This window comes from Sciurus carolinensis, chromosome 18, assembly GCF_902686445.1.
Source record: "Sciurus carolinensis chromosome 18, mSciCar1.2, whole genome shotgun sequence".
NCBI lineage: Eukaryota > Metazoa > Chordata > Mammalia > Rodentia > Sciuridae > Sciurus > Sciurus carolinensis.
The window spans coordinates 8,242,420-8,314,282 of record NC_062230.1 but is presented as its reverse complement, the minus strand read 5'-3'; the positions used below and the strand labels follow the sequence as shown (position 1 = coordinate 8,314,282).

General features: G+C 42.3%; 1 protein-coding gene across 3 annotated transcripts; it reads left to right on the top strand.

Annotated features, from left to right (window-relative positions):
- Positions 1-17,535: 17,535 nt before the first annotated feature.
- Zscan21 (zinc finger and SCAN domain containing 21) lies at positions 17,536-57,870 on the top strand. 3 transcript variants are annotated; one of them, XM_047532859.1, is made up of 8 exons: positions 17,536-17,681; positions 24,596-25,110; positions 25,431-25,584; positions 27,623-27,714; positions 28,018-28,144; positions 30,274-31,091; positions 46,234-46,237; positions 56,582-57,870. In XM_047532859.1, exons 2-8 carry the CDS (start codon positions 24,685-24,687, stop codon positions 57,184-57,186), a joined length of 2,226 nt encoding a protein of 741 aa, XP_047388815.1. In that variant the 5' UTR covers positions 17,536-17,681; positions 24,596-24,684; the 3' UTR covers positions 57,187-57,870. The 3 variants fall into 3 exon arrangements, with proteins under 3 accessions (XP_047388815.1, XP_047388814.1, XP_047388813.1); XM_047532858.1 differs by lacking the exons at positions 17,536-17,681; positions 24,596-25,110; positions 25,431-25,584; ... (2 more) ...; positions 30,274-31,091; positions 46,234-46,237 and adding exons at positions 45,482-46,164; positions 48,039-48,095; positions 51,799-52,291; positions 52,566-52,755 and having other exon boundaries at positions 56,345-57,722; XM_047532857.1 differs by lacking the exons at positions 17,536-17,681; positions 24,596-25,110; positions 25,431-25,584; ... (2 more) ...; positions 30,274-31,091; positions 46,234-46,237 and adding exons at positions 45,482-46,121; positions 48,039-48,095; positions 51,799-52,291; positions 52,566-52,755 and having other exon boundaries at positions 56,345-57,721.
- Positions 57,871-71,863: the final 13,993 nt, after the last annotated feature.

Here is a 71,863-nt window from a genome sequence, read left to right as displayed (position 1 = left end):
AGAGGATGTCCTCTTCCTTGTGTTCCTGCCTGAATCCTGCCCTGTAAAGTTTGTGTGCCAGGCTTGGGGGTGCACACCTGTAATCCCAGTGACTTGGGAGGCTGAAGCAGAAGGATCGTGAGTTCAAAGCCAGCCTCAGCAACTTAGCAAGGCCCTAAGCAACTTAGCAAGACCCTATCTAAAAACAAAAAAAATACAAAAAAGAACTGGGGATGTGGGTCAGTGGTTAAGTGCCTCTGGGTGAAATCCTCAGCACCCAAAAATAAAAGACTTGTTGTGTGATAACTGCCACATAATGGCCCTGTTGTCTTCCTTAGTGAACCTCAAATCCTCAAACTCATCACACCTACCCAGGAGATGCAGGCTTTCCTCAAATGGCTGGGCTACCCATTCACACATCAATGGGAGCTCTGGGAATCTGCTTAGAATGCTCTGGGTGTGGATGGGCTTTGTCCATTATGAGCTTCCCTGAGATGATCTGGTGGGACTTGGACTCCTGGCTGCCAGTATCTATAGATCTTGTAATTTGGTCAGTTTCTCCTGAGAAAACTTGGGTCTCCTTCCTAAGGGTTCCAAGCATGGCTGTCTCTCTGGATGCCAGTGGAGGAAAGGACTCAACACTTGGAGGTGGGAAGGGTACAACAGGGCTGCCAGTCCATGGTGGGACTGGGATTCCACAGCCTTCAGGTCAACACCCAGCTGGATTGGGGAAGCACCCAGCACAGTGGTGGAGGGTGTGGGTGCCACACAGAAAAAATAAGTGGATTAAATAAATATTCACCTCCTGGATGTTGAAACCTCCCACTCCTCCTGCCCAGAAGTCTGCTTGGTCATTAAACAGGAGACTGCAAACCTTTCCTATGGAGAGACAGGAAGTGACCACTCTGCAGGTCACAGTCCATATCAGCGACCAACTCTGCCATCACAGCGCAAAGCAACCTTTGATAATATGTAAATGAAGGGCCACGTCGTATTCAAAACAGAAGTTTATTTAAGGATGCTAAAATTTGAACATCATTTTATTTTCACCTGCCATGATTCTTTCCAATATTAAAAAAGTAAAATTCTTAGTTGGCTGACTGTACAAACAGGTAGCAAGCTGCAATTGCCACGGCAATACCCTCCCTACACCACTGTGGAGAGTTCATTGTCAAAGGCCTCTGAGCCTTTCTTAAGCTTCCCAGCACCAATTTTTGTCTGTAGGTAAAAGGATTACTTTTTCTTTCTCCCTCCTGCTGCCTCCGCTATGTGCCATGGAAATTTAGACATTTATGGATTGCCTTGGAATGGAAAAGGTAGTAACAGCAATTTTAGGGCTTCTGCCAAGTTCTACCCTGGGTAGAACAAGTTGTTGATTGTTTCATTTCCCTGGGTTTTAACCAAAGTGATAAATGAATCTGGTGGGAGGAGATATCTGGAAAGATGGAGGCCTTGAGACAGAGAATTGACTCCTGGCCTCGAGCTTTCCCAAATCAGGGCAATAAAAACTTCTTTCAGTAGAGCAGTCCTCAGCCAGTCACACTCCAAATGATCAAAGAAAAAAATGCCACCTCTTTTAGTTGCGGGGGTCAGAATTGAGGTCTCCAATAAAAAAAAGTTGCTTCTGGCCACTTCTAAATGTATAATTTGGGGGCAACTCAGCAATTCAGCTAAGCCTTAATGTCTTAATCTCTTAATCACTAATAGTCCCTACCAAATTAGGTACTTGTGTAGATTATTACCATAACATAAAATGTCCCAGGATGGGCATGTAGTTCAGTGATAGAACAGGTATCCAGCATGTACAAAGTCTGGGGTCTGATTCCAGTATCACAAAATAAATAAACAGATAATTATAAAAGTCCCCGTCCTGTTAAGAGTGCTCAGCAAGTGGCAGATATCATTCTAATTTATCTAAACAAGGAAACTCAGAGAAGTTAAGGCAGCATGCAAAGGACACACAGCATATTCTGGGTGGAAACAGAAATACAATGTGTTTTCTTGTCTTTAGATCTAATATTCTTCTACCAATACTGCTGGAAGAGGAAGTCTTTATTCTTTTTTAACTGCCTTTGACATACTAAAGTAGGCATGGTGTCAGGACTGTGATGTATTAGGAGATAAAACTTCCCTTTCTGACAATGCCCCAACCCCTGGCCTGGTGACAGACCCTCTTCTTTAAAGGTCAGACACTGAGCACAGTTGACCGCTCTGCAGCTTAGTTATGTGTAAGAAGGACTGGTAGATTTGCCCCCTCGTTCCCGCTTCTCCCTGGTCACTCTGCCCTACCCTCGCCTCCTCCTGATGTAGAGTCTCTTGCCTGGGCAGGACTTCTCCGCCTGAACAGTTACAAAGATTCTTTGTAATATGTTTACAGGAGGAAGGGTGAGAGCCTGGGTCTGGCTGTACACGAGCCACATGGGCCCACCAGCCCTGTTTACATAAGGAGAGAGGGAGCCGGGACAGATGACCCTGTTGCCGAGGGGCCAGGATTAAACACAACCCTGACATCCAGAGCCTCCTCGTTTCTGGGCTGCACCCCCCGGGAACGGTGCAGAGGAGTGTTTACTTGGCTGGGCGAGAGACGTTTGCACAGGGAGGACGTCAGCAGCGGCCATCTGGCTGTTCCCGAGCTGAGTGCAGAGCATTTGCAGGTCAGGCGTCCTCTGATCTCCTGTCCCAGCCAGCCCTGCATCTGAGATGCTCGTCTCTTCTTTGAGAGTGAATGTTGACGATATAGGGGAAATCGTTGGTTTTTTTTTTTTTTTTCCAAAAAGACTATTTTTACATTGTCCCCCATAAATTCTTTCCAAAACCAAAAAAAGAAACATTGTGTAGGATGTTTCCCTCCATTTTAATTTGCAAGGCGGTAACAAAGGCAGTTTTCTGTGCTTAAAGAATGGTGAGGGGGGCTGGGGTGTGGCCCGGTGATGGAGCGCTTGCCTGGCGTGCACAGGGCCCTGGGCTTGATCCCCAGCTCCAACCGGGTACCTGTAAAGTACATTGCAGTTTAGAAAGCATTGTCACTCACACAATTTCATACGATCCTACCTTTGGTAGGCAGCTATCACCAAAATCATTCCTAACTGACAGATGAGGAGGGGCGACCTAGAAAGGTCAAGTCACACTTCACAAAACTACACGCCCAATAAGAGGCAAAGGCAGAAAGTGACTCCAGATTTTATGCTCTTTCCACTCTGTCATCCTTCGCCCCATTTGGCTCAAAGCAAGGCAAGCAGAGAGCCTGTTCCCATACGTAACCACCTTGCAGGCAGCTCCAGGAAACAAGCCTCGCATCTCAGGGTGGAAGCCAAGATGGTGAGCCAGAGGGCACCATCCAGGGTCCTGGGTCCATCCATGGGTAGCACCAAAAGGGCATTACTTATAGGCTAGATGAACCCTTCTGTGGAGAGAGACTGAGACCCACCCTTGTGAAATTGCTGGTAACATACAGAGCGTCCTACTGCCAGCTGAAACCAGAGGCCAGGATTCATGTGACAGAATCATGGAAATTTCCTTCCAAGTCTCGCTCCCGTCTCTCTGCATTCCAGCCTGCACACATCTATCTGTGGCCATTGCCTGCATCCCAGCAGCTGACCTAGCTACTTCTTCCAAGTTCTTTAGCATCCCTTTTATAACCCAAAATACAAAACCCACACAACAGGCATCTTTCCATCTTCCTCTCCTTTCTCTCTCTACCTATGTCCCCTGAATCCTGCTCCACTGCCCAATCCAAATTGCTTGACCAGTGTGGCCAGTTAGAACCTCTCTGACCCCTAGAAGTCTCAGCTCTGCCTCAGCACCCATCGCCCAGCCTACAGGCTCTCCCCTTTGTCTTGCCAACTCCTGCTTCTCCTCTCTCTCTCTCCCCAGTTTCTCCTTCAAGTCCACCTTTCTATCATAACTAGTGTGTTATTGTGTTTTGCAGTTTTCAAAGTACCTTTGCCTACATGCATCTAGACATGCTTTCCCACACCGTCTTTTCCAGAAATCAGTTCCTTCTCCCTATAGGATCTCTACACATCTCCTCCCTAAACTATTTTTCCTGTCTTTGCTTTCAGCATGCCTAAATTCTTCCTGTCACCATTGTTATAACCAACCCACGTTCAGCTGTCTCATCGCCTTCCTGATAAAATTCTATTTATAATCTTTCAAGTACCCTTTCCACTGCAAAGACCTCACTCTCTTCAAAATTCAAACTAGCCTTCAGAATGACAATGATCAAGAATAGAAGTAACGATGAATGTTGGTGAGGATGTGGGGGGAAAGGTACACTCATACATTGCTGGTGGGACTGCAAATTGGTGCAACTACTCTGGAAAGCAGTGTGGAGATTCCTTAGAAAACTTGGAATGGAACCACCATTTGACCCAGCTATCCCACTTCTACAATGACATAACCACATCAATGTTTATAGCAGCTCAATTCACAATAGCTAAGCTAGGTGCCCTCCAATAGATGAATGGATGAAGAAAATGTGGTATATGTACACAGTAGAATATTACTCAGTCATAAAGATGAATGAAATTATGACTTTTGCCAGTAAATGGATGAAACTGGAGGCTATCATGCTAAGTGAAATAAGCCAATCCCCAAAATCCAAAGACCAGATAATCACTCTGACATGTGAATGCTGACTCATAATAGGCAGGGAGAGGGAGGAGTAGAGGTTCACCAGATTGGACAGGAGGGAATGGGGGGAAGGGAGGGGGGATGGGAATGGGAAAGACAATAGAATGAATCAGAGATCACTTTCCTATCTTCATATATGAATACACAACCAGCGTAACTCCACATCACATACAACCACAAGAATGGAAAGTTATACTCCATGTATATATGATGTGTCAAAATACATTCTATTGTCATGGATAACTGAAAAGAGCAAAAAAATTCAGACTAGCCTTTCTCCTTTACCTTTCTTTCTTCTCTATTTATATTCAGGGGCTGTCATAAATCAGTAGAATCACACCATAAGCCCTGGAACCAGAAGCTCTTGGGCTCTTGTGGTAGGTAAATGACAGCTCAGCCCATAGCCAGCCTACCCTGTGTTGCCTGGGTGTGTTTGTGAGCCATCGTGTGCTGCTTAACCACTGAGCCACGTCCCCAGCCCATTTTGTATTTTATTTTGAGACAGGGTCTCACTGAGTTGCTTAGGGCCTCGCTAAGTGCTGAGGCTGGCTTTGAAGTCATCCTCCTGCTTCAGCCTCCTGAGCTTCTAGGATTACAGGTGTGTGCCACCACATCTGGCTCCTCTTTCTTTAAAAACTACTCAAATGTTCAGAAAATGTTATGGATTGGGTCATCAGCTCTCTAGATTCCAGCTCTTTAGATTCTCTGCTCCCAGTCCTTTGCCATTTGGGGTATACCAGAGGCCAAATCAGGGAGGCATTTGCTATAAATGACTCCCAGTTTCTCTGTGATTGAAACCCCAGGGCTGGGGTTGAGACTCAGTGGTGAGCACTTGCCTAAAATGTGTGAGGCACTGGGTTTGATCCTCAGCACCTCATAAAAAATAAATTAAATAAAGTTATAAAAAATTTAAAGGAAATCTTAATGATCAGAGAAGACTTTGTAGATTGCTATCAGGAACAGGGGGAGGACTTCAGCTCTGGATGACGAACAGCAGGATCAAAGCCTTGTGTCCGTCCTAAATGGACTAGCATACTAGGCAAATTCCTAAATCAAAATATCAGGCACAGGGGAAAATTAGGATTCCAGAAACAGGGACTCAGGAATAAGGCAAAGGGAGACCTGGTCTCTCAAACCAAACAGAAGTTCAGACAGAGCTGGTGCTGAGGGTGAGGGACAGCTCACCTGCGGGTGGATCAATGGTCCCAGCTGAGAGGACCCCAGTAGGACCTGACTTTATCCTCCCTCTGGATCTCCTTCCTGCAGTCCAGCAACTGTTGCTTTCTTGTACGTACAATTGAAGGAAAGAAGAAATAGCACCCTGGTGCAAAACCATGATTTGCCAGATCTGATATTCTGTCACTAAGAGGGATATTTTCATAATTATGCACATATATCCTCAAAAAAAATGTATCCTTAGCTGGGTGTGGTGGCACAAGACTGTAATGCCAACAGCTTAGGAGGCTGGAGAAGGAGGATTGCAGGTTCAAAGTCAGCAATTTAGCCAGGCCCTAAGCAACTTAGGGAGATCCTGTCTCAAAAAAAAAAGAAAGAAAGAAAGAAAGAAAAAGTTCTCAAAACAGCTAGATTTGATTTCTTTCTTTCTTTCTTTCTTTTTTTTTCTTTTCTTTTTTTGTACTGGGGATTGAACCCAGGGACACTCAACCACTGACCACATCCCCAGCCCTTTTTATTTTTTATTTTGAAATAGGATCTGACCAAGTTGCTCAGGGCCTCACTCAGTTGTTGATGCTGGCCTTGAACTTGCGATCCTTCTGCCTCAATCTCTGGAGTCACTGAGATTACAGCCCTTGGCAACAGCTAGATTTCTTTATACAATTTGTTAGAGACTTATGAGTCATACTCCTCATCCTGCCCAGCATCAAAGAACCTCAGACTGATAAATACATCTTCCACTGAGCTACGCCACAGCCCTGAGAAGTGCACCTTAAGAGATCATCTAGTGTCCCATTTTTTTCCTGATACAACATTCCCAGCGAGAGAGGACCCCTCTCTTTGACCATCTTTGAAACCATCCCTCCCAAAGGCAAAGCTTTTTCTCATATTTTAAAATTTTTTTATTTGTTCTAATTAGTTGTACAAGATAGTAGAATGCATTCATACATTTTGATAGATCATACATAAACGGAGCATAATCTCTCATTTTTCTGATTATATGTGTTGTAGGATCACATTGGTCATGCAGTCATACGTGTACATGAGATAATAATGTCTGTTTCACTCCACTATCCTTCCTACCCCCATACCACTTCCCCTCCCTTCATTCCCCTCTACCTAATATAAAGTAACTCTATTCTTCCCTATCCCCCTCCACCTCCACTGTGAATTAGCATCTGCATGTCAGAGAAAACATTCAGCCTTTGGTTTTTTGGGTTTGGCTTATTTCACTTAGCACAATATTCTCGAACTCCATCCCTTTGCCAGCAAATGCCAGAATTTCATTCTTCTTTAAAGCTGAGTAATATTCCATCGTGTGGTGTCACACACAGGTGACACCACCACATCAATGTTTTTCTTATATTTCACAAAGCTTTTCTTTGCACGGAGCCAGCATTGACATTCCAGAGGCTAGGGTCTACACGCGTCTTTGCTCTGCCTGCTGTGGTCACAAAGAAATCTTTTCTTTTCCACATATAGAGGCAAGAGTCACACCCTGTTCTGAGTCAAATTGTGCCTCCCCCTCAAATTCACATGTTGAAGTCCTAACCCCCAGTACCTCAAAATGTGTCTCTATTTGGAGATAAGGCCTTTAAAGAAGTCATTAAGTAAAAGGAGACCATTAGGGTGGACCCTAGTCCCACATAAAAGGCATCCTCACAAAAGAGGAGATCAGGAGACACACACACACACACACACACACACACACACACACATACACACACACACACACACACACACACACACACACACAAGAAAGACCATGTGAAGGCCCAGTTTGAAGATGGTCATTAAAAGCCAAGCAGAGAAGCCTTAGTTGGACCCACACCCACCTTGATCTTGGACTTCTGGCCTCTGGAATTATAAGAAAGTAAATTTCTGTTATTTAAGACCCCACAGTTTGTGGCACATTTTTATAGTGGTTCTAGCAAATCACACAAGCACCCTCCCAAAGTCCTCAGCCTAATCACATCCTGCTCCTCTGTAGAGGCTAAGGAGAAGGTTTCTTTGCCCTCCCTCCACATTGACAACTCACATCCAGCTACTTTCCAATTTGTTCCAGGCCCCGGAAGGTGAGGTCCTGCACCCAGATGATGTGACTATTATAAAGGAAGTCACACACCTCTCTTGGACTCTGTGCTGCTGTCCAGGAACTCCAAGATTTTTAAAAAACTTTTATTGAATCATACTCCTGAAACTTGGAGCTTAGAGTCTCTCTCTCTTTTTTAATTCAGTACTGAGGATTGAATCCAAGGGTGCTTTACCACTGAGTTTTACCCCCTGGTCATTTTATTTTACTTTTCTTATCTTAAGTCAGAGTTTTGCTAAGTTGCTGAGGGTCTCACTAAGTTGCTGGGACTGGCCTGGAACTTGTGATCCTCCTGCCTCAGTTCCTGAAGTGATGGAGTTACAGGTGTGCACCATGGTACCTGGCAAGCTTAGAGTCTTAATTTGCTTTCCATTGCTCTAACAGAACACCTGAGACCAGGTAATTTATAAAGAACAGAAGTTTATTTGTTCCTCAGTTCTAGAAGCTGAGAAGGCTAAGAGCATGGTGTCAGCATCTAGTGAGGGCCTTCTTGCTGCATGTTCACATGGCAGATAGCATCTCATAGAGCAAGCGCATCAGCTGGGATCTTCCTTTTCTCATAAAGCCACTAATGCTGTGATGGGACCCCACCCTCATGACCTCCTCTAATCCTAATTACCTCCCCCAAACCCCTTTTCCGATGACCATTAACATACAGATTTGGGGAATAAGTCTAACACATGAACTTTGGGGTGAGGGACACCTTCAAAGTAAAGCCCATGAAGAACCCCAGGCCTTGTTCACTAATATTGCCATCAAAAAATCACATCTCTCACCTACAGTAATTTCATACTCATTTTTTCTAGACTGATGGCTATCTGGAGATTTCTAGCATAAGGCCACCCTTACAAAGATTTGAGAGCAAAAATCACATGATCTGAGTAGACCAAAGTCTCTCCAGCTAAATTTAGTTCCTGGTACATAACAGAATCAAATACAGATTCTCTCTGGGCTTTACCATAAATCCAGGGCTCAATGAGCTCCCACAGAGAGAACCCCAAGGAGTATAAAAAAAATCTCAGTAGATTCAAGAGGAAACACACTCTCAGGGTCCCTAGTGTGTTGGCAACACAGTCAATCTGCTTCCCTTCTGTATTAACTCCACCAGCTTTTGGAAAACAAAGTAAAAGTTGAGAACTTGTGGTTTCTAGTGCGCCCTTCAGGAACTTTTCTTTGTTCAGGGCAAACTGCGAGTCTTGAAGAAGAGTATCTCTTTGTAATTATAAATCATTCTGTTTCATAATTCTTTCAACACTTTGAAAGAATTATGAACTTTGGAAGAACTTTGAGTTCTTCCAAAACTCTTGGATGGATGCTGCCCAAGCTTGGTAGCTGAACTTGTTTGTAAACAGGTCTAGAAACTCAGAGTTACCAAGAATATTTCCCATACTCCCTAGGACTATTCATGGGACAGCAACCTCATTTCTTGGAATCTATCCTTAGGAGACAGTCAGAGATGTCTTTAAAAATGTCTTGTTGTTGGGTGCGGTGGGGGAGGTCTGTAATCCTATGGTCCCGGGAAACTGAGGCAGGAGGATCACAAGTTTGAGGCCAACCTCAGCAACTTAGCAAGACCCTAGGCAACTTACCACGACCTTGTCTCAAAATAAAAAGTAAAAAGGACCGAGACTGTTGCTCAGTGGCTAAGTGCCCCTGGGTTCGATCCCCAGTACAAAAAAATAAGAAAAGAAAAGAAAAAGAAAATCTTCTAATGCACAAATATGTGCTGCTTTTCTCATAGCACCATCATGAAATTGTCTCACTTGATACTTCACAGGAAGTAAATTGTCTCTTCCCCCCGCCCAAGAATCTAAGCTCCTTCATTCACTAATAAAGATTATGACAAAAATAAAAAATAATGATCAAATGATAGGTCACATCAGTGTTTACTGTGTGCCAAGCATTTTTCTGGGCACTTTATACACATTATGTCATTTAACTCTAAGACCTTTCCACATTAGTATACTGATCACTATAAGGTTACTCCTCTTACTTTTCCCAATCGGTACTCCACTCTCCTTCAATACGTAGATGACCTCCTCCTCTGCAGTCCCTCCATGGAAATCTCAAAACATGATACCATATCCCCATTCAACTTTCTGGCCTGTAAAGGTTACAGAGCCTCCCCTCAAAAGGCCCAACTATCCTGTCCCACGGTCACTTATCTCGGGTTCTCCATCTCCCACAGAAAGAAGGCCATCACTACCGACAGGAAACATCTCATTAACTCCCTTCCCATACCCAAAACTAAAGCCAAAATCTTATCCTTCCTGGGCTTAGCAGGATATTTTAGGGCATGGATCCCTAATTACTCCCTCCTAGCAAGGCCTTTATACGACATGGCAAAAGGCCCTCAAAATGAGCCATTACCCTCCACTCCCGGCCAGCCTTTCCATATATTAAAAAAGGCACTTCTCCAGGCCACAGCCCTCCACCTGCCGGACCTAAAAAAAACTTTTCTTCTCTATGTTCATGAAAAAGGAGGCCAAAGTTTAGGAGTCCTTGGACAAAACTATGGACCAACTTTTGCCCCAGTAGCCTATCTCTCCAGGCAGTTAGACCCTACTGTTAGAGGATGGATACCCTACCTGTGTACCTTGGCAGCCAGCCATGATCCCCAAAAGGAAGCTCATAAACTCACTTTTGGATCTCCCCTCACAATTCTTTCACCACATCACCTGAAGGACCTCTTAATCTACAAAGGGTTACAATTCCTTCCCCCTTCCAGGGTTCTCTCCCTACTGGTATTCACATTTCTAGGCTCAAACCCACCTCCGGCCCTGCCAATCCAAAGGAAGCTCATCAGGAAACTCCTCCTCATGAAGCCAATCCCAAATTCTCCTGTTCCCCCTCCCCTCAAAACCCTCTGAAACTACACTTTCTCGCATCTCACTCCTCAAACCCATGCCCGAAAATACTCAAACCATACCCAAAAAATGCTCAACTCTAAACTGTTCCTCTTCCCACTCCTCCTAACCCTCCCAAGTCTCCCCACACAAGCCACAACTTTTGTCTGGACATTCAAAATCAGAGAAACCTATACTGAACATAACACCAAAACTACTCATCTACTTCCCACCTCTGCCTCCTGTCCACCTACAGGATGTTCAGCTCCAATAACCCTTATATTCACACCATCAACCAAGGTCTTCTTCAGTCAGTCCCCCCTCTCTCCCTACCTCTGCTTCACATATGACCAGACTAAAGATTACTGTCATTGAGGCCTGATATTTATGGGGGTTGTCCATATTGGTCATGCAACATTCACTACCTGGGACACCCCACCCATGGGCATCATTACACCTCTGCCTCCAACAGTCTCCAGAAACAGGACAATGGCTCAATTTCACTCACTATCAAAGACTCCTGGAACGCACAGTGGGCAACCAGAGAAAAGGCCTTCATCTATTACGGACACTAGTCTAAACCTCATGGAACCCTTCACATCTCTCACAAACTCACTCCCGTAGGGTCACAAATCTCTCAGGTTGCTTCAGATCTACAACACTCAGAAAAGGTTCTTATCCAAACCTTACAAAATACATCCTCACCTTCTGGTCACACCTATTCTTGGCTACATCTTATCCAAGAAACTGCTAAATTTCTAAATCTCACCTCTGTTGATCCTAAAAATTGCTTCATATGTGCCTCCCTGCAATGACCCCTCCTGGCTGCAGTCCCTCTGAACTCCTCTACCTACTCATTCCCAACCTCTGCAAAGCCAATAACACCTATCTGTGCTGTTCCCTTATGGGAACCTGAACCAGATCACTTCATTCATTGCCTTCTCACATCCTCATCCCCAATATATCCTTCGGCTATAACCTACCACACTAATACCACTATTACAAACACCATATATACCCACCCTGGGCATTTCTTCTGGTGCAACGCCACCGTCAGTAACCAGCTCCACATCAATTCCACTTCTCCCTGTGTCCTTATCACACTTGTACCTCAATTAACCCTCTATAGTTCCTCCGAACTTCAATCTTTTTTCCTTCCCTCCCCGCGGCAAAAACAAGCTGCCTTCCTACCCATACTTGTGGGAATATCACTAACCTCTTCTATCACCGGAGCTGCTTTTTCAGACGGAGCCCTCAGTCACTCTCTATGGGCCATGGAACAACTGAACACCAAACTTGAAGGTGCCCTCACTTCAACAGCTGAATCCCTAGCTTCCTTACAGAAACAGGTAACCTCTTTGGCCCAGGTAACACTGCAAAACTGCAGGGCCATAGATCTTCTTACAGCTGAAAAAGGAGGTACTTGTTTATTCCTCAGAGAAGAATGTTGTTACTATATAAATGAATCTGGGGTGGTTGAACAGAACATTATTAAACTACAGGATTTGGTTGCGGGGCTTCAAGGACATACTCCTAATTCTCCTCTTTCATTCTGGCTTCAGTCCTCCTTCCTTGGGTGGGTACTCCCAATCCTGCGTCCAATACTCCTCATTTCTCTCACCTGTGTCTTTTTACCCTGCTTGTTAAAGTTCCTTCAGTCTCAACTTCAGACTATTTCTAACCAAACTTTCAACCAGCTTTTTCTCAGGTACTATCAACCACTGGCTACCGATGACGTCCCCACATCCCCCCAGGGACATCTTATCACCACCTGTTAAGGAAAACCTACTCAGCTCATGAACTCTTTCCTCACATCCCTTCACCAGGATGCTTGGCTCATTCCACCCGAGGCCACTACAAGGGACATTCACCAACCTCACCCCCCAAGAAACCTTCCCTTTTTCGGCCTTGTTATGGGGCCTCCTGCCCATGTTTCTCCCAAAACCCTCTACCCCTTCCCAGACTTCGCCCCCATCCAGCAGTAAGTAGCCAGATTGAGCGATGCCCCATTCCAAAATATAAAAACAAAAAGGGAGAAATGTAAGGTCACTGCTCTTACTTTTCCCAATTGGCACTTGACACCCTGCCCCACCCCCCAGCAACAATGCTCACCCAATCAACCATCGCCCCGCCCCCCAGCAACAAGGCTCTCCCAATCAACCCTCACCCCGCTTCATGCCCCAACCAATCAGCCTCTTCCCGGCCCTATATAAGTGTGTGCATTTTTAAAATAAAACCGAACTTCTCCGGTGATTAGCTTTGAACTGTGGTGCGTGTGCTTCTTCCAATCACCATAATCAACAATCACCAATTATTAATTATCACAATGTGATGATGTAGATACAAGATGTCCCCCAAAAGCACTGTGAGACAATGCAAGAAAGTTTAAAGGTAAAAGGATGAGATTATGAGACTGTAACCTAACTGGTGCATGACTGCACTTGAATGGAGTAACTGGGTGGTAACAGAACACAGGTAGGGTGTGACTGGAGGATGTAGGTCTCTGTGGAGGTGCCTGTGGGGTATATTTTGTCCCCTGTGAGTACAGCCCTCTCTGTGCTTCCTTGTTACCATGTCCTGAGCTGCTTCCCACCTCCCACTCTTCTGCAGAGAGGTTCTGCCTCACTTCAGGCCCAGAGCAGCAGAATCGGCCATCTATGAACTGAGACCTCTGAACCCATGAGCCCCAAATAAACTTGTCATTCTGGGGCCTTTATTTTATTCATTTATTTATATGCAGGGCTAGGAATCGAACCCAGTGCCTCACACGTGCTAGGCAAGGGCTCTACCACTGAACCACAACCCCAGTCCTCCTCTGCATCATTCTTGTTGGGTCTTTTGGTCACAGCAATGAAAAAGCTGACTAAAACCCACCATGCTACAGATGAAGAAACCGAAGTCTCTCAAGTCATTCCGAAGAAGAGGCAATCTCTGAAACAAGATTCTAGATACTTGTCCAGTGTGGCAGACACATTGTTTAATCTACTTCAGTTGGTGCCCCTTATATATGTATAAGCCAGATGTTGGGTATGCTTTATATACCAAGAAGTGACTTTTTTTTTTTTTTTTTTTTTTTTTTTTTGGTGGTGGTGGTGGTCCTGGGGATTAAATCCAGGACCTTGTACATGCTAGGCAAATGCTTTTCCACTGGGCCCCAAAGAAGTGACCAGTTCAATAATTTTTGGTGGAAAGGAGTCAAACACTTCAAAGGATTACATCATATTTTTGACAATATGTTGTCAGTTTCCCATGAGATGGTTTATTTTTACATTATGAGCTGTATACATTGTGCCAGTGTCCTTACATAGGACAGCTATTTTGCCCCATTGGTAATTTGAAACAGAGTACGTTTCCTCAAAATAAAATGACAGCCTAGTTCTATAAAATACTTTGACAAATGCATTTCTTATATTACATATCATTACGTATGTAATATTTTGTTCAGGCGTTAGCTGAACATTTAGTAGAAGTAACGTTTGCAGCAGTATATCATGCCATTTTCACAATAAATTTTAAAGTATTTTCAAATAATCTAATCATTCACTTATTACTTTTCTCAAAAGAATAGATCTCTAAGGGCTGGGGATGTAACTCAGTGGTAGATTGCTTGTCTGGCATGGATGTGGCCCTGGGCTGCATACTCAGCACCCCAAAACAAAAACAACACACACACGCACACACACACACACACACACACATATGATAATTATTTTAAAGTTACCACAAGTGGTATATTTGTTGCTCAACTTAAGTTTTTATTTTTTATCCCACATCTGGAACAATGGGATAAAAAGGGTTAAACTGAGTCTGGTATTTCCAACTTAATATTTCCTTTCCTTATAGAGAAGTTTTTTTTTTTTTTTTCTCTCTCTCTAAGCTGGAAATTCCCATTTTTCTTTGTTTCTTATGGTTTCTGAAGAAGGTGTTCCTTATCTTTGGGAAAGAGAAAGAATAACAGAAATGTGATCTACCAACCTGTCCCCCGCCCCAACCCCGTCCCTAATCACACACACCTGACAGGTGTTCCAGGAAGGCTCTTGTTGGCCAAAGCCACATTACCACAGTGCAAATCAATATTTGAATAGTACTTATCAGAAGCTTTCACAGGCGTTAGCTCATCTTGTCCTGGGCGATAGAGAGGGGACCGCAACATTGTTCTGTTCATGTTTTAGTAACCTACTGCAGCTGAATTGCTGGGGAAGGATTGTACAGTCAGGGAGTGTCCACTCAGATCTGTCCAAGGTTTCTTTGCTCTGGACTTTTTCTCTGTCCAGATCGCCCAGGGCTGGAACCTTCTGCGACCTGCTTTTTCCTGCTCCAGCTATCCACCTTGCCTGTGGAGTATCAGGCCTCCTGCAAGCAGGGCCAGTGGACGCTCACAGATGCCATGTGAGTCATCACCAATCCCAAGGTGCTGAGGGCCACAAAAGAGAGTTGGGAAGTTTGATTCTGGTCTAAGATCATGAGGCCAAGAATTGAAAACAACTGGCTGCATCTGTCAACATTCAGGGCCAATTTCCTTCACTGAGAATCTCTTGAGCTCACTTCCAGGATGCATAGAGAATTTCCTTGTGCAACTTGAAGAAGAAAGACTCTATTCTCGGAAAGGAAAGGAATTTCAGCTGAACAATTCCTCCCCTTTCCAAGAGGAAAGGTAGAGAAAGGTCAGCATCACCTCATGAGCAGGTGGCTCTTTGTTTACAGAAATCCCCTAAGGGACTTTGTTTAATTGAGAACATGGCCCCTCTGCATGGCACTCTTTAGACTAGAGGTACAAGTTGGGCCGCTCATTTCCATATTGTCTGCACTCAACACTGAAGTCTTTAGGGACGGGCAATCTAAACAGATAAAAAGTTCAGGGTGAAGAAACCTCAGCCTGGTTTCAGTCAAAGTTGTCCGTATGTTTACTCTTCCCATCACTTCATCTTGCCCAACTGCAGTAGGTCACTAAAAAAATACAGAGTGAGTGCATGTGTTTATGTGAGTGAGTGTATGTGTTTATGTGCCCTATGAAGCACACCCCTGGTGGTTTGCCAAGTAGTATTATTTATTTATTCTTTTTTGTGTGCTTGTGGTGTTGGGAATCCAACCTAGGTCCTTGCTCACGCTAGGCAGGCACTCTACCACTAAACCATACCCCCAGCCCTGCTAAGTACTATTTAAAATGTGAAGAATTTTATCTAAAAATCTGAGTTTTTTTTTTTTTCCTTCAAAAAATATGATGGTAATTCCAAGCTCATACTCTGCTTAGCAACACTAGTTTGAAGAGTGAAGGCCTCCCTCAGCCAGGTCACGTGCTGAACAGATAAACAGTTTCCCACAGTTCCACCTCAGGGAACAAGTGAATTTATTCCAGTCACTGACAGCCTGGTCTCCGTGGGCTTTCAGGGAGGAGGGTGGGGAAGATTGACAAAAAGAATTCACCACTCAGTAGAACAAAAGCTCCAAGAGATTGCTAGGATCCTAGAGGAAAGGAGATGTGAGAAAGGATTTGGAGGAAGCAGAAGGCTTGAAAGGAACTAGGGAGGGCTAGCTTTAGAGAACTGACCAGGGGTAGAATCCTTATGGTTCAGAAACTTAAGAATGTTCAATGCTCATCTTGAGGTTGATTCCAGTTCTGTGTTGTTATAATCTTTCCTGTTTATTCAGAAACCAAAGATAAAATCTGTTGTGCATGATAACCTAATGTTTGTGGACCTTTCGGGAAACTGGAAAAGGGGCTATTTCAAGCCAGGGGACGCAAAGAAGATGCAGAAAAAACAGCAGGAGAAGCAGCTTCAACCCAGTCAAACTCCTGGGTTTTGAACAATATGTAAAATAATATAAATATGTATTTATATTAAGAAAACTCATAGGAAAATAATAAATTAAAGCCATTGTGGTTGTGTTAGGGTGGAGGGATTGTAGGTGATTTTTTTCTCCATTTTGCAAATTTCCTTTAACGACTCTGTAATTGATTTTTAGTTTTGGAGTATTTTTTATACAGTTATCTCTCCGAGCAGTAGCAATCATGCAACCAAGCAACTCAGTTCAGTCTCTCCCACCAACTTGTCTTAGAACATAGAGGACAGTCACAACCACTGAAGCCTGTGGTCACCTTTAGACAAGGCAGAATCTTATTCCTGATACACACACACACACACACACACACACACACACACACACACCACAGAGGTAAAGGTGAGGGCGCTAATTGTTGTAGGTTGAGAAAGCACCTTGAAGGCAAAAGTGTCTGTGATCACTCTGAACACTGCTTTTAAACTGTTATAATGGCATATGCCACCTAAGCAAAGCGCAGAACCTTATAACTAACTTGTTTGTGGAAAGATGTCCTTTGTCCACAGGCCAAGTTTTTGAAACCACCCACTCTATTGGCATACCTCTCCAGGGCCCTGAGAGAAGCTACTAGGGAAGCTTCCTGAAACCAGCCACCCCTGGCTTCACTTTGATCTTTCTCTGTCTACACCCTTGCTTCAGTTCCTCTGCCACACACATACAATTACTATTATTGCTTGATAATAACTATAATTACTACAAAGACTACCAGAAATGGAAAAGACAGGAGAAACTGAATTCTCATATGTTTGAGCTGGAGAATCTTTGTTTCAGGAAAAGCCTGTACGTCTCTCCCATCTGTCCTCGCATTAACTGGAAGCAGACAGGCCCAGGGAGTTCCCCTCAACGCTGACAGCTTGACCACTCAGGGTCAAGGGCCAGGTCTAGAGATCCAGGAACCGAGATGCAAAGTCCTCCCGCGCTCCTAGAGCGGACCCGGAAGCTCGGCGCGGTCCCGGAAGACGAGGTGCTGACATACTTCCGGTCTTTGTGACTCATTGTGTCTGTGTGGAGGCGTCGGGAGGGCCTAGGTCGGTGTGCGGTGCCTTTCGGCCGGCCTGAGCCCCAGAGTCAGCTCCCCTTTCTCGCCCAGCACCCCCAGGCCGCTCCCGGGGCACACGGTGAGACTTGGGGCCGGCCTCTGGGGAGGGCGGGCGGGCCGCAGGGGTGTGTACGTGGGGTGGGCGCTCCAGCTGCGGCCCGGGGATCCCCTCCGGCGGCCCCGGCGGAGGGCGAAGCGAATCCCTGCCCCTGCCTCCTCCCCAGGCCCGGCCTTAGGAAGCGCTGTCTCCCGGGGAGACGCCCCTGCCCCACTCCCGGCGAGGAGGGAACAAGGGTTTCAGTGACCGGGTCGCTCGGAGACCTGGCGAGAAGCCGTGTGAGGGCCCCTTCCGGACTCCTAGCCCGCAGTGTCGTCATCCTAATTTGACGTTTCTGAGGACCGGGTCCTTAGCGAACTGACCCCTGTCTGATTTTTGACTCTCCCGTCGTCGCCATTTGCTTTGATTCCGGTGAAGGGTTTTGGGGTTGGCTCCCCCCTCCCCCCCGGGTCCTTGAGGACCTTGAGGTGAAAAATGCGGAAGGCCGAGAGCTGGACACGTTTTGAGATGCCGCATGTTTCCAGAGCACCTGCCCCCCCCCCCAATCCCCAACACTGAGCAGTGATTGAAGAGTATTTGAAGCCTGGTGGATAAAGATCTAATAGCGATTATGGACACCCCGCTCTCTTTTAGCTTTATGGAATGCTTGAAACGCTTTTAAAAATGAGTCGTCCGGAGGTTAGGTGAATTTTTCAGTTCATCCTGCTTGACTTGGAGTGGGTGAGGAGTGAAGAGAATCTGTGGAAATCACACCTGAGCCCTTAGGAGACTGATTAGCTGAATGTCCTTGGATAAGACAATACATCAGGTCTTAATTTTGTCATCCATAAAATTTGATTTTCTCAAAAGGTTCTTCCAACGTTGAAATGATTTGATTCGGTCAGCCGAATTGAAAAAAATTAGCTGCAGTTTAGCCTGACACTCCCCCCTCCTTCCTCTCCCTTTCCTGCAGTGCCTTCAGTACACAAAAAGATACTTTCATTATAGAGAGTGGCAGTTACATGGACTGGAACCAAAGAAAGCATTTATTGTACCGGCCAGTGCTAGGCGGATTGGAGGCGGTCAATAAATACTTGTTGAATTGTGGAGAAGTCATTGTAACCACATCAAGAAAACACTGTTAATATATATGCTGGCCAAATGTAGAGAAATAGCTTAATTAGGTAGGGAACCACAGTGAAGATTTGCTCCAGAATGTTTTTCCCACGTATATATCCCTTCTGCATCACTACTCCAAATTCTTGTTCATTATTTTAGGTAGTTTTTCACCAATCTCAAAATGCAGACAGGGAAACCAGCCACTTAATACTGTCATCTCTTGCTGATTCTCTGCATGACCTAAGCATTTAAAAATTTTCAAATATTTTATGTTACATCTAACTACAAGTAGATTAATATCATGCTAAATGTTACATTTTCATTCTGTGGTAGAATCAGTTCTTTGGATACCTAGTTTTCTTTTAACGGTAGCTTTAAGCATTTGATATCTCTGTTTAAAAAGTGGGGTGGAGGAGCAGTTTATTGAAACTTTGAAGACTGTGCCCTGGAAAACATACTGGGCCGTTGAGAAAACAACCTTTGAAATAAACTGAGCTTGTAACCCAAGACCTTTTTGTCGGAAAATTGTTTATTTTTATCCTTGGTGAAAAGTGGTTGCTTGAGGTAATCTTATCTAAAGTGAACAGTGTGTCAGAACATTTTTCATTTCAGAGGGACTCACTCAAAAGCTAGTTTTCTACTCTTACCCCTCCCATGATTTGACTCGTAAGAATACTGAATGCCAGACAAGGTAAATAACTCACCTAAGGATGTGTAATTTATGTGTGGGAGACCACATTCACTTTTTTTGAACTGCTTTAAGATTTCTCCCACTGCTGATCTTTTAAGCAGGCTGAAAATTGGAGTATACAGTTATATCTATTGTTTATTTTTTCTTTTAATTAAAATTTCTCCAGGGCCTACTAGATACCAGACACTGTTTTAAGTGCTCTCTCTATGTTAACTCACTCAATTCTGACAGCTCTATGGGACAAATGCCATTTTTTTTATTCCCATTGTACAGGTGAGGAAACTGATGCATAACAAGGTTAACATGCCAAAAATCAACTAGTAAATGGGGAAGAACTAACAAACTCCTCCAGGTACCCTATAGAAAAAATTTGAGGACAAGATTGAATGCAGAACGGGCAAAGAATAGTAATATTGTAAATTCTAGTATTAAAAAAAAAAAAAATCACCACTAATGCTTTACAAGGAATCTGGCTAAGTGACCTAAGTGGAAATAAACATACTCTTAACAATAGTCTAATTGAGGGAAAAGGCAGGAAAAATCCTAAAGAATCCTAAAGAAAGAAGCAGAATAAGAAATTACACAGCAAATACTTGGCAAAGACTTAGGGTCTTTAGAGGCTGAAGGGAAGAGTGTGCTCAGGTTATCTGGGGGACTGTTGAGAAAAACTCACCCCTTCCACAGCTGTTGAAGCTCTTCTCTGGCCCAGAGTAGGAGCAGAGAAATATTGAGTGTAAAGACCTGTCCCAGTTGAGAACAGATGAAATGGGATTGTGTCCATTGTCCTTGTCTCTGTCCCTTTGTGTCTCACATCCTCCTCAGAGTCTCTTCCTATTGATTGCCAATGACCCAAGCAGTGTCCTGCTTCATAGCTATTGAAATAGGATAAAACTTTCACAGTAGAGCTTTCTGATAGCTGGTCCATCTACCCCACTAGTTCTACCAGGTTCCACTTGCATCTCCAACTTTGTCCCCTCTTAGGGCCTCAGTCACACAGTGACCCAGGTGAAAAGAGTAGATGGCATATGAAGCCTATTCCTGAGTAGTCATTCTTCATACTCACCTTCATTGGCCTTTATTTTAGAAAGGATCTATGTACCCAGAAGCCCTTCCTTTCCCCACATGTTAAAATGGTTTGATAGCTTGCACTGAGGAGTCATACTTAATTTCAAACCTGTCTCTGCCATTTGCTTGCTCTGTGCCCCAGGTGAGTTATTTAATGTCTGTAAACCTCAGTGAGGTGACGATTGTGGCCAGTGCTTAAGATTGTTGTGTAGTCAAGTGAAATGCTTAATGTAAATATCTGGAAAGCACTCAGATAATGCTGACTTTTACTATTATAGCTATCAGAAGGTTCTTAAACAGTGATGAGGGGCAAGTGGTATTTTAGCTTGACTTTGAAGGATAAATAGAATTAGAAAAGGCAGAGAGAACTGGAAGGAAATTCCAGCCTTTGAGTATGATTTGAGGAAACAGTGGCTGCCAGAACACAGGGCATCAGCAAGACCTGCTGATTAGACATTTTGTTGGACAGGAAGGGTTCTTGGAGTGGGGAGAATAAGGGGAAATTTGAAATAGCTACTGGAGCACATTGATTACAAAGCTGTAGAGTTCGGAAGAATAATCTGAGAGTAAGGTAGTCAGTGAATTGTGGGAGGGTAGAGAGCAAATGAAGACAAGGAACCCAAGAAGAGGCTGGACTTGAGACTAGATCAAACAGTAAGTAAAACAGACTTCTCCCTGGTGCTAGGAGACTGGATGCCTGGAAGGAGGGAAGGAATCAAAGGAGCTTCTGAGCCAAATAAATCTTAATATTAATAGCAATTAATATCACTCATTGCCACACAATAGGCAGTAAGAGGGTAGAGGGGGAACTTGAATAGTTTGGATAGTTCTTGTTCAACTGTACAACTTAATTCTATAACATCTGTACAGAATTTAAATCACCACATTCTAGGAAATAAATACAAAGATGGCTTAGTTGAGAGATGACAGACAGGAACTGCAGCTCAAATAATGAGAATATAATTGCCATGAAATAGAAATAGTACTAAGGATGTTCAGAGGAGGAAGGTAACTTATTTAATTGGGGTATCAGGAGAGATTTGTGCATCTTGAGCAGTAAAAATTCAACCGATAGAGTTGGTACAGTGAGAGATTGTTTACAGCAGAGGAGTGAAGATGAAAGATCATGGCCCATGCTTGGGGAGCATTGATGGACCGCAGAGGCCGAAACATAAGGGAGATAAACTTGGAAGAGGAGAGTGGAGTGTGTTGTGAATGTGAAAGCTCTTGAACACTGAATTGGTAGTAGTACTACACGGATCTTGGTATGTGTGTATTGGAACAGTGAGAAATTTGAGGTAGAGAAGCTATATGGAGCCCAGGTCCTAATCTAGATGAGATAGGGAGCCTGAATTGGGGTGGTAGAAAGTAATTCTGGGAGGCACAGCAAGAGAGTCTGCTTTTCCAGAATGAATTGAAGAAACAAAGGCTTCTGGGAAATATTTTGCCTCCAGCTGGGAAAAAGCCAGCCAAAGAAATGATCTTGGACAACTGCAGTCCCTGCTTCTTACAGAAGCATCCTGTCTATTCTCTATGCTTTAGGGCATTTCCTCCTGGAAGCTCCTTTCTTATACATCTGTCAGTTCTCAGGGCTCCCCTAGCACTTGTGTTGAAACCTGGGAACATTCTGCTTTTTTATTTGCATAAAAGTCAGAATCATGTTTCTCATCTTTTTATTCCCTTCAGCTTTACAGAACCCCTTGCAGATTATTTAGGAAGTAGAATAATTATATCTGTAAGGCCTTTAGAGGGAAAGCTGATCTGGAATTGGAAAACCAACTATTAATTTCAGCAGGCAGGGTGAGGTGCTTAACAGGTCTGAAGGAATCAGCGGGAAGGTCTAGAAGGTGGTTTGTAATAAGATATTTACCAGTTTAAAAATCACTGAAGAAATTAAGGAAATAAAGATAAGGTAGAAAAGTAGTCCTGTGAAAAATCTGAGATTAAAATAATAATCTTTGTAATTAAAACAGTCATCTCCAAACTTTGCTTGCCATTCAAACTTGTCCCCCCTTATCCTTGGAGAAGACATTCCAAAGACCTCAAAACACTGAACGCTATATATGTTGTTGTTTATATGATATGGTCTAATTTATGTTGGGTGCAGTAAGATTAATAATGACAAATAGAACAATGTGTTGCAATAAAGGTTGTTTTAAACTTAACAAATTGTTTATTTCTGTTAATTTTTTGTCTTAAGTTTTCAGACCATGGTTGACTGCAGGTAACTGAAACCTCAGAAAGCAAAATTGCTGCTAAGGGGGACCACTGTACATTCCTATCAGTAGAAACTATAAAAATTATATACATGTACTGTTCTACCAATGTTTTGTGTAAGAAAACAAAATATATGAAGTTATGCTATTAAGTTACCCTAAAACAATTTTTGTATTCCTAATTGTACCTAATCCCTTTCCACCAAAATTCTTAATTATGTTTTAGGACAAGCCATGCCTTTCTAAAAGCTGGGGTTGTAGTTCAGTGGCAGAGTGCTCCCCTAGCATGCTCACAACCCTGAGTTTGATGCTAGTATAAAACTATTTGTTTAATTCACTGGGATACAGCAGTTGGATGATCTATTTCTAAAACTTTAATTTGATGCTTAGTCTTGATGGTATGGAGGTGAAAAAGATATTTCACAAAGGTTTATAGAGATGGAAGAATCCCTTGGCCGTTCAGCTCAGTAACATGAACCACCGTCCATACTAAATATTTGTTGTTGAAATTCAGAGTGCATTTTTATTTTCCATGACCTTTACTCATCAGTTTGCAGATTAATCAGAAGGTTGGGTTTTCTTTATTTTTTTACAGTCTTAAGTCTATAAAATTTTAAACAGGTCAGAAAGTAGTTCCAAGTTTTTAAAGAATGTACAAAGATTTTTTTTTTTTTCAGAGTACTTGTATCATTTTTGGCAGTTAGAATTACATAATAATGGGAACCTTGTGCATCTGTTCCCTTAATTGTTGTTGCTATGCTTTTGCTTTTTTTTTTTTTTTTTTTTTTTTTTTTAAGCCAGCTGCTTTCTCACTCACTGGTGACTTTTTGTTTAGATTGATTTTAGTTTTTACCTCCTACTCTGGCTAACACTTCACTCTCCACAGAAGCTTCAACTGCCATTTTCTTTTGTGTTTGCATCACGAGAATTTCCTCTAATTGTAGTCTGCAAGAATCTTTAAAGTTGCTGGTCTCTTTTATGAAGGTGAGGTTAAAGATAGATAGGATAGTGACTGAGATTGTAGCTCAGTGTTGGAGTGCTTGCCTCGCTCATGTGAGGCCCTGGGTTTGATCCTCAGCACCACATTAAAAAAATAAATGACTGAAATATATTGTGTCCATCTGCAACCAAAAAAAGAAAAAGGATAATCAATTGTATCCCATAAAAGTAATAAAAATCACTAAATGATACATTAGCAAGTCTGGGGCTTCAATTTTTACTTCCTGTTGACTACACTGGGTATTTACCTGCTACCAAACAAATTAATCAAATGTCTAAGATTCAGTTATGTCATCTGTCAAATAGTACTGATAGTTCTGCCTCCCTGCTGGGGTTGTTGCAGGGACAAAAGAAGATTGTGCTTACCCTGGTGCTGGGCACCCTGCTAACAGCCCTCTCCAGGCTAAGCACTGTAAATGCAGCATTTCATTACCTGCTGGCCACCTGGAGAGAAGTTGCTGTGACTCCCCGGGAACACCCTTGGGGTGGAAGTTGCCTGTTTGAGTTTTCTATTTGCAGACCTTTATGTATGGAGTGACAGTGGAGACAGTGAGACTCTGTGGGGTTGTTGGTTGGGTTTTTTTTGTTTTGTTTTTTGTTTTTTAACTAGGGATTGGACCCAGGCCCTTTTTTACCACTGAGTTACATCTGTAGCCCTAAATATTTATTATCTTGAAACAGAATCTCTTTAGGTTGCTGAGGCTGGCCCTGAGCTCAGTCTTCCAAATTACTGGGATTACAGGCATGTGCCACAGTGTGATGCCTCAGAGACATTTTAAGTGCCACCTTTAAGTGCCTTCAAACCTGGTTTGAAGATTAGTACAGGTATTTTATAAAGGTACTAATAACTTTTTTTACTACTTCAGAAATAGTACAGAAACAAATATAAAGCATCTTCTAGGACAGAAAGGCCACACAAGACCCTGTTTGCATCACGCCAGCTCCCTGAGCCTGAATGATGACTGCTGAATCAAGGGAAGCGACGGGTCTGTCTCCACAGGCTGCACAGGAGAAGGATGGGATCGTTATTGTGAAGGTAGAAGAGGAAGATGAAGAAGACCACATGTGGGGGCAGGATTCCAGCCTGCAGGAGACCCCTCCTCCTGACCCAGAGATATTCCGCCAGCGATTCAGGCGCTTTTGTTACCAGAACACTTTTGGGCCTCGAGAGGCTCTAAGTCGACTGAAAGAACTTTGTCATCAATGGCTGCGACCAGAAATAAACACCAAGGAGCAAATCCTGGAGCTGCTGGTGCTGGAGCAGTTCCTTTCCATTCTGCCTAAGGAGCTTCAAGTCTGGCTGCAGGAGTACCGGCCCGATAGTGGAGAGGAGGCTGTGACCCTTCTGGAAGACTTGGAGCTTGATCTGTCAGGACAGCAGGTAAGGTTGGTGTGAGATGAGTATGGACTTTGGAGCTGGGAGAAGGTCACTGGTTTAATACTCATATTGAGTCTTTGTGGTGATTATTCTATCTGCTCTTCTGGGCTCTTACAAGGTATTTTGTGAGCTGGGGGCATAGTTCAACACCCCCCAGAATACACATGTGCTTGGCACTTACAAGGTCCCAGGTTCACTCCCCAACACCCCCCAGAACTGTGTATTGACCTTGCATTCACTCATATATTTATGGTCTTTGCTTTAATATTTTCATTCCCATTTAAAAAGTGATTTACCCATAAGCCCAACCTGATTGTCTGCAGGTCCCAGGTCAAGTTCATGGGCCTGAGATGCTTGCCAGAGGGATGGTACCTCTGGATCCAGTTCAGGAGTCCTCAAGCTTTGACCTTCATCAAGAGGCTACCCAGTCCCATTTCAAGCATTCCTCTCGGAAACCCCGCCTCTTGCAGTCCCGAGGTAAGAAGTAAGGTTTCATGCAGTGAAAAGAAGCAAATGTTCCAACATGGGATTGCCCTTACTCATGTTGCCAAGTGCCTGGGGAAAGAAGCATCCTTTTTATTGTTATCATGCATAATTGTCATTGTTACTAAATATTAGGAAAATATAACTCAGGTCAATGTCAGGAGTTAAGTGATGTGTCCAAAGAGGTAAGTGAACTGTGCATAATGAACTGGACAGACATAACATTATTTATTGAATTGTTAGCTTTCCAGATGTCTGGCAGATTTCTATTTCTTTCACGCAGATTTCCAGTCAAATGTTGGGAACAGATGATACATTTCCAGCCTGGATTTTGAAACACTCTTGTGCCTTAAATTATCTTTAGAAGAAACAATCTTTTTTAAAATTCATTTTATTTAAAATATTTAAAGATACCATATGACATGACTTTTTTGTTATTTTTGGAAATTTCAAACAGAGGAAAAAAATTTTTAGCTATGGAAATGAGAAAAAATATCAGTTGAGGATCTTATTTGAAAAAAAATGTTTCATTTGATTTTTTTCCTTTGGGAAATATGTCTTTATCCAAATTTATAATCAAGTAGGTGTGTAGAATATCAGTAAAAATCAATGAAATGCTAAAAGTATAGTCGTTCAAGAAGTTGGATCAAGACACATTGCTTAACCAGTCGGTGTGTTCGTGATGACATCCAGGGTGGAAAACATTAGATTATGGAGCTTAAGGAAGTGTTCTGCCTCTCCCATGCCTCCTGGAGGACAGTCAGCAGACACATGCTGGAGAAATCCAGACAGACCCACGCACTGATACTGAACTCCTCCACTTCCAGGGCTCATGGTTTGTCTTCACGCTCCACAAGCAGAAGTCACAGAGGGTGACTTTAGGAAACAAGAGAGAATATTTGGTCTGAGCACCAGATTGCCAGAGGCACTTCAGGTTGCCAGAGAAGCAGTTTTAGAGACCCAGTTCATAGAGTTGTTACTTAGTAAATTATTCTTGAAAGACTTGAGACATACATTTATTCTCAATTTCCCCTTTGTCTGTTCTTCTTTCAGTGTTTCTTTATTCTCAGAAGGTTTCAGTGCTAAATTCTTGATTTTTTTTTTTTGTATACTTTGCTTTAGCTCTTCTTATTTTTTTTATAATTAGAAATAATTACAAGGTTTAGTAATTCAATTTAAGTTATTTCTCTAATCAATACCTTTGCAGCTCAGTACCATCTTCTGTCTACCAGTAACATTTTCAGTAATACTTGGCAAGGGGAGGAAGGCGGGAGCTTAATGTTAATTTTATTATTTAAATTTTTTTCTGATTCTTATACATTTCAGCTAATGTGATCATATGATGTATTATGGATGTCTTTTAGTATGTGTGTTATCCCATACCTCTGTACATTCATAAATGTCTCATCAGCATTTGAACCATGTATATATTTTATTTAAAAAACTTGATTATGGCCAAGTATGAGAGAAAAGTAGAGGGACAAAAGTGGCAAAAACTTACCTAGAGGTAAGAAGACTCCCATCTTACTCTATTTTTTTAGATATACTACAAAAGATTTTAAAACTGTGTTGCATTTTTCACAAATGTAAGCACAAATGGTATTCTAATATCCTGGTGCTGCTTCTTGGGCTAGAGGAAAGTGTAAGTCAGATTTGAAACATGATTGGAATGTTACCCATTCTGTAGCTAAGACTAGGATCTTCCCTGGGTTCTAGACCTTGTTCTCCCATTCCTGAGTGACATTAGAAAAGTCAGTTCACCCTCTCCAGGCCTCAGTTTCCCCCTTTTTAAAGTGAAAGTGTTGGACCAGGTGATTTTAAGGAGACTTTTATGACTCCTTGTGACTCTTAAGAGTAGAGGTCTCAGGAAACTCAGGTCCTGCTTTCTCTCATTTATGTTCTCTGGAGCTCTCTACTCAGTAGTTAAACATGGAACAGTGAACATGCTAGTGCAGAAGTGAGAGCGCCTCAGGCCATCAAGGGAGGCTCATAGCAGAGCTGATTTACTCACAGCTCCTTTCTCCTCCCTCAGCTCTCCCTGCCACTCACGTTCCTGCCCCTCATCACGAGGGGAGTCCCAGAGACCAGGCGATGGCATCTGCACTATTGACGGCAGATTCCCAGGTGAGCTGTGGGCCCCTCTGCCCTCCTGAGTCCCCATATCTGCTTCCTTCTCCTGGAACTCCTCTTGCAGTCTCCACCCAGGCAATTACTCTTGATGCCCTACCACAGAGAAAGTCCCACTATCCCTCTTTGTTAGTGTCTTACTGCCACAAATCCCCTCAAGTCCACAAAGCTGTGCTCCCATGTTCTTCATCAGCATCCTGTAGAGATGAAATCAACTCTGTCCCTGACTCTAGGTATGGGCAATGGGACTGTCCCTGAGTTTTGGGGGAACTGAGTGTGGGGAATCTCCTATTATTTCAGGCAATGGTGAAGATCGAGGACATGGCCGTGTCCCTCATCCTGGAGGAATGGGGATGTCAGAACCTGGCTCGGAGGAATCTCAATAGGGACAGCAGGCAGGAGAATTATGGGAACGTGTTTTCCCAGGGTAAGACTGATGCAGGATTCTTATCTGATAAGATTGTTTTGCTTCTCTATTAGTTGTGGGAACTCTCTGATGTATTCAGTTGAGTGTTCACAAGGATTTTCAGGCTACTGACCATCTTTGTTCAGAACAGGCAGGAAGAACCTTTGTGCTCATTGAACTTAAAAAGCATAGTACTGTGACTCCTTGATTCCCAGTGGATTTTTTGCTTCTAGGTATTTTTTGCTCTTTTAAATCAGAAATTAACTCTTGAGCTCTGAGCCTCACCTCTTCAACCACTCATTTACTTGAGAGAATTCTGTTCCATTCCCTGGGGGACTCACTTTAGGTGCCTCTGTCAGGAGACTATCTTTTTCCTAGTAGAAATGACCAAGTAACTGATTATCAGTCTAATCTCAGCCCATTGTCCTGGCACCCTGTCCCTGAACCTACCAGACACCCTTCCATGGGCTTCTGTCTTCTTTCGTTCTGTGAGAGTGTTGCTCAGAGACAACTTTACATTATCCCATGAACTTGTACCTGAACCTCCCTGGGGATCAAGTTCCCAGTTTCCAAAATAAATGGTGGTGTTCCACAAAGAGCTCTGAGTCCTAGTGTGTAGTGAATGAAGAAGTTCAACAGGTATCGGTCAGATAAGACAAGGTGATCCAGTTGGCAACCATTCATATATTGGTCTCTGCTACATCTTAACCCCTGGGAGACAGTGCCACCAAGGAGCCCTCAGATATGTACTATAATAGGGATGCTCACAGCAAGACTTTATCTTGGGAGGACAGGAGTATTGAGCAAAGGGTGAATGTAGAGAAAGAGCATTACTAAAGAAACTCAGGTTTTGTTTAAAACCATAGGTATATGTGGACTTTGTAGTTTCTAGGTACCTGCTCTTCATTCTAGATGGAAATTAAGCCAAAGAACTGATCAAGAACTGAGTTGTTACTTGCTCTGATAACTTCAAAAACAAAATTTTAGGAACATTCTGGGAACTGGCCAGACGGTGAATGATGTTGGTTTGGAAGTTAAAAGGTAGACCAAGTTCCTGATCTTGTAATTAGTTCTGTATTTATGGTGATTTCATCACTAAAGTCAGAGGCTGAATATTATTTAGCTCCCCCCTCATTGCATTCAGGGGCCTGTTATGGTCACATAGACCCTTAAAGCCAAATAAAGATAGAATAGAGGTATTTGGGGGGTTTTCCCAGGCATATGTAAACAGAAATTTTGTGTATTTGTTAAACAGTTTTCAGTCTTCTCCTAAAAGCAACATGACACAAAGAGTGTATAAATGTACAATAAAAATTAAACTTCAGTGTTTTATTACACTTAATTACTAAAAGGGTTTAGCTCTACATTTGAAAAATTTTGTTGTCTTGTATCATCTTCGTGGCTGTTCAGAATTGTCTTCATTTGCTTTTCAGTTATTCTCAGTTGTCAGTTGGTGAACATTCTTTTAAATTCTGTTACTAGCAAATGCCCCCACTACTCTTCACTCAACTCTGTTACTTGAGCACAGCCAACTCTGTGCTGCTCCTCTGGTATAGAGAGACTGTTCACTATGTCTGAAGAGCCCTGTGACCTGCCAGCTTCTGAGTTACTGTGCCTGTTAACCACCACCTTGTTGAGAAAATGCCAACAGAACTGGAGGAGTATTTGCTTTTCTTTCTTTCATTATGTTCCTTTCTGCTAATATTTTCTAGAAAGACCTGTGTATTCTGTTTTTTTAAACATACAGATATTTGCTGGAAATGAAACATTAGTTTTAAAATATGTATTCCTTCATCAAATAGTAGAATCATGACCTCCAGAGTCCTTTAGTTCCTTACCTCATCCTTAACTGTTTCTCTTCCCTCTGCCCATTCCCCACTGTGCCTGTTTATTTCACATTCTCTCATTCTCTCTGTTATTTCTTCTTATTTCCTCTTCTTTCCACTCCTTGCCTGCCCTCTCATTTTTCAGCTCTACTTATTGCCCCAATTTTTCCCTTGTTTTTTTTTTTTTTCTTTTTATCCTTGATTATTAATACTATGCAGTCATTTTTCAGGCATATAGAAGGTTCCTGGAAAGTAATGTCACTTGATTAACCTATGTATTCAAAAGGAAAAGGTGCTATTTGTATTTTCTCTTTATTGTGTCAGGTTGTGAAACCAGGAGTGAGAACGAGGAGTCAACCTCAAAGGCTGAAGTCACCGAAGACTCAGTGTCGCATGGGGAGAAAGCAGGAAGATTTCAGAAAGAGTTTGGAGAGAAACGTGAACAGCAGGGCAGAGTAGTAGAAAGGCAGCAGAGAAACCCTGAGGAGAAAACTGGAAAAGAGAAGAGAGAATCAGGTCCAGCTACAGCCCGGGAAAGAAAACCTGCCGCGGGGGAGAGAGGTCCGAGGGAGAAGGGAAAAGGGTTGGGAAGAAGCTTCAGTCTGAGTTCAAACTTTAACACCCCTGAGGAGGTTCCGACAGGAGCGAAGTCTCACAGATGTGATGAATGTGGTAAATGCTTCACAAGAAGTTCAAGCCTTATCCGCCATAAAATCATCCACACTGGAGAGAAACCCTATGAATGTAATGAGTGTGGGAAAGCCTTCAGTCTCAACTCAAACCTTGTCCTGCATCAGCGAATCCACACCGGAGAGAAGCCTCATGAATGTAACGAGTGCGGCAAGGCCTTCAGTCACAGCTCGAATCTCATTCTGCACCAGCGCATTCACTCTGGAGAGAAGCCCTATGAATGTAACGAGTGTGGGAAGGCCTTCAGCCAGAGTTCAGACCTCACCAAGCACCAGAGGATCCACACAGGAGAGAAACCCTATGAATGTAGTGAGTGTGGGAAAGCTTTCAACCGAAACTCGTACCTTATTTTGCATCGGAGAATCCACACCCGCGAAAAGCCCTACAAGTGCACTAAGTGTGGCAAGGCCTTTACCCGGAGCTCGACCCTCACTCTGCATCACAGAATCCATGCCAGAGAGCGAGCCTTGGAGTACAGCCCAGCTTCCTTGGATGCATTTGGAGCATTTCTCAAAAGTTGTGTGTAAAGCAAGAGTTTGTCATCAAGCCATTTCCCCCTTTTGTTTCTAACATTATTTCAGAGATACGTGCCCACAGAGGAGAAAGAAAATAGCCTCAACAGATTTTTTAAAAATCATGATTAAGGATCCTTAGAGTTACATCAGCAGTGTTCTGCCTTTGTGTTGTCTGTGGGCATGTAATTCTTCCACACAGCCCCTGCAGGGAAAGTTGGTCAGATGGGTAATCCATACAATATTTCCACATAAGATAAAAGCACACACACAGGAAAATGTCAAGCTTTTCAGTAATGAGGATACCTTTAAGGAGCTCTTTGACTCACAGCAACCACAGTGTATGATTAAAAGAACAAGATTGGCTTTGTGAACAAGCTTCTGAAATTAAGGAGCTACTTGCTGCAAACAAACCCTACCTGGCCAGTGTCTTGCTTATTTCTCAAAAAAGAGGGACAGTTAAAAACAGAAACTACATTGGGACATGCTGCTCAAGCTAGTTATATATCCCATAAGTTATATATCTGATCACTGGTAGCCTACCAAAGCTATAGAAATCTAGGACTGTGCTGATCAGTATCAAACCAAAGATTTCTATCTCTTCCCGAAAGAGAGGGTACGTGCACCAGTCTACAGTTCCAAAGGACTGCAACAAATGTAGATGGTTCTATCCTCATCACTGAGATCAATTCTCCTGAAACAGCAACAATTCAGAACACTTCTCTGAAGTCCCTAAAGCACTCTAGCACTCCTAAATGCATTTCTCCACAAGTTAGCACTTGATTGTATACTGTCTTTTAAGCCTTCATTGTTTCATATATGGAATTTTTTTTCATCCCCCAAAAAAGATGCTTCAGTTGTCAAAGGATATATTTATGTTCCTGACAGCACGACACCGTACCTAGTCCTAAGCCCATAAAGAGGCACTCCTTCTATCTTACATCTGACTTCTAACAGGACTTTCGCATTTGTGATGAAGCCCTGTGAATCATGAGTTCCTGAAATATGGTAGCATGGCCCAACTTTTACAGAGGACCTTCAGAGCCACCAGGCATGCTAAAACCTCTAAGGTCAATGCTATTTTTGTCCTAAACATAAATGAAGGCACTGATTAGCTGCCTGCATTGACTCTTTCTAAACATGAACTGGTGAAGGAAGGAATGTCAGAAATGACTACATTGTCATCATCTTAAGGAAGGAAAATGTGAACACTTGACTAGGGTCATTTTTTGACATCTTTCCATGGCAAAGATCTTAGCCAGAATTCTCTTCAGTCAGCTGCTGAACAGTGATGATTTGGGCACTTTCTGAATCATTTGTAACTTAAGATATTATAGTTCAGAAGATGTGGTTACTTTTCAGAAAAAGAAATCTTATAGGGAGCATTTTTTCCCACACTTTTCCAGAAACTTTGCAAAAGAACTTGCCATGATTAGCTGGCAATTATGAAAGGTAGTTTATTGCTCCGAGCAGTTCGCCAATATACTAAGATGGTTTATTATATCGTAGTCATAGTGCACGGTGTCTTTTCTGTTACTCGTCACTAAAGACTGAAATGAGGTTATGAAACTGTAATCTCCATCTGTGCAGTTCAGTGCAGGTGGCTCCCTAGAAGCTGCTGATGGAGACTGTTTCACACACACAGGGGACCCAAGTATCTTGGACTCTGAAGGTATCAGGGTGTGGTTAGAGATGGCTCTGTTGTGCAGTGAGAGCATTCAGATGGCCATGGATAGCCCTGCAGAAAACTAGAAACGTAGGCTAAAAGCAAACCCGAAGACCATCAGCATGAACACCCTATAACAGGAAAACCCCACTTCAGTTTGAGATGTTCCCTCGAGAAACAACTAAAACTAGCATCTTTCAGTCATTTGCTGACCAGCAGCAAAAGTCTGTGAGACAGCATGGTGGTGCCAGTGAGGTGGAGGCCTGTATGGGCTCAGCTCCAGACCAAACTAGAATTCTGCACAGCAGTCATTCTTTGGTCTCTCTTTGGCTTTATTACTTGGACTAATCGCAGCTTCTCTGTAGCTTCTAAGCAGCAGCTTCAGTGTTGTCTGGGGAGACCACATAAAATAAGTCAGCAAATTACCAGAATATTCCTATCCATCCAGCTTAAAAACAAGATATTCCAGAAGAGTATCTCTAATTCACTTTCTGTAGTGAAGTGAAAGTAGAAATGCTTTAATATTTTTTCTCAAAGAATGAGTCACAATGATGGTTGCCTAGAAAATTGCTGGTGCTTTTGAGAGGACTTTTGTCTCCTAAAAACTGAAAGCAAAGCAAAGTGCAGAATTCCAGGCACCCATTTCAAACTCTGCCTTTGTTCTGAAGAGGGGAAGGACTTTTGGTCAGTTTCACATTGGCTTCTCCCCTGCTTCCCCTACTGCTTGGTTGGCAAAATTCAGCAATCATTTTGGGGCTTCATTTTTAAGTGAAATTTAAATATGACCTGTGCCACTTCATTTGGCTCCCATTTTATCAGGATGTTCTGCTGACTGTTGGATAGCTACTGGGGTTGCTTCAGTTGTTTGGCAGATGCACTCTTGGAGGCAGCAATTTGAAGATGTGTTTCCCGAGAATAGGTTACAGCTGGTTATTAAAACCATTTGCTTTGCATTCATTTAGCAGATGCTCAGTGCAGAGTGTCATTGGGCCATGGTCACAAACTCTGGCAACATCTAATTAGTGCTTGGGATAGACATTCAAAAGTTCCTGACTGGCTGAAGTCCGTTAACAGTTGAAGCACCCTATAGCTGACCATTAGCATGCTAGTTGACCTAATGGAGTTTTTTTGAAGTTTTAAAGAATAACACCTTAACCTTGCCAGGAAGAGAAGTAAAATTGTTCAGGTTGTGGGTATTTGTACTCCAGCCTGGCAGGCAAGGCTAAACTTGAAAATATAGATATGTGAGACATCTTGGTATTTAAGGCACTTAATATTAAATCATAAAGATGAAACTTTGTGTGGAGAGAGTGACATGTTTGATACATGGGATAATTCACATATACATCAGAGAATTTATTCCAGAGAGGAACCTTAGCATCAGAAAGCTTACACTGTAAATAAACTTTATTAACATTTTATGTGAGGAAGATGTTCATGTATAGCACTCATTGCTTTGAACAGAAAATGAATTCCCTCCGTATGTCCCAATCATGTGATACAGTTCAGAAACACTGCAGAAGGAGCTCATTCTTAACTCCACAGGATCCACAGAAGAAAAAATGTGGGGAAATGCTAAAGAAATAGCAAAATGTACAGCTTACAGAAATTGTTAATGTTGGGTACTTCTATACATTTTGTATGGCCATAATGTTGCTGTGTGTTTTGTACCTGGACCCCTGTTGTTCTGTACATTCCCTTGTAAACAGATGATGTATTTTATTTTAATTTGACAGAGCACATCACTCCAAAAGAGTGAAGTTTTGGAGTGAATGGTGAAGAGATCCATGTTATGGACAAAAGTCTGTTTCCAGAACTGAGGAGTGGGAGAACGAAGGGGAAAAGACCTTCATAGTTTGATGCTTATTGACTTGAGAGATCAGTAAATCATGAGGAGAGACAGGCTAATAGGGAACTAAAAGGAAACAACTACTCTAAACATCTGTAACTTTTCAAGAGTTTTCTCTTCAAAACTGGGAAGCTGAGCCCTGAGCTGCCAGGTCACTGTTGCAATTAGAGGGAGTGGATGGACTTGAGCTTGTTGGGGGAGGAATTGAATCCATGAATTGAGAGCAAGACATACTGCAGTGGTCGGTGGGACTGATAATCTGACCAGATTCTAAGAAACCACAATTCTGCTTCCCCACTAGCTCTTAAGTCTTTATGCTTAGAAAATTCGGGATGTGGAAACGCTGAGATGGGCAGTTGCTGGGAAATAGGCACAAACTCATCCAGTGTGGCAGTACAGGTGGCTTGTCTGATGAGGCTCAGGAAGCATTTTGCAAGATTCCCTTGGTCTGTGCTCCTGTGTACCTTCCCTGCCCCCACTCTTCCCTGGTGTGACTGTTAGGAGAGAGGGTTGTGAAGATTCATATCTGTGAGTGTTCTGTTTTGTTTTTTGATCCTAGAGTTGGTCACCTTTATTCCAGGTAGGCATGCTGGTCCATTTATCCAAAGCCAACTAAACCAGCCCATCCTGACATCCTCATGAAAGACTGAATTGGAGTAACAGCATTGAAATATAGCCCAACAGTGACAGCAATAGTTGCCCCAGGAGACCTATTTTTGTGCATCCCACTCTGAGTAACTTCTCAGAAATATTTGAGGGTGCTGGGGTTCCCTGTTAGGTAAACTAAATCACTGCAGATCAAGTGAAACAATCAGAAAAGCTAATTTAAAGTGGATAAATAGATCATTCTATCATAAACGTTAGGGTAGATGTTTATTTCAACTACTACTGGAGAATTTAATACAAAGCATTACTTTTTGAGAAGTTTTCCTAACATAGATTTAGTTTTCATCTTTAAAGTAGACACTCTACTTTTAAAAGCTGTTACTTATTTTGCTATTCAGATTAATTTTTTATTATATCCAAAAAAATTTATCTGTTTTGCTTTTCAAAACTTTGTAAAACAAAGTTGGAGTTAAAGGGAGGTAAGCCATCTCCAGTTCTGCAGGTCAAACAAAAGTTTGGGAAGTACTTTTGGCATCCTGTTATATAAAATGTACTAACCTGAGAACTTGGCTTCATACCGTCTGGTTCTATTTTCTAGAAAACACCACCACCAATCTCGTGCTTTTCTTTGTTATCCTAAACAGTAGAAAGAAGAGAGTAGATTTTAGGTAACTTCTAAACCATGGTTTGCTGTGATTTTAATAGTTATTTTTAATCTTGGAGATGTTCATGTCTCCATTTACTAAAAGAATCATGACTCACTTCAGATTACATAGTAATCAGCAAAGTTAATTGGTCTTTGAATGAAATGTTTTCCCTTTAACAAGCATTCAGTAAGCAGTGTGGCTAGTTGCTTAGAGATGCAAAGAATGAGATCTGTGTGTGATTGAAAGAGGCATCGCTGACACTTGGATTTCATTCCAGTTTCAGATTTGGATTTCAAGTTCCTTTGGTCCAGGGAAAGGACCAGGCACCTGTAGTCACTCAAAATCATGCAGTCTCCTGAAAAAGTCAGGTATGTTAGGAAGGAGAGTGGGAGAGTGGAAAAGGGAGAGAGAAACCTGGGAATGTGCCGAGGCTCCTGCTCCCTTGCCTGCCTTCTCGCCTCACCTGGGTAACAGCATTCAGCTGCTGCCTGAAGTTTCTAGTCTGCCCTAGCAAGGACAAAGCATGTTAGACGTAGAGGTGCTTCTGCTGGTAGCAGGGGGTCTTATTTGGAAACATATAGGGGGGCGGGGGGCGGGAGGAAGCAGGTTTTGATTATGCAGGAAAATCCTAAAAGTATGAGTGTAGTGGCAAGGGGTGGGTTATGCAAGCAAGATCAGTAATTATTTTAAAATAAGCATATGTATTTTTATTAACTTTTAGTTAAATATAGATTATTACAACCAGGTCAACATAAGGCTAAATCTATATATAGAGCTAACTCAGGCATTGTTTATTTGTAGACTAGATAAAACAACTTGTCCTGTCCTGTCAGTTCCCGACTTCTTTTAGAATAAATTTAGACCAAAAGAAGAAACTTGTCTTTGTATACCCACAGAATTAAGTTATTGCTGTTCAAAACTGGGTTTTTCATTTTAACAGTCTCTGGAAAGTCCAGGTGCTTAGTCGATGTTCAATAAATGATTTAAAAATTGACTTTGTTTACAATCCTCATTAACGTTTCCAGAAAGGCGTCTTTCACTAAATAATGGCATCTTAGAGGAAAAGTGGTATGTTTTTTAAGAGCTGGGGAACTCCTTCACTAAAATAGTTTGAAACCTTGAAAATAAAGTTTCAATTATAAGAGACATGACAGCAAAAATTTATAGTCAGTGGTCCATTTTAGGAGGCCAGTGGTGTCTGACAAATGCTAGGGTAGTGAAGTTGGGAAAGGAGACTGGGGATTTGTAATATTCACTGTTGTTTCTGTTCTGGGTCATCGTAAAAAAATAAATTATCATCTCTAGGTGGCAATACTTGGTTTGTTTTTCAGATCCACTTAGTCATCATAAGTGCACAAATTTGCCGGGCATGGTGGCGCACGCCTGTAATCCCAAGGGTGAGGGAGGCTGAGGCAGGAGGATTGCAGGTTCAAAGCTACTCTCAGCATCTTAGCAAGACCCTAAGCAACTCAGCAAGACCCTGTCTAAATAAAATACACAAAAAGGGCTGGGATGTGACTCAGTGGTTAAGTGCCCCTGAATTCCATCCCTGGTACCAAAAACAAGTACACAAATTTGGGGTAAAGAAAAAAATAAAACTTGAAAGTTAAAAACTGGAACAAACAAAATTCTCACACAAAATTCAATTTTAGTTTTTTACATTGTCTTTATTTAAGTAATTCACTAGATTTAGTAACCCTGAACAGAGGTGATGCTGCTCTGATTTCTTCTGTCTCAGTTTCCTTGAAAGCAGAATGGTCACTCCTCCCCTGCTTGCTTTCAGGGCTGTGGTGGAATAAACAGGTCAAAGGAACTTCACCCTATCTTGTGCAATCCTTGAGCCTGGGTCCTCGGAAAGCAGAGCCTGAGGTAAGGACTGGTGCACAGATGAATTAATTTAAGAAATGATTCCAGAGAACAGGAAGTTACTGGGAAGAAATCCAACACATTATTGAGTTTGGTCATTTGGGGACGACTGGGACCCAATATCCCCATGACAGGATTGGCTGCTCTGGGAACTGAAGGAGGAAGCATTTATTCAAAAGTTGCTCCATGCATGGAGTGGTTACTTCCTACTCCAGGTTTGCACACCACAGAGAGGCCAGGGAGCAAGTGCTACTGGGTGCACCCGCAAAACTGGTCACTAGGATGACCTGGGTGAAAAGTGAGCTGGGGGGATGCTGGGCAGGATCCATGGTGGCCAAAGCATCATCTGAACGGCTCTACTCGTAACATTACTGACACCAAATTGGGGGTCTTCCCCACACCAGTTATCTCAACTCGATTCCAACTGGACGTCCTACCAACAAGCGAACAGCCAGAGGGCATGGTCTGAAGTGGGCATGGGAATGCATGGAGCTTCCATACCTCCTCTGGGCAGATCACCTTCCTAACACTTCACTGTTAACCAGGAAGCTCCACAACCCTGGGGTTTAGGGGTTTTATGGAGTTTTCATTATGTAGGCATGAATGGTTACATTTTTAGTCATTGGTGATCAACTCAATCTCCAGCCCCTGTTCCCAGCAATCAGGGAGTCTGCTCAGGGGCTTCAAGTTCCAACCTTCTAACCGTCCTCTGGTCTCTCCAGCAATCAACACCTATCCTGAAGCTAAGGGCACCCAATCACCAGTCATCTCATCAACATAGAAGGAACACAACTTGTCAGGGCATGGTGGCACATGCCTGTAATCCCAATAACTCAGGAGCCAAGCCAGGAGGGTTGCAAATTCGAAGACAGTCTCAGCAATTTAGTAAGGTCCTAAGCAACTTAGTGAGGCCCAGTTTCAAAATAAAAAATAAAATGGACTGGCGATGTGGCTCAGTGGTTAAATCCCCTGGGTTCAATCCCCAGTACAAAAACAAAAACAAAAAACCAGCACTCCAGCGAGTCCAGAGGTTTTAGGAACTGTGTGCCATGGACTAGATACAAAGGTCAAGTTATTATTATTATTATTATTATTACAGTATCATACCTTCAAAACTCTGAAAACTGCCTGTTCTTGAGGTAGCAGGGTCATATTCTATTTGGCTGGTCTATCTGTGACTCCTTAGGACAGAACCTTCCAAATCTGCTGATGATGAGGGGCCCCTGTGAGAGAGTCTAGACTGGGCGTGGAAAGGACCCGAGCCTCACACTACCTGACTGCACCCAAGAGCCACTGAGTCATAAGATCAGGGTTAACCTCTCCAGACCTCTCCTCCTTTCTCACTTGGCCTGTCTAGTGGAAACCCTGGTGGCTTCCTCTACTTCCTCCATTCCTGGGCCTGTTCCTGAGCTGCAGGAAGAAAATACGCAGACAGGGCCTCATACAATTTTAGGCCATCTTCGTTCTTAACACTTGCCCTTGGTTAATCCTAGTCTCTCTTCATATTCCCATGTTCAGTGCCCCTTGACATTCTGAGATTTTCCTGCTCCCTAAACTCTCATGCCTTCCACAGCCTCACCTTACCCCTTCTCAGTGGATGCCCCCTCAATATTCTTACAAGAACCTTAGGCTATCCGAATGTGCCTTCCTACTGGTTGGTCTGACCCAACCAGCCTGCCCTGCTGAATGCGAGGCACGTGACCTCCCTCTTTAGTTACTCCAGGCTCCACCTCACTCCTGGACACCTACTCTATGTCTAAATAAGCATAAACCTGTGGTTTTAAAGGACAAAAGCAAATTTTTAAAAAACTGTGCATGCCTGTAGTCCCAGGTGCTTGGGAGGTTGAGGCAGAGAAATCACAAGTCCAAAGAATATACAACTTGTCCATCTCAAAATAAAATGAAAAGAGCTATAGATGTAGCTCAGTCCTTACCTAGCAGGTGTGAGGCCCTGGGTTCCATCCCCAGTACCACACAGACACACACAAAAATATCTTTGGCTTGACTTTTGTCAAAGAGCTAAGCTCTTAACATAGACCACATGTGTTTGTGTCTTTCCACAATGTCCCAATTTATTGAATAATAATAAATTCACAAGCTACATCTTTCATTGTCATTAATTCACCAAATATTCATGGTTCACTTGGTAGCCATGATCAGAGTTTCTTTTATTCCATTACAATCTTAATAATATCTGTAACACTCAAGTCGCGCATCACACTTTACACAATGACAGATGGATTCCAGAAAGGCTAAGATAGATCCCGCATGGTGGTACATACCTGTAACCCCAGTGACTTGAGAGGCTGAGTCAGGAGGGTCCCAAATTAGAGGCCAGCCTCAGCAATTTAGCAAGACTGTGTCTCAAAATATAACATTAAAAGGGTTGGAAATGTAGCTAAGTAGTAAAACACCCGTGGATTCAATCCCAGGTAAAATAAATAAATAAATGAATGAATGCCAAGTTTATCTGGTTCCAGCAACTAGGTTCCTTTCACTACTTCACTGTCTTTTGTCCTCCTCTGTGAATTCAATGATGCTCCCATTTTCATCTATCATTAACATGACCCAAAATTATATTTATGGAGCATCCTTGCATAATGGTTAAGCACACAGGCATTTGGAGCTGCATTCAACAATTCAGATGTTCAAATATGTCTGGGGCCACTCACAGGTCCTGAGAAGGAAGGGAATTTGCATGAGGAGGCCTGTACCAGGTACCCTTTGTGATCCGCTTTCACTCAGGTTTTGCAAATCTTTTCTGGGTTCTTGCGCAAATGAGAGAACAAACCAGCAACCTGCTATTACAGAAGGATAAGGTCTTGGCAGGATACATTACATTGCCTTTCCTTCTTCAGGAGGAGGAAGGCGGCCCTGCCCAGAGAAGGCAGAACAGAGGGAGGATTGCAGTAGATGGGGCCACATCCATCCCTGGTAGACAGACATTAAAAACAGAAAGGAGATTGGGCTGGGTGGGTAGCTCAGTGGTAGAGCTCATGTGTGAGACCCTGACTTCAATCCCCAGCACCAAAGCAAAACAAAAAACAGAAGATTAGAAATAAGATCATAGGGGCTGGGGAAATAGCTCAGTTGGTAGAGTGCTTGCTTTGTAAACACAAGGCCCTGGGTTCGATCCCCAGCATCCAAAAAAAAAAAGAAAGAAAGAAATAAGATCATAGCAAAGAGTTTTAAGGATTAAAAACCTCTTACTAATTTGTGAGGGTTATTTTCTTCACCAAGCTAGCTAACGCTCACATGCATGCTATAATTAATCTTTCTCCAAATGCTTTAAATCTGGGGAGTAGGTATCACTGTGCCCATTTTTCAAATCATCAGATTGCACACCCAGATCTTCCAAGGTTCATTGGCAAGAGAACTCTGGCTCTGAGGTAAGGGGTTGTGGCAGATTCTTTACTTGACCAAACTTTAGTCAGTTTACCAAATCTTCTTGTAAAATTCTGTTTTAGCAATAAACCCTGCTAAGTCAGTTTAGCTGTAACACCCCTATCCTACACATCTGATCACCTTGATACCTGATTGGGTTCCTCATCCTCCACCATGCCCCAGGTGATGTCTGATAGCCTGACCTGTCTTTGTCCATAATTTTGTTAGGTTGCTTTAGCCAGAATCCCTCTTGCTCCTGATGTTTATTCTTAGTAATTTTCCATCCACTGACCCCCACCCCCACCCCATTATCTGACGCTTGTCTATAAATTTCCACTTGCCAGTGCTGTATTTGGAGGAGGCCCAATCTCTGCCCCCACTGCAAAATCCCATTTCAGTGGTCCCTATCAGTATCAGTCCCCAAATTATGTGTTCCTTGCCGTGCTCCAACAAGGACTCAATAATTTTTTTTTTCTTTTATAGTTGTCTACCCACACCAACCAGTTTTATTCTCTTTCCATTTTCTTTGGTCAATCTTTGCAGCGTTCTAGCATGCTGTACCTGTGAACTCTTTCCAGGAAGAAAATAGGGAAATGTCCAGAGTTATAATAGGCCAGAAGCTTACCCAGCAAGTACTCTAAGAGAAATCAAGTTTTGATTGCCCCCTACTGGGAAAGCATGCTGATGGCAGCAAAAATAAATGCGGAAGATAGAAACCAGGAAGACTGAGAAAAGAACGATGTTAGAGAGAAACAGACTGTCTTGCTGAAAAAGGAGGGAGAGAGCCAGGGACAGCAGTAAACACTGGTGGCTTTCCCCCTTTTGGGTTTCTGCTACAAAGGGCACAGAAATCTGTCTTCTTTTGTTAAGACACAATAATCTCCCAAGACAACAGAATTGGAGCAACGTACCGCAAGTGAAGTGGGACAATCCAGAAGTCATCTAAGGGAGTTTGGGTCCCAGGCACCACATTTTACATTTTTACTCCAAGACTCAGAAGCAGCTCCCGGACCTGATCATAAAACTGCTACCTCTAGGCGATTTTTAGGACAATCACATGTGATCACTTTTCCAACATTTCTAAGAGCTGACAAGAACAGCAACTAGAGGTATTTTGTGAGATAAAAGGACTAGGATCAGTGAGTTGCAATTATATGGAAGCAGATTTTTGCTCTAGTTTGAAGAACTTTCAGCAATTATAAATCTCCAAAAGATGGAAATTATTCTCTAGAAGAGTAAGCACTTGGCCACAGAAAACAGAAGTCCAGGCCAGCATAGGAGGATGAGGACATAAGAGCTTGGACTGTATTTGCAATGACATTCGTTCAGTCTACATCTATTGGGTCCTTCTCTATCAACATTGCCCATATCTGTAATTATTTGTTTACATATCTGCCAAGAACTATTTATTTTTCATTTTAAGTTTTTTGTGTCTTAACACAATGCCTGGATATTGTAGGTTCTTTTCTTTTCTTTTCTTTTGAGAGAATACTTCATTAGTTTCTGTAATCCTATAGGTTCTTAATAATTATTGAACGAGCTCATTGGAAGTCAAAACCATTCTGAAGAGGAAATGCATGTGACACATTACAGTGAGCCATAAGTCACACTGACTAACTTTTCCTTTGTCTACTCTTTTGGGGTTTTGTCATGTGGTTGTGGTTATAGTAATGGGAGGAAACAATGGATCATCCTAAATTAACTTTTTTTTTGTACTGGGGATTGAACAAAGGTGTGCTTTACCACTGAGGCACATCCTCAGTGCTTTTTATTTTGTATTTTTATTTTATTTTATTTATTTTGGGGGATGGGTAACAGGGATTGAACTCAGGGGCACTTTACCACTGAGCTGCATCCCCAGCCCTGTTTTGCATTTTATTTAGAAATGGTCTCGCTGAGTTGCTTAGTGCCTCACTCTTGCTAAGGCTGGCTTTGAACTTGGGATCCTCCTGTCTCAGCCTCTAGAGCCACTGGGACTACAGGCATGCGCCACCATGCCCAGCTTGTTTTTTATTTTGAGACAGTCTCGCTAAGTTGCTAAGGGTCTTGCTAAGTTGCTGAGACTTGCCTTAAACTTGTGATCTTGCCTCAACCTCCCAAGTCACTGGAATTACAGGCACAAACCTATGCTCCTGGCTACCTTAGCTTATATTAGTACAGTGTGATTTCCATGGATAACATTGATGTAATTTTAATGACATTTTTTAAAAGTCTTTTGAGGACTGGGGAGGTAGCTCAGTGGTAGAGCACTTGCCTAGCACATATGATGACTTGGGTTTGGTCCCCAGCTCATGGAGACACAGCAAGCCACAGGATCAGAGGATTTGGATTCTATTCTTAGTTCTGCTACTAATTAGTTCACTACCATGCCTTGAATCTGACTTCTCTAGAAATTGGTTCCTTGGTCTGAGAACAAGAGCTTAACCAGATTGCCCTCGGGTTCTCTTTCAGCATTAATATTTTGTAATTCCAAGCACCTTTGTTTTTGGGACACCTGATCCCTGAAAAGGACAATTTGAAATCAGAAGAGTTTCATCAGGCTCCAGAACATCCACTTACTGGTTTTTTACTACACAGAACTTTGACTAAGTGACTGGGTAGAACACTGACAAAGCAACAACACAGGAGTAACTCATGAAATGTGTGCAGATTTCCTGGGTTTTCCCTCTGCCCTATTGATTTCGTTCTTACATCCCACCTCTTCTTTCCCCACTTTAACTTAGAATCAGTATAGCACTTAAAAGCACACCTTTAGAGAAAGAGAGTCAAGTTTGAATCTTGACTCTCACGCCTATTAGTTGTATGATATTGGAAAAGGTACTTTTCTGATCTTTAAAGTGGAAATTTTTAATATTTCACAAGGGTAAGTGTTATCAGGATTATAATATTTCATGGGATTGAAGTAATGAAGATAAATGTGTGTGTAGTCCATTATTTCCAAAAATGTATTATCTCCCACATACTCTTGCAGCATGATCACGAGATAGTTCATTTTTCTTCCCTTTGATTCTGACCTAGTAATGTGCTATGCAAACAGAAAGTGGTAGAAATTATGCTATATAACTCCCAAAGCTGGACTTTAGGCATCTACAAGTTCACCCTCTTAAAATGCTACTTTTGGGGAATCCAGTCATCAAACTACAAAGAAGCCCAAGCAGTGATGTTGAGAGACACATGGAGGAGAACCAAGGTCCCAGGCCAATTTCCCCAGCTGAGCTTCCAGTCTCTGGGCCAGCACCAGTTGGCAGCCATCCCTGCTTAGGTGACACCATGAAAGGCAGAACAACCCAGTCAGTTCATATCTTTGTGAGGTGATGTGAAAAATATTAAACAATTGTTGTGTTAAGGTGCTAAATTTTGGGGTAGTGTTTTATGCAGCAGTAAAGAATTAACGGAATGCATAACAGTACCTGGCCCATGGTAAGGACTCAAAGGAGGTGTATGGAGGGAATGGCAATGGTGAACAAGTATCATGAAAAGGTTGGAGAGAAGGGGGAAAGTTAATACGGGTCTGGGGAAAATATAGAAAGGAGATACTGAAGGTTATCTAGCTCAAAAATTCAGCGTGCGAAACCCCCATCCCCACCACCATCGGTGCTCTCCCATTCTTCAGGGATAGCACAGGATGTTGCAGGAAGTGTCTGTCACTTTTGAACAATTCTAAAAGAAAGTTTTTCCTCTTATTGAATACTTACATTATTTCTATTCAATGGTCTCATTCTACCTCTGGGATCTTATAAAACAAACTGGTTTTCCAAATGTTGGCACTTCACCTGTGCTTGAAAACTAACATTGCCCTGTCCTTGATTCTCCCCTTGTCTTCTATGATAGGGAGTAAGGACAAACTCTGCAAGTTCTCTTAGGTTGAATGCCTGGTGTTTAGGCCTCATGTCTTTAGATTTGCTCATGTCATCTTTGGATGACCACTGGCTTGTGAACACTCCCCTTAAGATATGGCACCTAAGACAGACCCATCATCTTAGACATCTGACCAATGCTGAAAGATTGGCCTTATTTTGAAAATCCTAGGGAAATGATAAATTTTGTCTGAGGTTTACTGCAAAATAATTTGGCGAGGAGTGGGAAGTGCATGGGGGAATGAAGAAAATGAGAATATTTGTTGACCATCATTTCACTTTTTTACATGTTTATGTCCTTGAAAATAATTTTTTAAAAATACTAGAAAACATTAAGGAGAAAATGTCAATTCTAAATCTTTGATACATTTAGACAGGGAATTCTGTATACAGGCATGCAGGCATGCTGCTGTCCCTCAACTCATGTGATTTTTGCAGGACCTGACAAAAGCAATCTCTCCAAGGGATGTCAGGGGGTGGGACGGAGGTGCTAAAATTTGGGGTCTGGAAACCTGCAGTTGTACAGAGCAGAGGGAGGAAAGACAGGCGAAGACCTCCTTATCAAGTCCTGCAACATCCGGAGGAGCGCAGCCCCTATGATTTCTGCAGGCAAAGTTTAAGACCCGAAAATGCGCAAGGCTACTTGGGACTGATACCACCGTGACCCGCGCCTGCAAGTGATAACTGTATCTCCGGCTTCGGGGTCCCATGTACATAAACGTGGTGATGGGCCTCTTAAGGGAACACAAGTGAACCCTGCCCTGCAGTCCTCAAGGGGCCCGAGGGGACCACGCCCAGCCGGTATTCCCTCCCCCACCCCCGCCATCCCTGGGCGTCGGGAGCCAAGTTGGAGGACCCCCGAAGCATTCGCCTGATGAGAATACAAAGGGGGAGCAAGCTGTCTGGCTGTTCTCCTTTAGGGGCGATTCCGCTTCTTCCAGCCGCGCCCCATCGAGAAGACTTCCCGAATTCCTAGAGGGGCCCCAGAGGCCCCGCAGCAACTCCCGCGGCGGGGGGGCTCTGACGCACTTCCGGCTGCGCCGTCCCGTGGCCCGCCGAGCGGTCTCCCAGCGCCCGGAGCGGCTCTGACTCACGGTGAGCCTGTTGGTCCCGGGTTACCGTGGCGGGCGGCGGAGGGGTAGGTGGCCAGGTTTGGGGAGTTGGGGGGTGGACGGACTTAGCAGCTGTGGTCTCCGGGAGTCCCCAGACTGGTCCGAGCAGGGCTGTGGGGAGGAGCCCCGCGTCCCTGCCCAGCCCCTGCTGATGGAGGCGCCGGGTCTCTGGAAAGGCTTTTCCACCCGCTGGGGCTTTAACAAATGAAACCTGGTCTCTCTGTCGTCCCAGAACAGCTTTCTTATGTGCTCTCTTGAGTCGAGCCGTTCGTTAGTCTGACCCGGGCGGCCCTCCCTCCCTTCGCTAGCGCTCAGTTAGGTCTGAACTCGGGGCTCATTGTTGGAAATAACGTCCGATGGGTGGGAACCTCCTGTGAGAAACCGAATCTCGGAGATTTGGGGTAGTGTTCGGTCCACCGAAAGGAATAGTCCCCTTGGGCTTTGTCCAGGTTATAAAGCGTACATAACGGGGATCTGCTCCAGTTTGGAAACATTTTTAGAGGACCGTTTATAAGTAGAGCGTAAAGAGAGGTGATCTGATGGGGGAGAGAGACTTGGAAAGCCATTTTAAATAAGGAAAAGTTAAAATATGGTCGACGGGGGAAAGAAATCACTATGGAGAGGAAACAATCTGATAGCTTTAAAAAAAATTCACTGTAGTTGAAGACAGTGTGAGTTGTGTGGCCTTTGTTTTCTAGTCACTTGCTTTTTGAGTTTATGCACATTTTAAGAAAAATTCGAAGGCCAAGACCAGGAGAGCGTCTCAAAATGAATCTTTAGACAAACTCAGCATGACCAAATGTGATAAAAATTAACTTTCTTTAGGGAGAAAAAAAATAATGTCAAGACAGTTCATTTTCCAGTTTTTAAAAATCTTACCAGTCGTATGGGTGGAAACATTTTATTGAGACTTTAATTTGCCTTTCTCTCTCCCCCCCCCCCCCTTTTTGTTGCTCCTACTCAGTTTGAACTTGTGATTGTCCTACCTGAGCCTCCTGAGTAGCTCCTATTACAGGCATGCATCACCATATCTGGAACCATTTTTTTCTAATTACTAAGATTGTGCACATTTTCCTGAATGAATCAGTAAGCTGAGTCAGGAAAGAAACAGAATCCTACCACCATTATTTGATCTTGGTGGAACATAGAATAAGGAGAGGAGTGATGAGACCCAGTGGAGAGACAGAGCCAATTGTGACTCTGTCTGCCTTGCACAGTCACGGTTCTTTATTCTAGGAGATTAGATGGCACTGCTCCTCCCCTGGCTGAGTTTTTCCAGTAGTCCTGAACTTGGGTGATAGTACTGGATATACTGGGTACCTCTGAGACCAGCATGAAGGTGCTAATTCTGGTCCACCCTGTCAGAACATCTAATGGCATCTCTTAGGATGCTTCAGAATTGGAATGCAGTGGAGAGTTATCCAAGGACTGGTATCCCTGCTTTTCTGACTTAATTAGCAGCTGGAGAATTAACTGAGTTTCTCATCAAAGCAAGGTTAAAAATAGGAATTCTATTCCTAGAAGCCCTTTTCATGATTTAAAGTTTTACCAGAACTGGTCGCAAAAATAAATGAAGGGGAACAGATGAAAAAATATATTTTTAATAAAAAACTAAGAATCTAATAACAATAGATATGGGCTGGGGTTGTAGCTCAGTGGTAGAGCACTTACCTACCACGTGTGAGGCACTGGGTTCAATCCTCAGTACCACATAAAAATAAATAAATAAAATAAGGATATTGTGTCAATCTACAACTTAAAGTTTTTTTTTTTTTTTTTTTAATAGATATAAATATTTGTTGGAGATGGAGGCCTCACATGGGCTGGAATTACTGGGAGGGTTTGTTTTGTTTTATGACAGCCATGAAAATTGCACTTTATTAACTTATTTTCCTAACAGATCTTCCTGTAGCCATCCTGGGTATTTTTCACTTTTCCAAGAAGCTTTGAACTATATGTAAGTAAAAGTAATGTTACTTGTCTTCCAGATTTTCAGAACCAAATTTAAGAGCATATATGCTTCTGAAAATCTTTGAAAGCATGGATGGAGGGTGGGTGTTCCATGGTCATTTCAGTGTTTCCAGTGGGTTTGATTCGCAAGTGTGATCGGTAAACATTAACATAGGGGATCTTATTTAGGATTTTAAAATTATAAAAGCAACAGTTACAATGGAAATGGCATTCTGTACCTCTGTCCCTTTGAACATGAGTAAAAAGAAAATAAATCAGTCCTCCCTTTATGCCCATGTACCTTCCATGTTCAGATGTGAATTCAGTCCCAGGGACAAGCTTCATTGGGCCATATAGTACTTTCTTGGTATCAGGTCTTTGTGAGAATGATCAAGAAATAAAAAGTTGGGGCTGGGGTTGCAGCTCAGTGGTAGAGTGCTTGCCTAGCATGTGGGTTTGATCCTCAGCAACACACAAAATAAACAAACAAACAAATAAAGGTATTGTGTCCATCTACAACTAAAAAAAATTTTTTTTAAAGGAACTAAAAAGTTACCTCAGCAATTTAGTGAGACCCTAAGCAACTCAGTGAGACCCTGTCTCTAAATAAAATATAAAAAGGGGCTGAGGATGTGGCTCAGTGGTTCAATCCCCAGTACCCAAAAAAGAGAGTGAGCGAGAGAGAGAAAGAAAGAATTACAATCTTGAAAGTCTACAACTTAAATTGACCAGTGCGAGCTGTGTAGAGTGAGGACAACTGTCCTTGTGGACAAATGAGTCAGAGGCAGGCTGCCTTGTTCAGTGATAGATTGCTTCATCCGGGTTCATGAGGAAAAGGCTGCGTAGGTCACTATCTTTTCTCCAGAACCAGTATGTTCTCAGTAGCTACTGTTTTCAGACCTAAAGCTATTCTTTTTACCTAAGGGAGCATTGTAGTTATTTTAAGACCCATTTTTTTCTTTCATACACTCCACAGATCTTTGTTTTAAGAGACAGGATCTTCTTCTGTTGCCCAGGCTGGCCCTGAAATCCTTGGCTCAATCCTCTTGCCTCAGCCTCTTCTCCACTTTATTGAGCACCTGTTGTATACCAGATGTGTGCTAGACTCCATTCTGTTCACAGAGTATATACACAGTAAACAAAGGCCCCTGTTCTCTTTCCACCTTATGTTGTCTTACCTTCAACTCCAACTTACCACCTGAGCTTTCTGCCTCTCAGTGATCTCTTCAGAGGTTCTAAATTGACCTCTTCAGCCTTACCCTCACCAGCAGTGCACTTCCCAAACTAGCTCATACCCCTAGCACATAGTCCAGATCCTTAATCTACAGGCCCAGGTAGTTCTTTTTTAGTATTAACGATACTTTATTTCAAAATAACTTTTTTCAGTTGGGATGCAGTGGCCACACCTATAATCCCAGTGACTTGGAAGACTGAGGCAATAGGATAGCAAGTTCAAGGGCAGATGGGCAACAAGGCCCTATCTCAAAATTTAAAAATACATAAAAAGGGCTAAGGATGTAGCTCAGTGGTAGAGCACCCCTAGGTTTGATTTCTAGTACCATAGAAATAAATAAATAACTTTCTTGATTGGTTAAACTTTTCTTAGTTCACCAAAAGACACCCAAAACTCTCCATCTTTCCTACAAATTTTTGAAGAATAGTGGCTTTTCATTTCCAAAACCGATGTTCATTGGTAGTTCCTGAAGTTGGGGAATGGCATTTTCCTATTTTGGGCAAGTGATAGCATTGAAAATACTCTAAAGATTTCCATAATTTAAAATATAAAAAATTTTTTTTAAAAGTCTTGTTTAATGTTGGCTAACCCCCTATTTTCTAGACTTAAATTTGGCCCAAGAATCCTTTATTTGGATGATTAGCTTTAATGCTAAAATAGTTCTGCATGTTTTTCTTGCTACCATCGTTTCCCTTTTCATGTTTTGAGTTTCTTGCTGATGTTTATAATTCTATTGCTAAGCATTCCACCAACATTAATTTCATAAATATGAACCTTCTCCACACAGTTAGCAATAAAAACTAGTTTGTCAAAGGACTATTGGTGATACCTTTAAAGATTTTCTGATTACTAAAGTAGTAATATACTTTCTTTTTTAAAAATTTGGAAATCCAAACAAGAAAATAATATTGAAATTCTCTGTAATTACATAACCCAGCAATGTCACTGTTAATTAAGTTTTGGTCTTTTCCCCTCATTTTGTTTTGCTATGTACACATTCATCACTTTTGATACCTTGAGGTGCTGGTAAGCCAGATCCAGGGAGATCGTTGCATATTCAAAATTAGCTTAGTTGGATGTTTTAAATGTGTTAGATTGAGATTAACTGCAACTCCTCTTTTCTTATCTTCAGTTTTTATAAGGTGTTTAAACATCCTCTTTATAGTATTTCCATTGTTATCAGTGTCATTTCATGCAGGTTTTTAGGCATTTCTCTTTTTTGAGACTACTGGAATTTTGCTGTTCTAGATAGCCACATCCAACAATGGATACCTGTATGTCTTGAAGTTGGTGCTTAAGGTTTGAAAACACTCAGGAAGACCAGTCACAAGAATAAGACTTTCATTAATTTATGCGTATTTTTTCTGAAATATACTTAATAAGTGCCCGTAATGACAGACTGATTCTCTTGTCAGTTTGTTTATTTTCCATCTTCCCCATTAAAAAAAAAAAGAGGGTAGGGTGTGTGTCTTATTTGCCCACTGCAGCCCTAGCACCACTGCATGACAGGTGTTCAAATATTGAATGAATAGACTTTATGGTAAAAGGAGAGAATTGAAGTAATTATATTACTACCTATGTCTTGGTATTTTCACGTGTCCACAGCCTGAAAGATTTAAGAGTATTTAAATTTTAAAAGAAACAATTCTTTAATCATTTTTTGTTTGCATCCTTTATTTTGATTGACATTTTGTCAAAAAAAAAAAAAAAATACCACCATAAGAATACCTGTCATTTTTAGTCTGATCTTTATGATTCCACCTGCCTTCCTGTAAAAAACTAAAGACATTTAAAAACTCGCATATGCCCTACTTAAAATGGGTCAAGTGAAGTTCAAAATTTATGTCTCTAATTATACTTTATTATTTTAAAATGTTAGTTAATTCCAACCTCATACCTGGTTATGCTGACAAACCCAGTTATTTGAATAATAAATTCTTTAAAAATATTTTTAGTTATAGATAAAAACAAATAACTTTATTTTTTATGTGATGCTGAAGATTGAACCCAGTGCGTCATACATGCTAGGTAAGCGCTCTACCACTGAGCCACAACCCCAGCCCTTGACTAAATTTTTAATGTTCAAGCTAAATAAATGTTTTAGGTTCAAACAGACAGTATTTGACCGTTGAATAGCTTATTGAATTCTCAGAAACCAAGGTATCTGTGGTTGTAAGATTTGAAATAGTTTTCAGAGCAAGTTAATCTAATTTTTAAATTATGCCTCACGACACTTTTTAGGAAAGTAGAGACACAACTCAGTAAAATCAAAGTAGGCTATCCTGAGCTGACTCCAGAAGAATTTTGAACAATAATTGTTATGAGGGTTTTATGGCAGCCATAATTTCTACAATTTCCTACACTAAAAGTATGTCTGTAAAGACCAAAAAAAAAAAAAACCACACACATTTCCTTTTGATGTTTTTTTTTTTTTTTTTTTTTTTTTTTTTGGGTAATGATGACCATATTTTCATAGGTTTAACCTGTGGCTCTAAGGAATCAGAAACCCAAAAGAACCAAAACTCCTGCTCCACAGAGCCTGCCTTAGAGAAGCTGTTTCTGGAGTCTGTATGATGACCAAGGTGGTGGGCATGGCCACAGTTCTGGGCCCCAGGCCGCCTCAGGATCAGGTGGGACCTGTGACTGTGAAAGTCGAGGAGGAAGAAGAGAAAGGGAAGTGCCTTCCCAGCCTGGAGATGTTCCGCCAACGCTTTAGGCAGTTTGGGTACCATGACACCCCTGGGCCCCGGGAAGCCCTGAGCCAGCTCCGGGTGCTCTGCTGTGAGTGGTTGAGGCCAGAGATTCACACCAAGGAGCAGATCCTGGAGCTGCTGGTACTGGAGCAGTTCCTGACCATCCTGCCCCAGGAACTCCAGGCCTGGGTGCAGGAGCACTGCCCAGAGAGCGCCGAAGAGGCTGTCACTCTCCTGGAAGATCTGGAGCGAGAACTGGATGAACCAGGACTGCAGGTAGGCAGGGGAGGCCTTTTTTTATTCCAGATGTTAAGAGCATAGCATTTCCTGCAGGAACATAAACTTGTTCATTCAACATAATTAGCTGGATGAAATTTCTGTGAGTTGGATCATGTTTCCTTACAATTTTCTTCTCCTGTCCTAAACTACCTTTAATTTTGAGGATAGATTAGAATTCTTTTTTCTTTCCCTAGAGTTTTTCCTTGAGATTTTCCATTCTGTTCTTTATAGTGAGCTGTGCACAAACCCATCCAGTTCTTCCTGTCTCTAGGTTTCAACTCCAAATGAACAGAAACAGGTGTGGGAGAAGACATCATCTTCAGGAAGTACCAAGGCATCCCTGAGCAGCATGCAGGCACAGTCCATGGAGACCAGTCCCAAGTACGAATCCTGGGGACCTCTGTACATCCAAGAGACTGGTGAGGAGCAGGATTTCACTCAGGATCCAAGAAAAAGTCAAGGTGAGCACCATCTCACAGGACTCTGGCCTTCATAGTTGAAGAAGCAGTGACTCCTAGCAGAGTAGTTTCCTTTCTTCCCCAGATACAGCTGTATCAGCCAGGGTCCTGGTGTGGAAACAGATGGCACACTCTTAGAGGACCAAGTGAAATGAGTTAGATAAAGGTACTGTACAGAGGTGTGGACAGCCAGTGTGGAGTAGAGCACACTAGACAGCAATGTAAAGGTATTATTGTCACCAGATGTGGTGGTGCATGCCTGTGATCCTAACTATCAGGAGGTTGAAGCAGGAAGATTGCAAGTTCAAGGCCAGCCTGGGCAACTTAGCAAGACCTTGTCTCAAAATAAAAAACAAAAAGGGCAGGGGATATAACTCAGGGTTAAGCTCCCCTGGGTTCAGTCCCCAGTACTGTTTTGTTTGTTTGGTTTTTTAAAAAAGGCATTACTGTCTTTGAACATAAAGGGTCAAGAAAGAGGACCTGTCACCAGAATCTGATGGGAGCTGTAGCCTTGGTTGGAGGAGGAGAGAAGAGGTCACTTGATAGGAGTTGTGGTTATATGCCCTGTCATCAGGTAGAGAGAGTGCAAAGGGAATAAATACCCCAATTTCATGCTGCTCCTGCCCACGCATCTTCTGCTATAGAAGATTCCCTATTGGCAGACCCACCTGGTGGCCATACAAAACAGTACAGTCCTATTGGTTAGTTTCTTGGGGTATAGAACAAGAGAGAATGGATCAGGAAAGAACGAATGGAAGGTAACTAGCAGCCTCCTTTCTGAAGCTAGCCGGTTGTAGCTATATTAGGGTAACTACTTCCCTGCTCAAATTCTCACAGATCATAGTTTACAGAGCAATCTCAGAAGCAATAAATGGTTTTCCCCTTTATTATTTCATGCTAATGGTTTCTACTCTTATACCATCATTTCCCAGAAGAATAATAACCAAGTTCTTAAAATATTTAATATTTAATTATCTTTGTGAAAACATGAGACAGTATTCCAAATTTTATTTTTTGAAACTTTTTTAGATGTTAGTGGACCTTTATTTAATTCATTTATTTTTATGTGGTGCTGAGGATCGAACCCAGTGCCTTATACTTGCGAGGAAGGTGCTCTACTACTGAGCCACAACCCCAGCCCCTCCAAATTTTATTGTCCACCAGGGCTTTGCTCAAGTATAGGTGGTGTAGACCTATTCATGTATATGTTGTGCTTTTGTGAGCAGAGTCCATAGCCCTTGGAAATCTCCCTAAGATGTTTAACATGTCTCAGACACACGGAATCCCAGGTATTTTGTTTGTTTTGTACGGGGAATTGAACCCAGGGGTGCTTAACCACTAGCTAAATGCTCAGTCCTTTTTTTTATATTTTATTTTGGGACAGGCCTCACTAATTTGCTGAGGCTGACCTTGAACTTTTGATCCTCCTGCCTCAGCCTCCTAAGCCACTGGGTTTACAGGTGTGCACCACCACGCCCAGCTGGAAAAAGTTTTGACCCCTGTTAAAAATCACATTCTGTGGGAAAAGTAAAAAATGGAACTGTTGGCTAAATGATTCACTATTTATAGTGGGTAATGCCAGTTCTCCTCTCTAGTCAATTCTGGGAGTTGCTAGAGTACTTAAAGATACAGATAGCCGAAAATGATTGGTTTTATTTTTTGTTTCTCTTGGCATAGTCACTTGGCAGTGCTACACAGAAGAGAAGTGGAGAGGAAGGATTATCAAAGCCAATAGTAAGCTCAGGTTTTCATGTCCATATAGGGAGAAGAGACAGGTTCTTGGGCCCTCCTGAGGAAAAGGGTGTTGGCACTGAAAGCCTTACATGGAAGACCCAAAAGGTTATATACTCAGTGTGAAAAGTTGTGCTAGACCAAATGAACGTGTCCACTAGCATGGGATCTAGTACCAAAGTTTGCCAATATGCCTGAGCTTTGAGTGGAAGTGAAGCATACCCAGAGACATTGAAACCCTAGACAATTACCTTGGTAGGATTTGAGAGCTGACTTTATTTTACCTGCATGGTAAGAAACCTCCAAGCCAAGAAGTTAACATAAGCCTTGGTTCTCAGTGTGTGGCAGAAGCAAATGTGAAGCCACAGACAGAATATTCCAGTGAATTCTAGACTATTCCAGGCCATATGTTTATTTAGAGTGAGAGCGGGGGACAAAGCTTTTCTAAGAAATAAAAGTTATAAAATTCTGAAATACCCAAGGGAGAATTAAGAGTCAGTAGACACAACAGAAGGAAAATTGAAGCCCAGTTTTCTCTGATGATGGAACATTGATGTAAATCGCCTTATAAAATAAGTTGGTTTCAAATAATTTAAGACAAATATTGAAATCTCAAGACAGTAAGAAGCTGTTGAGGGGTGGGCAGGCAACTTTGATAAAATAAAGGTTCTAAACCTGAAGTCTATGGTCATTGAAATAAAGAACACAATGGTTAAAGAGATGATTAGTGAACCAGATGGTAGACTGAGAAAGTTACCTGAAATGCTGCATAGGAAGAAGAGATGGATGACGGTGGGATGTCCAAGTCTGTTTAATGTCAGTTCCAAAGGAGACTAGAGTTGGGAGAGACTGAGACTATCCAGAAGTGATGAAAGACACAAATACTCAAATTCAGGAAACAATCCAAGTGAGCTAAATAAGACAAACTCTAGATCTACCACAGAACTACAGAACGTTAAAATTTAAAATGTCTTAAAAGGAACCAAGATATAAAAGATGAATGGACCTCCCCGCAATGGTATGTTAATTAGATGGATAGGAAGCTTCGCAACAGTAACAGTTCATGTGGCAAAACAATGAAATAAATGTTCCTGGCAGAACTGTTTTTCAAATCCTGCTTCATTAGACTGTTTTTAAATGTTAACTTGTAGTTTATGTAAGTAAGAAGCACACGCTCAGGAGCTCATGGCTCATTCAATAACTCCAAGTGATTGCTCCTTGTGAAGAGTGAAAGGGAGGGTGGAGACAGAAATGGATTCCATACCTGTGGAGGGATGACAGTTCTCCAAGGGAGCCTGCTTTTCAGAGTGCATTTCTCATAGTCGCCTTTTCCACACACGGTTAAAATGACTTTTATGAAGTGTTGACTACCTGCGGAGATGCTCTACCCGTTCAGTCTGATACAGAGTGTCACTTTATAACTGAAAGAATGACAAGACATAGCCAGCATTCCTTAAATTCACATGACTAAGGATATGGGAGTGGAATGATTGTAAATGGGACTGAATGTCCTGAATGTCCTCCTTCATCACTTTCATATTCAGTTCTGTGGGGATATAGGTTTTGTGAGTTTGCCACTGAGCCTCATCTCCCGTAAGTCATTCTCGTTTCTTAATCACTTTTGGTCATTGTTCCTGACTGAGCAGCATTCCTCTCCTTTGCGCCTGTCCAAATGTGCTTGTTTTCTTGTTTTCACCTCTTGCCTTTTATATATGGAGCTTTCATAGCAGAAAAGTTCATGTACCCATCAGACCATTGTAGTTTGTGGTAGGGAGCTCATGTTTGATGGTCCTATTTCTCATTTAACTATTTCTTCCTCAGAATGGGAAACAGCCATATCCTTTCTCCATTCTTGTTTCAGATTATAAACTGGATCCCCATAATGAAGAATCAGCAGATGAGCAGAAAAGTTCTGAAGAAGAGTCTCATGCAGATGGACTCAATAGGGATATCATTCCTGTGATTGTTGCCAATAAGTGTGGGGCCAGGTCAGAAAGGCAGTGGGTAAGCCTTGGAAAGGAAAAAGGAGCAAAAACCACTCTTCAAGACACAGGTTCCAAGAAAGGGGCAGAATCAGCTCACACTAAACCCACCCCAGGAGAGAGACGTTATATATGTGCCGAGTGTGGGAAAGCCTTTAGTAATAGCTCAAATCTTACCAAACACCGGAGAACGCACACTGGGGAGAAACCTTACGTGTGCACCAAATGTGGGAAGGCTTTCAGCCACAGCTCAAACCTTACCCTCCATTACAGAACCCACCTGGTGGACCGGCCCTATGACTGTAAGTGTGGAAAAGCCTTTGGGCAAAGCTCAGACCTCCTTAAGCATCAGAGAATGCACACAGAAGAGGCGCCCTATCAGTGTAAAGATTGTGGAAAGGCTTTCAGTGGCAAAGGCAGCCTCATTCGACACTATCGCATCCACACTGGGGAAAAGCCCTATCAGTGTAACGAGTGTGGGAAGAGCTTTAGCCAGCACGCAGGGCTCAGTTCACATCAGCGCCTCCACACTGGAGAGAAGCCCTATAAATGTAAGGAGTGTGGGAAAGCCTTCAACCACAGCTCAAATTTTAATAAACATCATAGAATCCACACTGGGGAAAAGCCCTATTGGTGTAATCATTGTGGAAAAACCTTCTGTAGCAAGTCAAATCTTTCTAAACATCAAAGAGTCCACACTGGAGAGGGAGAAGTACTATAATTGTCAAGTATCCCTCTTTCGTTGTTGTTTTGTTTTTATAAACCTTAGAACGTAAATGTAGGGAGAAGCCTGAGATGCAGTAACCTCTGTTGATAGATTTTGTTCCACTCACCATCAGGGTTGCCTGTAGAGTGACAACTCCACAGCACTCCGAAGGCAGGGGGTCCCCTCCCCATACTTGAGGGCCCAGCAGGTCATGCCAGCCTTGCCTTCTGCATAAACTGATGTATATCCAGTGTAATTGAGAAATACTAAAACTGCTTAACCTTTCAACATGTATTCCAGAGTATAACTTGTGAAGAATTGATACACTGAACACAGTTTAATTGAATTCAGAATAAACTTATAACATCATATCCTGCCTTAGGACTCTTATTGTGATAAATGATGTATTCATTATTGAAAATGACTACAGATGAAATTATTCCTACTGGTTTAGCTCTTAGAAATTTTGGAATGAGGGTAAGTAAGGCTTTTGGTACTTTCTGAATGTGTACTGAGGGGTTGTGGCAGTGTGTATAGCAGCTATATTTTGATCTACATTGTGTTTATTTGCTGCATATTGAGTACATTGTTTTCATTGTTGGGATTATTTCGTCAGCTTCATGTGCATTTTGGTTGTACCTATTCTGTCTATTCCAAGGTCAATTAAAATTGACTCTCCCTGGGCAGCTTCCTTCTTCCAAAACTCCAGAAGTCAAACACAATATGATTATCTTAAATCTGTCCTGTCTGTCCTGACTGCAGTCTTGGTGACCTCTTAAAGTACTTTCTGTGGTGTTTCTGGACCAGTATCTTCTGTTACCTAGAAATCCAACTGCTTCATTCCTTCCTCCGTTACTTGTTTATCTTCATATTACAATCGTTTTTTTTAATAGTCACTGAAATATATTTTTTCCTGCTGCCAAGCCTGACATGCCAGAATTAGGGATAATAAAGAGACTTCATGCTAGTACCAAGTCCGATCTCTGGAACCTGCCCTGTATGCCATCTGGGAACCAATTAGGCCACAGTTCTTTCTTTCTTTCTTTTTTTTTTTTTTTTTTTTTTTTGTGGTTCTGGGGATTGAACCCAGGGCCTTGTGCTTGCAAGACAAGCACTCTACCAACTGAGCTATATCCCCAGCCCCTAGGCCACAGTTCTAAGTGATAAGTTTTTGTGTACCAGCCATAGATTTGAGGTGGCGTAGCAACTTTTTTTTCCTGTTGAAGTAGCTTGTTGAAGATCTGGGTGTCCTGCCAGCACCTTGACCTGGACATGTAAAGCCAACCTGTCTGTGTGTTCATGATGAAGGCCCACAGCATTTAGTCAGGCAGCACCCTTGCTGCCCACCATCAGGATGTCCACTTCACCTCTGATGGCTAAATGCCACCACGCCTCTTCCAATCCAGACTTCACTCTTCCCTGCTGACATTAGGGAACTGAGCTGCATGGTAGAATTTGCTGTTAATTCTGGCCCCAGACACAGCCAGCCCTGAACTCAATCCCAGGCTCCTATCACTGTGCATCCCATTGTCCATTGTCTTAGTGGACTAGGAGTCGTTTGGGTCCTCATAACAGTCCATTGTGGGGTTTTCAGGTCTCAAGCAATAAATCCATTTTAACATGCCCTGGGCCTGCTGACCCTTTTCTCATTACTCTGCTAATTCTAATCTAATCTACCTCATTTACCTTTAGCCGTCATTCATGGCCAGGTTTGGAAGAACCATTCCAGAAGTACATCAGGCTGTTATTCGTTTTCTTACAAATTTCTACAAATGGGTGGGGGATTAACTCAGTGGTAAGGCATTGGCCTGGCATAGCAGCCTGTCCAATGCCCAGCACCACAAAAATAAAATTTTAAAACTTACCACAGACTTGATGACCTGAGATTATAACTATTATAGCTCTGTAGACTAGGATTCTCAGATGGAACCCCCTGGGCTAGAATCAAGGTGGTAGCAGGGATGTGCTCCCCTTTGGAGAATCAGTTCCCTGCCTTTACCAGCTTCTCAAGGCCACCCAGGTGGCAGCCCGCTTTGTCCCATTGTCCCTTTCTCCACCTTCAAAGCCAGCAGTTGCATCTCCTTGGCCATTCTTCCATACTCACATTCAACCTCTGACTTCTGCCTTCCTCTTCCACATTTTAAAGACCCTCTTGATTGCATTGGGGCTACCTAGATCATCTCCTGATCATGAGGTCAGCAGATGAGCTGCCATAGTCAGGTTCCAAGGATTAGGATCCAGCCATCTCTGCAGGCCGTGATTCTACCTGCCTGCCATGGACTGTCTTTAAATGTGTTTGCAAAACGTTTTAACTCAAAGCATGAAAGAATGCTTCTAGTCATTGTTCTCTCCCCATCCTGGCTTTATATTTGGCAGCCCAACATCTCGGCCCGCCTCTCCCAGCCTCAGGAGCCATTCCCACCTGTATTATTCTGGTTCCTGTTCAAAACTTTAGCCAGGTTCTGCAAAGCTTGGTGAGAAAAAGATCATCTCTTGCAGCACTTCCTGTGTTTTCCCAATGGGACTATGCTGAAGCCTGATCCCAGTTATTGTTTTGTTATGTATCAGGAAGATAGGACAGATGGTTGTTGAGGAAAACAAGCGTTATCTAGTGAAACACCTGTCCAGGTGAAATCTTGGTATGGTCGCCAAAAAAAAAAAAAAAAAAAGAAAGGGGAAAGACTTCTGTAGTAAGAGAGGAGGAAGGCTTTTGCTAAGCCAGAAAGTTGAAGGGGAATTTGGGACATTAAATTACTTGTTTTTCCACAATTCAAATATGACTGGATGTCCTCTATTTTTACTTGTTCAATCTGGCAGCACTAAGTGAAGATGGTGGGACAGAAGCAGATGGCCTGAGCAGAAATGAAATACAAGAGAATGAATATTAACAATAGGGGCATTCAGTTATAACTTAGAGCCAGGCGCAACAGCACCCACCTGTAATCCCAGCGACTCGGGAGAGAGGAGGATCGCACGTTCAAGGCCAGTCTCAGCTACTTGTGAGCCCCTGTCTCAAAAAATAAATAGGACTGGGGGTGTTGCTCAGTAGTAAAGCACCCCTGGGTTAAATCCCCAGTAACCCCCCAAAAAGTTATAACATTAGAACCATATGTGACCCAAGATGTGTGTGTGTGTGTGTGTGTGTGTGTGTGTGTGTGTGTGGTGTTGGAAGACATCAAAGATTACTTAGGAAACTATATAAAAAAAAAAAAGAGTAGATGTTTAGTCTTTTCAACAAATAGTTCTGGAACAACTGGACACCCACAAAAAAAAAAAAAAACAACTTTGCATCCTTTACAGAAATTCAGACTGGGTCACAAACTTATCTATAAAACTGCAAGAAGATAATAGGAAGAAAAATTATGTAGGCTGGGCAATAACTTTTCAGATACAACACAACCCGTGAAAGAAATAAAAACTGATAAACTTTAAAATTTATCCCTAACCCACCTGAAATCTCAGCTCTTCAGGAGACTGAGATAAAGGATTATGAGTGCAAGGCCAAGGGCAATATAGGAAGACCCTGTCTCTTATTTTAAAAATTAAATATATTTGCTCTGTGAAAGACACTAAGAATAAAAAAAAAAGGGGGGGGGTGGGAGCTGGGGCTGTGGTTCAGTGGCAGAGCACTTGCCTAGCAGGCACAAGGGCTTAGGTTCAATTGCCAGAAGAAAGAACTCACCCAAAATACGTGAACAATTCTTAAAATTCAAGAATGGCTTGATTTTTAAAAGGGTCAAAGATCTTAGCAGATACCTCACTAAAGAAGATATGTAGAAGGCAAATAAGCATATTTGCAAAGATACTCCACCTCATGTCAGGAAAATGAAAATTTGAGGTTTTAACAATATTACTACCACACACTTCTTAGGCTCACCCAAATCTAGAACACCGACAATACCATATACTGGTAAGGATGTGGAGCAACTCAGAACTCTCATTTATTAGTGGCAGGAATACACACTGGTATAGCCACTTTGGGAAACAGGTGGTTTCTTACAAAACAAAACTTCACCATACAATCCAGCAGTCACACAGCTTGGTGTTTACGCCAAGGTTGAAAAAAAGCATCCACAAAAAAACCTGCACGTGTATGTTAATAGCAGCTTTATTTGTGATTCATAATTATGAATTCATGATTAATTCATAATTCCAAGGCTTAAAAGCAGCAAGATGTCCGTTGGTAGGTGAATAAATAAACTGTAGCACACAGACAATGAATTTTTATTCAGCACTAAGAAGAAACAGGCTGTCAAGTCATAAAAAGATTTGGAGAAAAACATGTTCACCAAGTGAAGGAAGTCAGCCTGGAAAAGTTACATATTGATTGATTCCAACTATATGACATTATAGAAAAGGCAAAACTGGAGACAGCAAAAAGATCAGGGCTTGAAAGATGGAGCACAGAATTCCTGGGGCAGCGAAACTATGATACTGTAATTGTGGGTGCAATTCATACATTTGTCTAAATCCACAGAATGTACATCAGGAGTGAACCCTAAAATAAACTAAGGACTTGGGATGATGATGTCAATATAGGCTCATCAATTCTAATACATGTGCCACTGTGGATGCATCTATGCATGTGTGGGAAGAGATGTATATACAGAAAACCTACCTTTTGCTCAATATTGCTGTGATCTTAAAACTGCTCTATGTTAGGGTAGCTGGCACAGATATCCATGAGAGACACATCTCTGAGTTCATGCAAAGGTTTATTGGCAGAGAAAGTCTGCCAGGCTTGCCTTTCTGCAAGATGCAGCAGCCTGCAGGAAAAAAAACTTCTTAACTCTATAGTCATGTACAATGGAGTAGTTAAAAAATAACCTGTCTGGCCCTGTGATTGTTATTTGGCATCTTTGCTGGTTCATTAGTTAGGACTCTTTAGGATGGGCCGGTATACCAGGAAGGTCATGCCTGGGTGGATAGGTGCATATTTTCAAAATGGAGTGACTAAGTTGGATCTAACACTCTAAAAAGTATTAGAGAGAGGGGGCGGGGGAAGAGAACACAAACTGTGCGCAGTGGCACACACCTGTAATTCCACCGGCTCAGGAGGCTGAGGCAGAAAGATTGCAAGTTCAAAGCCAACCTCAGCAGCTTGGTGAGGCCCTAAACAACTTAGTGAGAACCTATCTCAAAATAAAAAAAAAAAAAAATTTAAAACGGGCTGGGGATATGGCTCAGTAATTAAGCACCCCTGGTTTCAATCCCCAGTAGCAAATTAATTAATTAATAATAAATAAATAAAGCCAGATGTCGATGTTGACAATTCTGAGAAGCACGGAAAAGCACAAGCCTAGGGAAACTAGTGCCATGGTCCTGGCCTCCCAGCAGCAACAGCGATTCCGCAGCTGAAAGTCACCACACCGTACACGGGTAGTCTCCTTGTTTACAAAGATCAGACAGTTCTCCCCTGTTCCTCGTTTTTCTGCGCTTTATACAAAATCCTGCAGGTCATTCCTGGTTGTTTATTATTGTATGAGCTTTCTGGTTTTGCTTGAAATTTCTTGTGATGATCAGAACTCGACAATCTAATTTGGTAGCACTCCCTGAATCTATATGCCAAAAATAGTTCACTCTATGAATTGTTTTTTTTTTTTTTAAATCCCATGGTAAGATAAATATCACAAGTGATCCCGAATTGAGTGCTAGTGAGAATGCAAAAAAAACTGTGGTTTCTCCCACACTACTACCTCTCTAGATTGCCAGGGGAGCGGCGAATCGGCGACCTTAACACTACGTGCCTGAGGAGATCCAGACCAGGGTAGGTGACCTTACCGCTGTCACCCCTCCCCTTCCCTTCCCGACCTCTCCCTACACGGAATCCCAGGAGTGAGGACCATAGAGTCGAGTAAACCTCCAAGATCCTAGAGGGGCCGGAAGTCGCTGGAACACAAGGGTCTCCTGAAGCTGGGTCTTGCCGGAAGCGAGTGGGGAGATGGGTTACTTGTGTCTTGTTCCCAGGAGTCTTTTGATTCCGGACCCTGGGGAGTCCGGGGTGGGGACAGGGAGAGATGGTGCGGTGGAAGAATGATCTGTGGCGACTGTGGCCGGAGGCGGGAAGGGAAGGCGGGGAGGCTAGGCTCCGGCGACTCCCAGGGGCTACACGGGCACGGTTGTGGGCGAGCTCTGGGCTGCAGAGCGGCGTTTGGGTTTTATTGAAGGCCTTCTGCTGGCCATGTCCCTGGCCCCTCCACGTGAGCAGAGCGAAGTTGCAGAGGGTTTAGGGGCTTGCGTTTTCACCGCTGAAGGAGAGCGCCGCAGCGGGTTGAGCCACTTTCCACACCCGACCGTGCGGTGCCAGAGCCTGGCCAATCGGGACTGGATCCCAGGCCCTTGGAGGACTCCTGCCTGGTCGAGTGCGCTTGATGGTTCAAAACTTGTGTCCTAGTACAGCGTTCTCCTGCTTATTTGAATCATATCCTGATTTTTTTCCCCTTTAAGTTGATGCATGCTTTTTAAAGTTTGTTGACTAATCCAAAAATGGTACTTGCAATATAAACTCCCCGCATAGTCTCACGCTTAATACTTGCAGCGAACAGTGATTTGTACCGGCTTTGCCAAGCGTAGTCAACATCATACCTGCCTAAGTATAACGTCACTGTTTTAACAAAAGTGACATCGTGCCATGTATGCTGTTCTGGATTCTTCATTTTATAACTGTCTTGGGCATCTTTTCCCATCAGCACAGATGGCTGAAACCCCATTCTAAGGATCACCTTACAGCTAACTTTTTTCCCCCAATTTGGTGTAATTACACAGGCACTTTTATACTTTTTGTTTTGTTTTGTTTTTGCAGACTTAATGGAAATGTTGTAGGATAAAAATTTCTAGAAACGGAGTTTAAATGTTTTAGTATAAAAATTTCTAACACAGTGTATGCTTTGGGGTTGACAAAACACCTTCCTGTTTACACTCCCACCACCAGGATTTTGTGCTTAGAAAAGCCTTCCCCATAGTAAAATTTTAAAATGTGCACCAGTTATTTTTATTGACCTTTCATGTCAGTTATTTATTTATTTATTTTTCCCTTCTTTGTAGTGCTGGGAGTTGAACTCAGGGCCTTGTAGGTGCTAGGCAAGTGCTTCACCATTGAACTGCAACCTCCCAGCCCTGTGTCTTCCTTCACTTTAAAAAGTAAAATATCAAGTTTATTCTCTTGGTCTGTGTGGTTGAAATAAATATGCATATCACTTATCTTTATCAGGTCTTTAAGTTATGCCCTTTGCTTCAGATTCTTTTTCTACTCCTGTGCCACCTTTTTTTTTTTTTTTTTTTTTTTTTTAGAAATAAAACACAAAGTTTAGCATCCTTGTCCCTGTGTACCCTTGAAAATTGTCCTTTGTGAACCTGTTCTTGCCTCCAACACTAACCACTACCACGAGTTCTCATTTCCTTGCATTATTTTGCAGTTTTACTAAATGTATACACACAATGTACATCACTTTGTTTTGAATGTTTTACAGCTTTCAATCAAAACTATACTTTCCCAGAGCTTGTTTTTTCACATAATAGTAAGTTTTTAACCATGCTGATGATAAACTCATTTAACTGCAAGATAGCAGCCTGTTGTGTGATACACTACAATTCATTCATTCTTTTAAAAAATTTTTTTTAGTCATAGATGGACATAATGCCTTTATTTTATTCATTTTTATGTGGTGCTGAGGATCAAACCCAGTGCTTCACATGTGCTAGGCAAGCTCTCTGTCACTGAGCTACAACCACAGCCCTCATTCATTCTTTTATCGATGGGTATTCAGTTTCCTCCCACACACAAGCAGTGATGCAATGCACATGATTGACTGTGTACCTTGAGTTTCTTTGGTACTCAGAAGTACAACTGCTGGATCTGGCACTAGAGAGTCTTCAGTTTCCTTAGATAACACCCAACTTGTTCTGAGTGGTAGTACCAACTTACCCCTTATATCACAGCATTGCCAGACAATTTTTGCTTCAGATAATTGTAAAATACCATTTTTATTTTCATACTTACTCTCGAGATAGAGCATCTTTTGGTAGGTTTTTGGTCTTTAAAAATTTTGCCTATTTGAGTGCAGTGGCACACACCAACTGAGGCAGGAGGATGGCAACTTCAAGGCCATCCTCAGCAACTTAGACCCTGTCTCAAAAACTTTAAAAGACTATAAAGAGAAAATGAATCCTAAATTTAATTTTCTCACACCAGGGTCAGTACTTAACGTTTGAGATAAGGGAAGAGGTTATAAACAGAAAACAAATTCTGACCAAAGTCTAGGACTCAAAAAATAAGTGATTTGTATCTTAGCTTCAAGCAAGTGACAAATAACATTGTCAGAGCTTCCTCTTGTTTCACTTTAAGACTCTCCTAAAGAGAGAGATTGGGAGGGAATACTAGTGAATAAATGTCAGAGTACAAATTTTATGTTTCAATGGAAATAATTGCTATTTTAATTATAGTGATTGAAAGCACCCAGAAAACCACTCTGGTCACAGGAACTCACACAAGAGATTTTAATAAACCGACAGAGTGTCTGCTCTTAAGGGCAAAAGAGAGAGAGAAAGAAGGTATGAGTGAGAGAGAGAGTGAGAATGAGAGAGCAAATGGCAGGGGAACTATTCTTAAGTAGTGGAAGTTCACAGGCTAATAGGACCAATGACCGATCAGGAAGTTAACAATCTAGACTGTAAAATGGTGTGTGTGGGGTGGCAGAATTGGGGGAGAAATGGCTGCAGCATTGTTCCCTTCATTCCCCAGTTTTTGTTTTCATAAGAAGATCTGGGCTGGGGAGATAGCTCAGTTGGTAGAGTGCTTGCCTTGCAAGCACAAGGCCCTGGGTTCGATCCCCAGCACCGCAACAAGAAGATCCTTTGTGGGTGTATGGGCCAAGATCCATCTTCAGTGACTACTTCCTGCTGGGTGTGAATGTAGAACTGATTCCTTGTAGCTATGCTGGGCACAGGGTGGTGCCTCCCCCATCAGTGTCTGCTCCTGGGATTTGTGCAGGGAGTCCTGGTCCAGCAGGTCAAGCCTGGGCTCTCCAGCGGCACCCAGTGCACCTGCATACCCTGAAGAACCATGGGCCTCGGCTGTGGCAGGGTCAGGCCTCCTGTTGCCTCAGGAACATCAGCTGAGTGGAAGCTGGAGAAATGTGAGTGACTCCAGTAGGTACATGAGGCAGGTGTTGACCTGGGGCAGGAGGCCCAGGAGGAAGAGGAGAAGGAAGCATAAGGTGAACATGGTGGTCACATCTCGGGCACAGAAGAAGAAAGAAGCATGTGAGGCCATAGAAGGAGATGGGCAGGAAGGACTGTGCTGAGCTCAGGGTCCAGCAGCCAGATGAGCAGACAGCAGATGCAGAAATAGACGGGCCGGCTGTATGCGATCACCAAGCCGTGACCATGCTGCATCAGGCTGCACACTCTTGAGCAGGGAGTATTGACAGGAGGCAATGACCGGGCAGAACTGGAAGACCTGGATGTCAGTAAAGAAGCCCTTCAGCAGCAACTGGTAGCCCAGGAAAGCAACCAGGCTGCTTAGTCCAATGCCACAATGTTCACCACCCCCTGCATCCCGTCCAGCAGAACCAGCAGGGCAAGCCGCTGGCATGTGTGAGGGAGGACTGGGTAGCTGCCGGGTGGGGCAGAAGCAGAAATAGAGCAGGGCAAAGGAAATGGAGGAACAGGGACTGAAGGGCCTCTGCCGCAGGGGACTGGTATGGGGGTGTTTCATTAGCTGAGTAGAGGAGGAGGGACTAGGAGGGGGACAAGAAGGGGGGTAAGTGAAGGTTTCATTGCCAAAAGGAGGTGTTTGGGTTTGCAGAAGAGCAAAAATCAAGTTTAGTGTGCAAGAAAGAGAAAGCTTGAATGTAGAGAAATCTCTGTCCACTTGCCCGCTTGCTCACAGAAGTTGTGTAAGTCTCGTAGAACATTGGAATCCCGGGTGCCATTAGGTGGCTATTTTAATTGCTTATCTAAAGGATATTGTGCCAAATATCATTACACAAGCAAAAAAGTTTTGGGGTCAGGTGAAGGGGTTTAAGTTGTTTAGTAGACAGCCCAGGGTTGAATCTGCTGGAAGGGAGGACCCAGATCCCATGATGAAGATTGATAAACAACCAAGTCAGTGTCCAAAGCATCCCGAGGTCACAGACTAGTTGACTGGAGATGAGGAGATAGTACAATGAGGGGAGTTGTCACCCCCATCAGGGTGTGCTGGGCAAAAGTCGAGGGGGTTGAGTACCTGGCACCAGGAATTTCAAGAGAAAAAGTGAAGAGGAGCCTCAACCCAGAGAGGGAATCTCCACCATAAAGATGGGGGACCCACCCATCAGATAAGGTCAACTAAGGGGGTCAGCCGTAACTGTAAAAGTCATGGCTGGGGGAACCCCCACTCCTCAACAGCCTTGAAGGTGCCGGATGTCCAAGGGTTGTGTCTCAGGTCAGCAGAGGAGTGTTTAAGTCAACCTAGGGGAAAACTCACCAATCTGAAGCCGGTGGTGGACGCGCAACTAAGTGTGAATGGAAGGTGAGACCAGCATCTGGAGCGGGGAGGTCACAGATGGGATTCCACTCACCTAAGTGGCGGTAGAAGAGCCCATCTGAGTCACAGCACCAAAGAAAGCACTCAGAAACCACTCCGGACATAGGAACTCACACGAGAGATTTTATTAAGCTGATGAGCAGAGTGTCTGCCCTTAAGGGTGAGAGAGAAAGAGAGAGAGAGAGAGAGAGAGAGAGAGAGAGAGAGAGAGAGAGAGAGAGAGAAGAGAGGGGAGAGAGAGAGAGAGAGAGAGAGAGAGAGAGAGAGAGAGAGTGCAAATGCGAGGGGAAATACCCTTAAGTAGTGGAAGTTCGCAGGCTAATTGGACCAATGACCTAGATAACAATCTAGATAATAAAATGACGTGGGGGTAGGCAGCAGGGGAGAAATGGCTGCAGCCTTGTTCCCTTCAGCAATAATTATAATGAGAAGGTAATGGCATCATTTGAGCTTTCATTAGATGCCAGGCACTGTGCCAAACACTTTATGTACATGATTTAATTTACTCTTCTACAGCATTGTAATTATCCTTATTATATCAGTGAAGAAATTCTGGTCACAAGGAAGTAAGTATTCTATTATTGTCACCCAGGTAGTAAGTGACAGAATGAGGGTCTGATCGTACATCATGTGACGTTTTAAGTCCTCTATTATCTTCAATGCATCATTAGAAACAATATTCTTATAAATATGCTCATCTCATAATTAGGTAATATTATAATTTCAAGACAGAAAATCTTCGATCATCCTGTAACACAATCCCTTTATTTTCTGGAGTGAAAAAGCCAAGAACTAAATGGGAATTGCAAAACTTAGTAAGAGGCTAAGTTGAGCCTGGACTTCTAGGTCAGATTTATTTTTAGAATTCAATTCTGCAATTCTGAAAGCCAGGCTTTTTGTCAGTTGTGTGTGGCAAATTTTTTCCAGTATTTGCTTTGTATTCTCACTGTGCTTCCATCCCTTAAACCAGCATCAAGGTCGAGTTCTTTGTTCTGAAGGACTATCCTGACTTTCCTTTATTTTGAAAGTACATTGGAATCCTATTTTGATATATAATTTGCTTTGTTTACTGTGGTTTCCCTTGTTTCCAAATAACACTTTTGTAATACAGAGGTTACATACAGATGTTAAATTTCATCAGGATTCTCCTTTGGGGGGCGGGGGGGGGCTGTAATTAATACTTCCCAGTACAAAGTTACTTGTTATTTTCTTATGGTTTTTCCAAATTTTGAATATTTATTGACTTTTTTATTCCAGATGTGAATTGTAGGATAAGTTTGTCAAATTATATCCCTGCAGTATGTGGTTGTGGCTCAGTGGCAGAGCACTTCCCCAGCACGTTTGAGGCACTGGGTTCGATCCTTAGCACCACATAAAGATAAATAAAGGTATTGTGTCCATCTACAACTTTAAAATTTTTTTTTTAAATTATACCCCCGCAAAAAAAATCACAATCAAATTTTTTATTTTTTAAAGAATGATAAGCATTCTGATTAGATTTCTGGTTTGACAACTTTTAAGCCTTCTTTCTCCTGGAGTCCACTCCTTGTGTCAGTGGGAGATTCAAGCCATGGAGGGACTTAGCTGAACTGAGTGTGGGAACTCTCACCCCAACCCCTTCCCTAATAATCAAAATCCCAGACCAGTCTCCTTTGCTTTCTCCTTCAAATACATGCAGACTTGCTAGAGAGACCTGCCTTCCTCTCCTCAGACGTAAACTCTATAAGTAATAAACCTTTTCATAACGTTAGAGTGTAGGGGGACATTATCAGTCTCGATATTAGAACCAAATCTTGTGTGTCTTTTGGGGGAAGAAAGAGTAGATCCATCTGCCTTTGCAGGGACCATAACATAATGGATTGACAACGAATTTTAGGAAAATTGACATCTGCCATATCACATCTTTCCATTCCTTACTTTGGCTTCTTTCTCCATTTATTCTTTTTGCTCGTCCTTCAGTAATATTTTACAATAACAAGATTCTAGTTATCATCAGTTCTCACTGTGAATAAGATCATTTATTCCTATTGTTTTAGTTGGTGATTATTTTAGAAAGGAATGTTAGTAATTTGAACATTGACTTTGTATCCAGAAACTTCCTGAACTTTCGTTACATCTAACAATTTTCTGAAGGTCAATGTGCAGACAATTCACATTATCCTTTAACAAGGTGATTTTATATTTTCTTTCACAATTCTTGTGCCTTAATCCTATTTCTTATTGCATTGATTAGGACCTTCGGTATATTATCAAACAGAAATCATCTGAGCAGGGATTTTTGTCTTGCTCATGACTTTAATTGGATTGCTTATCAAGTCTCAAATAAATATGATATTTGATTTTAGTTTTTTTTTCCTTTTTTTTAAATTTATTTTTATTGTAAACAAATGGGATACATGTTGTTTCTATTTGTACATGGAGTAACAGCATACCATTTGTGTAATCATACATTTACATAGGGTAATGGTGTTTGATTCATTTTGTTATTTTTTCCTTCCCTCCCACCCCTCCCACCCCTCTTTTCCCTCTACACAGTCCCTCCTTCCTCCATTCTTGCCCCCCTCCCACCCCCCATTATGTGTCATCATCCGCTTATCAGTGAGATCATTCGTCTTTTGGATTTTTGAGATTGAGTTATCTCACTTAGCATGATATTCTCCAATTTCATCCATTTGCCTGCAAATGCCATAATTTTATTATTCTTTATAGCTGAGTAATATTCCATTGTATATAAATAAATATATAATATAATATGTATATATCACAGTTTCTTTATCTATTCATCAATTGAAGGACATCTAGGTTGGTTCCACAGTCTTGATTTTAGTTTTGATACATACACTTTCTCAGGAATTTTGAAATTTTTTATGAATGTTTTGTTGAGTTGCCTAATGCTTTTCTGATCTACTGAAATGATCACATGATTTTTATTTAATCTGTTCATATGGTATATTACATTTATGTTTTTAAACACTTAGCCATTCTCATATTCCCATATACAATATATTTTATGTGTTTTAATATATTAATAAAGTTATTAATATTTAGGATTTTAGCACCCATGTTCATAAGCAAGACTGGTTTATTTCTTACTTGGTTAAATGAACCTGGTAAATTAACTTACGTAGCTTTTCTCAATCCCTATCTATACAAAAATACTACTGACAATCCCTATCAGTACATAGGGATTATTGGTTTCATGAAGGTTTAGTAAAACAATCTTTTAAGCCACCTAGGCTTGGGCTGGGTGTGCAGCTCAGTGGTAGAGTGTGTGCTTAGCATATGCAAGTCCTCTGGGTTCAATCCCCAGCACCACCACCACCACTACCACTTAAAAAAAAAAGAATTCTAGGCTTGCTGTCTTGTGAGTGGGCAGGAGACTTTCATTTACAATTATTTACACGATTTATACTATGTTCAGTTACTATTCTTGGTGTTAGAGATATAACAATGAACAAAACAATCAGCAATCCCTGCCTAGGAAGTTTACTTTCCTAGTGGAGTAATCCTGCTAGGAAGTTTACATTCCTAGTGGAGAGGGGGTAAATAGCAAAAAAACACATAAATCTAATATGTATATGGTAGTAAGTGCTATGGAGAAAAATAAAATAGGAAAGGGAACTGTACTTGGGCTGGGGTGGTAGAGATCAATCAAAATATATCAGTAATCACTAAAATTGGTCAAAGTATGAATATCTATCAGAATCTCAAGTAGATATTGAGACAGACCATGATGTCAAGTTTAAAGACCTTGGGAATGGGTTCCCAACTTACAAAACAAAAGAATCAGAACATTCCTTCCTCCTTTTCTCTTATTTCCCCCTGGAGGGCTGGCAATGCTGGGGATCAAATCCAAAGCCTTGCTTATGCTGGGCAAGTATTCTACCACCAAGCTACATCCCCTGGGGCTAGAGCCCCTTCTTTGTTCATTTTGTGCTCTAACCATGGAGGGGTGAGAAATTATGATAACACACTGGGAGAGGAATTTAAAATGCCAAACAGAAAAAAAAAATGGAACACTGGCTCCATACTCTTTTTCTATCCTGTAAAGACTCATCTGGGGAAAGGGAAAAGTTTAGTTACTGAGTTGAGACTGTTGTTTGCATTTTAATTGAGAGTGATCAGAAGTGAGACTACCCAGTAGCAGTGGAAAGACAACTCAGTGAG

What these genes read in the sequence shown, in the direction of transcription:
- Zscan21 (XM_047532859.1), top strand. Translation starts at nt 24,685, where the DNA reads ATGATGACTGCTGAATCAAGGGAAGCGACGGGTCTGTCTCCACAGGCT. An exon ending in TTGATCTGTCAGGACAGCAG is followed by an intron (nt 25,111 to 25,430) that starts GTAAGGTTGGTG and finishes GATTGTCTGCAG; the next exon opens with GTCCCAGGTCAAGTTCATGG. An exon ending in CCGCCTCTTGCAGTCCCGAG is followed by an intron (nt 25,585 to 27,622) that starts GTAAGAAGTAAG and finishes CTCCTCCCTCAG; the next exon opens with CTCTCCCTGCCACTCACGTT.